This window comes from Entelurus aequoreus, linkage group LG16 (assembly GCF_033978785.1).
Source record: "Entelurus aequoreus isolate RoL-2023_Sb linkage group LG16, RoL_Eaeq_v1.1, whole genome shotgun sequence".
In the NCBI taxonomy this organism is placed as follows: domain Eukaryota; kingdom Metazoa; phylum Chordata; class Actinopteri; order Syngnathiformes; family Syngnathidae; genus Entelurus; species Entelurus aequoreus.
This window is the reverse complement of record NC_084746.1, coordinates 40,541,401-40,612,293: the sequence shown is the minus strand read 5'-3', so window position 1 is coordinate 40,612,293 and position 70,893 is coordinate 40,541,401. Positions and strand designations below refer to the sequence as shown.

Here is a 70,893-nt window from a genome sequence, read left to right as displayed (position 1 = left end):
ATCCTAGACATGCCGTTGTGTCCTTGGGCGAGACACTTTACTCACCTGCTCCCACACTGCTTTTAATTGGCTTTCACTATGTGTTTTGAGTCACTAGAGAAAAGTTCTATATAAATGTAATTCACTTCAAATATGTTTTAGTAAAAATATAATATACAAATAGGATAAATACAATCAAATGAAAACAAAAAGTCAAATACCTACATTAAAATAAAATCATATCAAACATAAATATTAAAAATAATAGAGGAATAACTATTCCTGGATAATATAAAACGAAAATATATTTTAATAATAAAAAAATATAGAAATCCTATATACTCTTGAGTAATATAAAGCTAAAATACGTTTTAATTAAAAAATAATATAAATAAATACTCATTTTTTGTGAAGAAATATAAGATATAGTTTTAGTAAAAAGATAATAATGACAACATTCTAAATACTGGTGAGCTTAAGGGGTTGATGGGTTTACAGGCAGAAATAAAATAAAACAAAACAGTCTTGCCATGTGGTTGCTGCTCTGGGACTTGTCATAAAGACTAACAAATACATGACATTGCAGTTCAACTATTAAAAACAAACACTAATCTAGACGTTTAGTTTTGTCATGAAAACTGCAGTCCTTTCTGAGTTTGTACTTGTAGTTACAAAGTTTCACCAGCAGGTGGCGTACAGGGCGGTGTCTTTCAACCATTGCGATGAAACGTAAGGAATTTTTATGACGTGAAAATGATGCAAATCTTCCCCAGCCTGCTTAAGTCTGGTGTTAGAATCATGGGTGACTGAATAGACCACCATTTTATTAGCAAGTACTCCTCATAAAAAGTAAAATATGGTCAGCTGTGAAACGTCATTGAGGCAGAAAATACAAATCAAAATCATCCATGTGTTGTTGTTTATCAGCTGCAACTCATATTTAGATAATCACTGGCCCCGCCCACCTCTACCTCTGATTGGCTGTTGCTGCCCGTGCCTGCAGGAAGTGGTCGCCACTACAAAAGGCAGCCCTGAAACATCTTCACTGGGCTTTTTCCAGGAGTGTGAAACATGAGTCCCAAAGCAAAGAAGACAAGTGTTGCACTTTGCTGGGCCACAGCTCTTCTTCTGACTTGCACTTTGAAGGTGGACTCTTACCGTCTGAGGAAGGCAGATCACAGGAAAGATGCTCCAGAGGTCAAGGCCGCAGGCCTGAGGCGGGGAAGAATTGTATTTGGGAAGAACCCTCAGGCCATGGATGCCAAGACATCAAACGCGTCTGACAACAATTACCAAGCTGATGTTCCTGGTCGGGCTCACCGCAGTATTTTGTTGTTTTATTTCATCTTTTGTTAACTCAGCGGCTCTTCATGCAGCAGCACCTGTGCAGCAGGAAGCATCATCATGGAGTTCTCTGTATTGTGCTGCTGAGCAGATGAAGCTGAGGGTCCAAGCACCAGGACTTCAACACATCAGTGTGCAGCAAGGTAAAAAAACTTGTTTTTTTTTATTTATTTACATTTAACACAGATCTTTTCTCCTTTTCCAGCTAATGGCCGTCCTTTGCCTTTGTCCCTTGTGCCTCCAACCTGTGGCTACAACATGCTCTGGAACTCTGGTGGGTTCCTCATGTTGGTTCCTTATGGTGGCTGCCACATGCTTCAACAGGTAATGTCTGAGGAACATGTCAGTGGATTGGAGATCAACTCTGTTTTGCCCTCAAGGGGGGAAGTTTTGTGCTGCCAATGCTTTGGCAGGAACTTCCTGTGTCTCTCTGGTGCCCCAAACCTCCTCGGACAACTGCAGCGCCATCAGATCTTCAAGTCCAAGTCCCTCCTTTTCTGCTCCACAACCCGGAGATGCGTACTTGGCCCCAGGCCCGAGTTGCACCCGCTGTCCCTCAGAGCCGCAAGTCGCCCTCTGAATCCCAGGTCCAAACCCTCCCCTCTGGACCTCAGTACAGCAAGTTGCCTTCAGAGCCCCAGGTACAAATGATCCAGCCCGGGTCGGACTTCCCCGTGGCCGCTGTACTGCAGGACCCTAAGTTACCCAGTGACCCCCACGTCCACTCCCTTCCCCCTGGGTCTCTACTTCCCTTTCCACCATTGCCTCATAACTACATGATGCACCAGGTCCCAATGGGGCCCCCAGCATCTCAGAAACCCTACGTTCATCAACACCACACGGTGCCACAAGTGGGTCAGTACTCGCTCTTCAATCCTCATGCCTGGCACTTTGTGGGATATCAGCCACCTCCTGGGAAACACCCACCCACCCAGAAGGACCCCAGAAATCCAGGAATGCAGTCACATATTCCCTATTTTCACTGGCATCATCCTCACTACCCTCACTACCCTCCCAATGACCCTCACTACCCTCCCAATGACCCTCACTACCCTCCCAATGACCCTCACTACCCTCCCAATGACCCTCACTACCCTCCCAATGACCCTCACTACCCTCCCAATGGCCCTCACTACCCTCCCAATGGCCCTCACTACCCTCCCAATGGCCCTCACTACCCTCCAAAGCAGACTAGAAGACCAGGACAAACCACAACTGCAGCACCTTTCCAGATCCCCCCAGAGCTAATTCCCTCTTATCAGGACTTCATGGCGATGCTTGATGCTCAATGAATGTGGCTCCAATAAATGTGTTAAAAAAAAAAGCTACCCTGGTACTTATGTCATCTTCTGTAACAACTATGGAAATGGAGCACGTACTATGGTCAAATGTTCTTAGATGTGTACCATTGCAGTGTTTTACATTTGAGTAAGCTAACATAACCTAATGTACCCAGAGACTGTTCTAGCACACAATTCCACTAAATGTTCTTTTTTTTTTTCTGCATCGACATCTTTATTGGATCATTACGTTGAAAAATAGGTGTTGTTTCTAGAAGTGGTCCTAGCCTGTTCTCTGCCATGTTCGATGCCCCTACCCAAGAAAATTATAAATGTCTACATTTTTTTCGTATTTCAATTCAATAACTAAAATGTGTAATGTTTGCAGTGAAGTTCTATAGATCAGTGTTGAACCATAGGGCCAGGGCCATTGAGCCACGCACGCCCTCTCGAGGGCCACCAAAAAAATCTTTTTCAGCTGTGGTCTGTACCAGCGATTCTCAGTTGTGGTGGGTATAGCTCGGTTGGTAGAGTGGCCGTGCCAGCAACTTGAGGGTTCCAGGTTCGATACCCGCTTCCGCCACCTAGTCACTGCCGTTGTGTCCTTGGGCAAGACACTTTACCCACCTTCTCCCAGTGCCACCCACACTGGTTTAAATGTAACTTGGATATTGGGTTTCACAATGTAAAAGCGCTTTGAGTCACTAGAGAAAAGCGCCAGGGGCGTCACTAGCTTTTAAGGACAGGGGGGGCTTAGCCCCCAGGAGATGCACAGGATGCGAGCGAACGTAGCGCACGAGCACAAAACTTCACAAACGGCTAACAAAGACTTAGAAATTAATCATTGTTATTATTATTTCAGTCGGTTTATTTTCAATCTGTGTTCAGTACAACAACAAACATGGGTTTGCACAGTGACATTTTGTTTACAGCATCAACAAGAAACAATGACTTGCATGATCCTTCAAGATACACTGAAACACAATGAAAGTCATGGCATTAGCCTCTGTTATTCATTCACAACATAGAGGCTAATGCCACCACTTTCGCTCACAATACAATAATTGTTTGTTCCCAAATATTTTGAAGTTGCACAGATTACATTTTGGGCACATATGTGACTAAAATGGTTGTAAATTCAAGCCCTGGAAATATTACTTAATTACTTGAATTAAAGTAATATCGGGATAATTTGGCTTATATATAATATATTTATATATATTATGGCAAGCCGTTAAGGAAATTAAATATATATGGAAGTCTGAATAGAAATGAGAAACTTTTATATATACTGTAAATAAAGACTATAGAGTATGTCTGCTGATCAGAAAAAGAGCCAAAGCTGTCAAAGAGCTGAGGGACCATCTTCAAAGTGCAATCCTGAAACAAATAATGCAAACAAAATGTAACTTCCAGGGCTTGAGATTAATGTAGTCCCGTTGTCCCGGGGACGGTAAAAAAAATGCACGGGACGAAATTAAATGCTCCCCGGGACGATGGCTTTTAACCATTTTTTTTCTTTTTCTTTTTATGTATTTATTCATTTTACATTTTATATTAAATGTCTTGTTTTTTCCCACCCTCTGAAAATCCTATAATAATACAACAGCTATTAATGTAACAATACAATAAAACAAATATATTTAATGTTTGTTTCATTATTTTAACAATAGGCTAATGTATATTACTTTATATAGATTCTACAAGAAACACAAAACTTAAAAACTAAGTTATTTACAATTGCAGAAACAAGGTTCTTGTTCTGCAGTGCTGTGTGCTAATGTGCTTCGTACACCTGCAGGACCGCAAGCAAGGTCGCAGAGAAAATGCGGACTGGATTTTGAGTGATGTGGGCATTTTCTATATGAACAAGTCCAAGGACCGCAATGAAGGTCGCAGAGAAAATGCGGACTGGATTTTGAGTGATGTGGGCATTTTATATATGAAAAAGTGGAATGGATTGGATACCGACACACTAAAGGGGCTCTCTACCTTATGCTATGAAGTGAAGGGAAACTGAGTGAAAAATGACAGGTTATATGATTATTTATTTAAACTCATATTCGGGCCACTTTATAATGAATATGTCGGCATGTATTTGTAAAAAAAAAAAAAAAATTTTTTTTTTTTTAAACACCAAATTATTTAGGGGGGCTTAAGAACATTTTAGGGGGGCTTGAGCCCCCCTAAAATAGGCCTAACAACGCCAATGAAAAGCGCTATATAAATATAATTCACTTCACTCCACTAATACACCTGTCCACCACTTGTGGCAGTAATGACTATCAAACAGAAGTTTGGCGCCAAAGTCAAAGAGAGGTTTCTGAAGCACAAAATTTAAGACTAAAGTGGTAAAGCTGTATTTGTATTTGCATTTAAATTTTTAGGTAAACCACGTTTAGTTGTATGCAAATGTTTTTTCATCATTATTTGAGTCGCTTATTTGTGCAGTATATTCAGTTAGTACTTATTTTTCTAATCATTTTGACCAAAGCCTAAGGTGTCTGTGTAAAATAAATCATCTTTGTGATTGCTTCATATCATTTGACAAGATTGTAAACTGTAAGTAGTTATAATTATTGAAGCCCATTAAAATCAAGAGTACGGTTGCTAATTGGGTGTTAATATTTGAGTGGTCCCCGGGCCCCCTCTGTAGTGGGAAAGGTTAAGAACCCCTGATATAGATTGTTACATTAAAAAGTTTGAGTATTTCCAGAGGCAGTCGCAGCATGTTTGGCGCACTGGGCACCAACCCTTCCAAAAAATATCACAATTGGGTAACTGAATGTTTTGTTTTGTTTGCAATAATGTCTTTATTTGTACAATATTAAAATGGATGGATTGTTCCTACCAATAAAGTTGTGGGTATGAACTGAAACCACTGGAAAGTGAGAAGTGTCATATTTGAAAAGATTTTATAATGCCACATTTCAGGATATTGGTAATGTAAAAAAATTCCTGTGTTATTTATTCAAAGTGTGTCATTCTTGGCCGAGTCATACCAAAGACTTTAAAAATGGGACCCATTACCTCCCTGTTTGGCACTCAGCATCAAGGGTTGAAATTGGGGGTTAAATCACCAAAAATGATTCACGGGCGTGGCCATTGCTGCTGCTCACTGCTCCCCTCACCTCCCAGAGGGTGATCATGGGTGATGGGTCAAATGCAGAGAATAATTTCGCCACACCTAGTGTGTGTGTGACAATCATTGGTACTTTAACTTTACAGTGTATATTTTTAAAACTCTTTAGTGGAGAATGGATGTAGTACCATAACTGACCTGTGAGTGTCACCGACGAGCCACGGCCCACTCAGACTTCCAGGAAATGAAAAGAATAAGAGCTCAGATAACTGCGAGCTTAGTTGCTAACTTAAAGCTGAAAATGTATGTGAAACGAAATATATTTAGAAATTATAATACTCTATTACTATTTCACCATTTAAAGACGTTCCTGTGATGGTGAATGGAAATGCACAAACTCGTACGAAAAGACTAAACTAAGCTAATATTTCCATTATGCTGCCAGCCAATAGGATTGTGACATTTAATGAGCTGAGACGTGCCAAGTTCGATGAACACAGGTGAGCTCTCCTGGCATGATGAACACAGGTGTGCTCTCCTGGCATGATGAACACAGGTGAGCTCTCCTGGCATGATGAACACAGGTGTGCTCTCCTGGCATGATGAACACAGGTGTGCTCTCCTGGCATGATGAACAAAGGTGTGTCCTCCTGGCATGATGAACACAGGTGTGTGTGGTCCTACGTGCGCCCTCCTGGCAAAAACAAGATATTTCCTTGCATTGAGTGTTTGTATCTTTACTTGCTTTGAGTGTCCATTAATATGGCGGCACTCCTGTGGCTTCTTTTCTCCCTTGTGCCGAGTTTAAAGTGTTTTCCATGGCAGGCGTTTGGTCAAGTATCTCCACGCCAGTTAGCAAGTGAGGGCGTAAGGAAGGGCGAGATTGTCTTCAACGGGAAGCCAGAATCAGGTAAGCTTTAAATGAGCATGTAAAACTGCTGTGATAATTGTGTAACTTGTGATTTGGTATGTTATTATTTATGTATGGAAAGTCATTTACGTTAGGCAGGAATTTTTATTTACATATTGGGTCACATTTGTTGTATTGTAATTCGTATTTTATTTTATACGGTCCCGCATGTTTATCTCCTCCCCCGTCCGTTCCCTATTCGGGCACTCGGAAACAAGTAGGAACCAAAATGCGGGGCTATATAAAATAAATTACAATCATTATTTATAAATGGTTGATTTATATACGTTTCTGACACCATGTAGAAATCAGTGACACACGCACACGGCTGTCCACTTCAGTGGTGTAGGCTTTACCGAACCAACTGCGCATGCTCCGAACATACATACACAACTACGGATGTCCATAAGGGACATAAACTACAATATAGGCTAGTAAGGTGAAGTTTTGTACCTGACACCTCAGGTGGGATGGAAAAATCCATATAACACGTCACGCTAACATCACGTGACACCTCTGATGAAGGCTGCAGAAGCAAGGTAGCTGAAACTTGTCAGGTACAAAACTTTACCTTACTAGCCTATATAAATCAACCATTTACACTGCAAAAACTGAAATCTAAGTAAGATGAAATATCTCAAATAAGAGTGATATTTGCTTATTTTCTGTCTGATAAGATAATTCTTCTCACTAAGCAGATTTTATGTTGGAATGTTTTACTTGTTTTAAGGGTTTTGGTCCTAAATTATCTCTAAGATATTACAGCTTGTTGCTGAAATTTGATGACCTATATTGAGTAAAACATGCTTGAAACTAGAATACCAACTGTTGCAAAGCTGTCATCAACACTCACAAGTATAAAACTACTTTTTTAAAGTAATGTCTTTCTTCAAGCATGAAAAAAAAATCATGATGCTGAGCGCATATTATGTCAAGATAATGGCACTAGCATTTACTTAATTTAAGAATATTTTTCAACATATTGAGCAAAAAGGTCTTTTTTTTTTTCTACCAAGAAAAGTCCACTTGTTTTTAGTGAGAATATACTTATTTTAAGGTATTTTTGGGTTCATTGAGGTTAGCTAATTGTACTTGTTTTGGAAAGTCTTGACAAGCCAAATTTTCTTGTTCTATTGGCAGATAATTTTGCTTCGTTCAAATAAAATACCCCTAATTTTAGTAATTTTTTTTCTTGTTTGTGAACACTGACTTTTTGCAGTGTTTAAATACACATCAGTAGACGAAATGAACCTCTTCAACATAAAACAAATGTTACTTGAAAATAGTAATGTGACTCAATATGTAAAGAAGAATTCCTGCATAATGTAAATGACTTTCCATACATAAATAAGAATAACATACCAAATCAAATGTGTTTGAATCCAGAAAGACTGTGGGGCCTCGTGGAGACGTCGCTGCAATGTGGACCACGACAGATGAGATTGAAAGTGGTGGGACGTGGCGCTGCAGACTTGGCCCTGGACCTGGGTATAGTCTATTCTATTCTAGGGCTGCAATGATTATTCCATTGAATTTGATATTATGTTGCTTCGATTAATCTTTTGAGCGTAACTAGAGCTCTTGAATGTAAACAGGGGTGGGTGGTTTGATACAAATATATCGACCTAGCAGGGTTGTACGGTATACCGGTATTAGTATAGTACCACAATACTAACGAATCATTTTCAGTACGATACCGTCTCTGAAACATACTGGTCCCGCACCCGCCCGCGTCAAAGTCACGTCGTGACATTGCTGGTTTACGAGCAGAGGAGCATGTTCGGCGGCACACAATCACAGAGTACTTACAAGCAGACACAGTGTGTAGACAGAAAAGGGAGAACGGATGCATTTTGGCTTAAAAACTAAAGATAAAGGTGAAGTTATAACACTGAAACGCCCTCAGGAAGAGGTGCTTTAAGACATGGCTAGCGGCTAACGTCTATCCGCCGTCAGCAGTGCTTTAGCTACTTCTAAATCATTAATCCTGGTCTCCATGGCGACAAAGTAAGTTTCTTACTTTATCATTATCACTGCAGAACGAGGAATAGCTAAACATGCTTCACTACACACCGTAGCTCACCGGCATCAAAACAAACGCCATTAGTGGATCGATACCTAACATCCACTGTAATTATATCAAGTACAAGCACATATCGAGTCGATACTACTATCACGTCTATTTTTTGGGAGCACAAAATCTTTCGTTTTTTTTTTTTTAAATGTATATCTTTATAAACTTAGGAAATAGAAAAATCAGCAAAATCTGAAGTTGTCTTTATTTTTTAGTTTTAATGCCATGATTTTAATAGTCTGGTCTGCGTGTGCACAGGTTTTCCCCCACGTGTCCCCTGAGCTAAAATGAGTTTGACACCCCTGCACTAGTGGTACGCCAAAGACTCACTCAAATATTGAAACAGTGTTACTGTTCAAACTGTCTGTTAGTGGCCAACATTAAATATACATGTCCATGTTAAATAAAACCTTTGCCTTGTTAATTAATACTTGGGCCTACTACGCTACTATATTTTAATGTTGATCATTAGTGTTACTTGGAGAGCCAAGTGTTTTCCGAGGTGGTACTTGGTGAAAAAAAGTTCTATAACCACAGATCTAATGGATAGATGACCAAAATAATGGATATCTGCAGCTCTAGTCTTTTCAACAACTCTGCTCAGGATATTTGGCTGACTGCCCACTTGTCACAGGTACTGGACCATCCCAACCTTTGAGCAAGGCACTGGAATCTTGTGGCTATTTGCTGCGTGGGAATGCGTTTGGGCTTGTGTTGGTAGTTCCCTATGACGGCTGCCACGTGGTACAGGAGGTATGTGGTTACACTTACACCTTGCAAAAGGACAGCTTTTCTTGGTATTGTCAGCATTGTTTTTAGATGTGAAAGTCCTCATAGCAACAAATACTGAATTGAATACTTTGGGCACAGTTGATGCCGTAGGACTGGAGTGATGCAAGTCTTAAAGCACATTGCTGCCCTCTTCAGAACGAGGATAGTACTCAACAAATGTAATATCTATTCTTGACGGCGTGGGTTTCCTCCGGGTACTCTGGCTTCCTCCCACCTCCAAAGACATGCACCTGGGGATAGGTTGATCAGCAACACTAAATTGGCCCTAGTGTGTGAATGTGAGTGTGAATGTTGTCTGTCTCTGTTGGCCCTGCGATGAAGTGGCGACTTGTCCAGGGTGTACCCCGCCTTCCGCCCATGTGCAGCTGAGATAGGCTCCAGCGACCCCGAACGGGACAAGCGGTAGAAAATGGATGGATGGATTTAGACAGTTTGAAAATAAACTTATTTTTAGTAAGAGTTGTGTGTTTGTAGCTTTGATGCTAAGCTGTTTAACTGTCTCAAAGTGTAGCACAATTGTGAATTTTAGCCATTTTTTTCATATAGACTAAATATGTCAGACAACGTAACAAAGGAATGTGACACATGAGCAACATTAGTAAAGCTAGGTAAGCTCCAGTGCTAACAGAAGTCACATGTTAAGTTAGACCACTGGTTCTCAAATGGGGGTACACGTACCCCTGAGGGTACTTGAAGGTATGCCAAGGGGTACGTGAGATTTTTTTAAAATATTCTAAAAATAGCAACAATTCAAAAATCCTTTATAAATATATTTATTGAATAATACTTCAACAAAATATGAATGTAAGTTCATAAACTGAACAAATAAAGTAGGCTATTCCATTCTTTACCATAAAGCCAGTTTCCCCCATGCCATGATGGTTTGACCCTCACTAAAATGTCTGTCAAAAGGAACTGTGAAAAGAAATGCAACAATGCAATATTCAGTGTTGACAGCTAGATTTTTTGTGGACATGTTCCATAAATATTGATGTTAAAGATTTCATTTTTTGTGAAGAAATGTTTAGAATTAAGTTCATGAATCCAGATGTATCTCTATTACAATCCCCAAAGAGGGCACTTTAAGTTGATAACTTCTATGTGTAGAAATATTTATAATTGAATCACTTGTTTATTTTTCAACAAATTTTTAGTTATTTTTATATCTTTTTTTTCCAAATAGTTCAAGAGACTACTAAAAATGAGCAATATTTTGCACTGTTATACAATTTAATAAATCAGGAACTGATGACATAGTGCTGTATTTTACTTCATCTTTTTTCAACCAAAAATGCTTTGCTCTGATTACGGGGTACTTGAATTAAAAAAATGTTCACAGGGGGTACATCACTGAAAAAAGGTTGAGAACCACTGAGTTAGACTCCTGACTTTAAAACAATACATAATGAAACTGTTTGCTTTCATGCCTTTAGCTGACTGACATATTGGAGCAGAGCACCAGGCTTTTTTATGTTTGTTTATTATGAACACGCTAACTTGGCCTTGTTCACACTGCAGGTCAATTCAGATTTTTTTGCTCATATGCGACCTGTATGTTTCATGTCAGTGGGATAAGTGCAATACTGAATTTGTCTTATCCGACCCAGGCCTCTTTCGTATATTTGGGATATGCGTCCTCAATGTGAACGCTCCCGCGCTCAGGTCGCATTTATCCGACCAGAACGTCCTCAGAAAGCGATAAGCGTCATAATCGTTCGCCAAAATAGACGGTTACAAAATGAATAGTTGACAACGCAGCAGAAAAAGGGTGAAAATGTTTTAGGAACTCACGTGAATGTTTTACCACTCCTGTCTCCGACTGCTCGCCCACAGGTACGACGTGGAAACAAAATATCCCATAAGTGTGCCAGAGTCAATATGCTTATCGTCTTCTACACACAATCATTTGGTCCAGAAGATGTGAACGTTAATTGCACAAAATCCTTAATATTGCCACAAATGTGCCAGTACTGAGACTGAATACAATTGAAGCCATTTTTACTTCCGTAAACACTGCAGTGCGTGCGACGTCATGTCCGCATGCGGGTCAGATTGCATTCACATTAGAAATCAATTTATAATGTGAGCAGCTTTTTAAAAAAAATAAAAAATAAAATCTGACCCTGCGATGTGAAGGTAGCCCTATTCACACAACAATACAGCACATATTTACTAGAGGTGGGGGAAATAATAAATGTTTAGATGCATTGCAATTCGGACATGGATGATTATAGAATTGATTAGTAAATGTCAATTGATTTATTGTAAATAAATGAATGCAGGGAGTTCTAAAATGTCTGACTGCAGTGAACCAGCTCAGAGATCCGACAAGCTCCTTTTTATTATAGGGCACTTCTGTTCCAGTTTTGCAAACATTTTCATTTATTTAATAAATGCGGGAATTAAATAAACGGTTTCTTATTCCAAATAGTTTTTTTTTATTGCAAGTGATAAAGGTTTATTCAGTGAAACAAAAAGAAATGTAAAACTGCATCATTACACATAAATTAAAGATGCATCAATTATGATCGCAATAATCGTAGCTTCTGAATCGTGATGAAATAGTGAGGTGCCAAAAAATTCCCACCTGATATTTATTGTCACACAGTTCAGCATGTCCAAAAAAAAGTAGGAAGAAGCAGATCTTATTTAATCCTAAACCCCTCCTCCATTTCAGAGCTATTAGTACTTATCACATAACGATATGTTCATAACAAATACTAAAATGAATAATTATAGGAGCTTTTGCCCACAAATGTATGATTGTTTTTTAAACCATCATAATAGTATTGCTTGATTTCTTCATTCCATATTTATTCCCACATACTGATGTATGTTTTAAGTGGTCTCATTTTAAGAGGTGTAGCGAAGCCTTGAATAACAGGGTAACTAAAGTATTAGACATCCATGCAAAAAGGACAGGCAACATTTATGAATGGACTTTGGTTTGTTGATCATGTAGTGAAGAAAGTGAGGAAACGTCAAGTGCGTTAGTCTGCAACCACCGGTGGCACTGTTGATCACTCTCTAAACAATCTATGCCTGCAGAACTCCTCCATGGCACAATTGCATATAAATCATGTTTTTCTTTAATGGCACGGATTACTTTTATTTTCCTCCAGAATGGCTATTATGTGTTGCGGATGATCTACCTGCAGACTCCAATCACACTCACCTGCCCAACATCTCCTGCTTTGACTGCCGGGCACCCCAGCCCTTTACCAATTACCAGAAACACCTACCGGTCCAAGCGGCAGGCCTATGACCCTTACCAGCAGTATTATTTGAATTACCTCTACTACATGAATATGATGGCAAATAATCCCCAGACCACAGTTCCTCCCCAACCAGTTTACAATCCCATCTATCATCAGTTTGGCTACAATCCTTATAAGTCCACCACTCTTCCCTCGTCAGACTCCTTTAACTATCCCCGCTATCTTTACCCTCAACAATACCCATATTGCTACATACCTGGTGTACGTTGTCCTTATTTTCCTCATTACCCGGGACTAAAACAACCAATGGAACCTACCCAAGCTCCAACTACACCTAGAGCCAACCCTGTAAGCACCACGACTAAAAGGCTGTGCGAGCAGAGTACCAGCACAACTACGCCAGCCGGATGCACGCGCACCACTACAAGTACTAAAGCACCACTCAGCACCAGCACAACTCCATCCAGATGCAAACTCACGACTACTACCAGAACTAATGCAGCCAAACCGTGTAAGCCCAAAACCACCACACCAAATAAACTCTTCACACCATACGCCCAGCACCCTTTTGCACCGGAGATTTTATCCAGCAGGAAAAGTCAAATCCCCAGCGATCCTAAAAGTGTTCCTTATAGTAGATACAAATCTGCTCCACTACCAAACTACCAGTACTGGTTTGCTCAGGCGGTGGATCAAGACCCTCACTTCGACTGGGATGGTCTAGAACCTTAGCAGCTGGTAAGCATCACTAAGTTTTCACTTTCCATATTCTTTTTCTCTTGTCCTGTGAACAATCTTTGTTTTTCTCTCTTTCAGGGATTGTGATCCTGAAACCATTCAATAAATGTTTTATTGACAAGTTGGTCTGAATGATCCTGCCTTTTTGAAATTTGTTACCCTCCAGGAACGTCATCATAAACAGTACATCTACCAAGCTGTACACGGACTATTAAAAAGTAGGGCAGTTAAAATTTAAGAGATTAATTCATCTGAATGTTTTATCGCGTTTAACCCATCTGCAGCGCCTAAAACCCATCTGGCTACGCATTTCGGACAGTTTGTCCAAGCGTAATCATCAAACGTGAACAAATATGCGGTTGATCAGGTAGTGATGGGCTGTAGAAGTCAACAAGGTAAGATGGAAGATGTTAAACAGCACCTTTGCTCTTCATGGGACATTTGAGTAAAACTAAAGTATCATGAAGTACTTTTTTTTTTTTTTACCAAAGCACTTCCATCTTGAAATAGCACAAAACCGTAATGTTGATAAATGTTTGATCAACCCATACATTTATTTCCTGGGTGTCTTTGCTGAAGCAAAATGAAAAACTTAAACTAATTTAACCATGATTGATTTAAATGAATCTGCTAAAAAGATAATGGTTTGACAGCACTACCCTAAAGCATATCCAAGTTTAATTTCTACAGTATTGTCATTCATAATTGTTTGATCATATCAATAGTACATTACTGTAGTACAATTGTACCTCAATTTACAAGCTTAATGGGTTCTCTGAGGAAACTGGACTCAAAACACTTGTATCTCAAGTCAACGTGGAAATTAATTGAAATCAATTTAAAGGGTTCCTATATTTGGGGTACTCCCGAAAATTTGAAATCAAACCATGGAGGCATGGTGGAGATGTTTACCAAACAATCTTGTCTTCCAAATGAGCTCTTTGGAATTTGAAGTGAAGTCTACTTATCTAGCGCTTTTCTCTAGAGACTCAAAGCGCTTTACATAGTGAAACCCATGATTTACATCATTCAGTTACATTTAAACCAGTGAGAGTGGTACTAGTAGCGGGTGGGACAAGTGTGGTGTGGCCGTGCCAGCAACTTGAGGGTTCCAGGTTTGATCCCCGCTTACGCCATACTTGTCACTGCCGTCCTTTGGCAAGACACGTTACTCACCTGCTCCCAGTGCCACAACACTGGTTTAAATGTAACTAAGATAATGTGTTTCACTATGTACAGCGCTTTGAGTCACTAGAGAAAAGCGCTATATAAATATAATTCACATCACAATGGCAGTGACTAGGATGGCAGAAGCAGGGATCGAACCTGGAACCCTCAAGTTGCTGGCATGGCTGCTCTACCAACCGAGCCACGCCACCTCACACAGTTTGAGACTTGAGTGACTTATTGTCTTAGTTATGTCAGCGGATAGCTCCATATATGGTAGAGGTTTACCTGAAGAACTTTGCGTGAGTCTGCTATTTTTATTCAGTTGAAGTTCCAGAAAAATAAACTATCTTCCTGTTTTGGGTCAGATTGGCTCGTAGATGCACATTAATGCTAAAATCCTCCACTGTTGCCGTTTCTAATGCAAAGTAGGACATAGTTCTAACTTATATCTGTCAGTGGACTTTATATGGAAGCACTAAAAAGTACAACATGGCTGACGGGGTGGAGACGCAGTCAAAGGGGGCTTGGCCTGGAAGAAGGCTTCAGATGTAAATAAGACCGCCCACAAAAGGGAGCATTCTAAACAGACGTTCAGAAAGCGGCTTAAAGATGGTCTGTAAAACCGAATCTATGCAAAATGTTGACCAAATAACCACCATAATGTGTTTAGTGCACCACAAGTGTTTTAAATTAAATGTAGGAAAAAATAAATAAATCATACAACCCCTTTTTTCTGTGCCCCAACACAGCACCATTTTAACACGAAGCATGCCTTTTTAAAAAGAAAAATAAACGTGGATACAAAATATTGTATACAATTAATCAAATAGAATGTACTACCAAGAACTACAGTATTTTTATGAAGTAATGGCCTAGTGGTTAGAGTGTCCGCCCTGAGATCGGTAGGTTGTGAGTTCAAACCCCGGCCCAGTCATACCAAAGACTATAAAAAATGGGACCCATTACCTCCCTGCTTGGCACTCCGCATCAAGGGTTGGAATTGGGGGTTAAATCACCAAAAATGACGCGGCACTACTGCTGCCCACTGCTGCTGCCCACTGCTCCCCTCACCTCCCAGGGGGTGAACAAGGGGATGGGTCAAATGCAGAGGACAAATTTCACCGCACCTAGTGTGTGTGTGACAATCATTGGTACTTTTAACTTTAACTTAACGTATTGTACAGCATTTACCTAGGACAGTGGACTTCTACAGTATCTCTTTCCAGCTGCTTCTCCTTATTTTCATGGATAAATGTGTGCCACTTATTCATGAATTGAACATTCTTTGTTGGCGTTAGACTCTTTCTGCTTCATAATGGTGATAGGGTCAAACTGCTTTGCCAAGTGTGCTAGACGCTCTGTCATCTTTTTGATGAATTCTTCTATATCATCCACTTTTTCTTCTCGGCGCTGTCCTTTACACTTTTTTCCTTCCCATGCTTGTAAAGGTCCATAGTGGGTAACAGATGTTTTAAGGGGTTCGCTGTGAGATTTGCTACGCCGACGTGGAGGCTTGTAACTTAAACCATAACAATTAGCGGCGAGGTAGCTCCTAACACTCCTAAGTTGCGGTAGAATAATAATATGATGAAATGTGAGGCGTGGACTCACTTGTGTGAGATACTACATTTACAATTGAAGTATGCCGAGTGGGCTACGTTAGGGTCACCTACCACAAAGGCCTGTTATTAGCCTTTGTTTTCAGCAAACAAAACCACTTTTAGGTCTGCTCATCTTCAATAACTATGTGTACAATTAAACATCGTACTGTTTTGTCACATTTTAAAAAAGGCACAAAATGGAAATATTTTAGATCAGGGGTTCTTAACCTTTTTGACCTCGGGGCCCGACTTTTCTACCACAGCGGGGCCCGGAGCTCACTCAAATATTAACACTGAAATGGTAACCTTACTGTTGTTTTTAATCATAAACCTACTTACAGTTTAACAGAATGAACTTTGTCAAATGATATGAAAGCATGTGTCAAAAAGATTATTATCAAGGCTTAGGTCAGGCTGATTACAAAAATAAATACTTATCAAATTAAGAATATAATACAAAGAAGGGACTCACAAAATTGCTAAAATAAATTAATTTAAATAAATACATTAATAACATACACTGTATATCTTGGTTAAATAAACTCCATAAAACTAAAGAGCAAATTATTTGGCACTTTAATTTTAGAATTAAAGTGCACAAAGTAATTAATCATTCATTTTGCGCCTAAGAAACTACTCTGACTTTAGTTCCAGACTTCTGTTTGATATTGTCATTACTGCCACAGGTGGTGAAAAAGTGAATTACAACTGAGTACCACTGCGGCCCATGAGGACCTTAGCTGAGAAACAGATAGTGTTTGGCGGCCTAGCATTGGCAGAGTGGTGTATAAAGAGAATGGCCAACTAAACATCAGGCGCCATGTTTGCTACCAACTAAACATCAGGCGCCATGTTTGCTACCAAGAATGTGTGATGCTGTGCCAGGATGCATGCAATTGCTGTCGTTTTGACCGTTTTCTGACAAAATAAGCAAAAATAATGTGTCTATAAATAGTTGTAATCATACTCCAGATCATAAACTTACAATAAAACATGCTTTTATTTTACACTACATTCTTGCAGTGTTTCGTGACCAGCAGGCACTCTAATGATAAATGACACGCAATTGATGGCGCAATAAATGTTAAAAAAAATACACAGAACGACCAAAAAACGAACTTATTACCCTCATTTTTCCAACATATTCATTAGCTTTGGACCAACAACCACGGAGAAGTTTAGTGTGAAGTATGTCAACTGTGGTGTCTGCCTGCAATGTAATCCTTATACTGTATGTATCACTCACTATGTATTATTATAACTCATCTTTCTCTTTTCTAAGTGAATACTTTTGTACTTATTCCCCATATTTCTGCACAACAACTCAGATATGCTAACACTGGCGAGCAGTAGAGATTATGCAGTGTTTTTTTTTTGTCCAGACCGTATTTTGCCTTATTCATTATTGACATTTTTTAATGAGATTTCCAATTCATTTTCTCATCCTTTATTACACCCCAAATGTGGTTTATTTTACTCTTCCAATGTCCGTCTATTTGTATTTGTGTTTGACTTCCTCTTCTGCTGCTACCAAGTTGCTTTCATTTAGTTTTACTGAGATTCAAAGATAGTCTGTTTTTGTCAAACCATCTCTTAAATACAAACCCCGTTTCCATGAGTTGGGAAATTGTGTTAGATGTAAATATAAACGGAATACAATGATTTGTAAATAATTTTCAACCCATATTCAGTTGAATATGCTACAAAGACAACATATTTGATGTTCAAACTGATAAAAAAAATTTTTTTTTTTACAAATAATCATTAACTTTAGAATTTGATGCCAGCAACACGTGACAAAGAAGTTGGGAAAGGTGGCAATAAATACTGATAAAGTTGAGGAATGCTCATCAAACACTTATTTGGAACATCCCACAGGTAAACAGGCAAATTGGGAACAGGTGGGTGCCATGATTGGGTATAAAAGTAGATTCCATGAAATGCTCAGTCATTCACAAACAAGGATGGGGCGAGGGTCACCACTTTGTCAACAAATGCGTGAGCAAATTGTTGAACAGTTTAAGAAAAACCTTTCTCAACCAGCTATTGCAAGGAATTTAGGGATTTCACCATCTACGGTCTGTAATATCATCAAAGGGTCCAGAGAATCTGGAGAAATCACTGCACGTAAGCAGCTAAGCCCGTGACCTTCGATCCCTCAGGCTGTACTGCATCAACAAGCGACATCAGTGTGTAAAGGATATCACCACATCAAATATCTTGTCTTTGTAGTGCATTCAATTGAATATGGGTTGAAAAGGATTTGCAAATCATTGTATTCCGTTTATATTTACATCTAACACAATTTACCAACTCATATGGAAACGGGGTTTGTACATCAATTCTATTCTTTGTTTTAGCTTCTGTGTGTTCTCTCCTGAACAAAAACGCAGACATTGTGTCGTGTTTTCTTGGCACAAGACGCTGTAATGGGAGGCTCTCCAGTGTTTGACGACAACCCTTCACTTGTCTTCTTTCCAGGTTGCGGGTAAAGCGAAGTCAAATATTTACACAATTCTCGCGGGTGGAGCAGCCCCATGATGCACAACAAGGCATTTATACGCGTCGAAAACTAACGAGGAAGCGCTGAAAACACACAGCATCATCTCAAAGTTGGTAGCAGTCATGGCGCCCTGTGGTCACGTGAGTGCCTTTTGACCAATCATTGAGGAGATGGCCTGAAACCGAGTTCTGCTCTCTCTATACACCACTCTGAACTACAGGCTCTGGCCCTAAGGTTAAGAAACCCTGCTTCAGATGACATTGGTTGATTGATTGAGACTTTTATTAGTAGGTTGCACAGTGAAGTACATATTCCGTACAATTGACCACTAAATGGTAACACCCGAATAAGTTTTTCAACTTGTTTACAGATATATACCATCAGATATATACTATCAGATATATACTATCATCATAATACAGTCATCACACAAGATAATCACATTGAATTATTTACATTATTTACAATCCGGGGTGTGGAGGGGGGTTAGGTTTGGTTGTTACCATCAGTCCTCAACAATTGAGAACAGAGAAATGGATATTGGAACAGTGTAGGTCTGACTTGGTAGGATATGTACAGCAAGTAGTGGACATAGAGAGAGAGAGAGAGATCAGAAGGCATAAGAAAAAGTATCTACATTTGATTGTTTACATTTGATTATTAACAATCCGGGGAGGGTGTTAGTTTAGGGTTGAAGTTGCCTGGAGGTGTACTTTTATAGCGGTTTTGAAGGAGGATAGAGATGCCCTTTCTTTTATACCTGTTGGGAGCGCATTCCACATTGATGTGGCATAGAAAGAGAATGAGTTAAGACCTTTGTTTGATCGGAATATGGGTTTAACGTGGTTAGTGGAGCTCTCCCTGGTGTTGTGGTTATGGCGGTCATTTACGTTAAGGAAGTAGTTTGACATGTACTTCGGTATCAGGGAGGTGTAGCGGATTTTATAGACTAGGCTCAGTGCAAGTTGTTTTACTCTGTCCTCCACCTTGAGCCAGCCCACTTTGGAGAAGTGGGTAGGAGTGAGGTGGGATCTGGGGTGGAGGTCTAGAAGTAATACATGAAGTAAGGGTTCCTTTTGGGTTTTGCTGTGAAACCCGGCCAGCCTTCATTGTCAGTGCGCATGCACACACACACCCCATTCTGTCTCTTCCTATATTTCCACATGGCGCTATCTCCTCTGGGCAGCACATCTACACACATCACTGAGCGCCCAGTCGTGTAGCGCTGCTCCTTCACTATTGAACCTCCATTAATGCGTCTTCATCTTATGGTCTCCGACTGTGGGGGAGAGGCAGCTCTTGTTTCGTTAAAGGATGTTGCGGGAATGACTTTGTTGTTGTGGACTGCTTGCCGGTCTACAACGAAGGTGAGTGCTTCGTGCGGCCACTTCAGGTATTCATTTATTTCCAGACGTGCTAGTGACGGTGTTGTTTTGCCTGTGGCCATCCTGCAGGGAACATAAACATGCATTCCAGCTTTTACGTCCCTGACACTGCCCGCAGTCTCTCCATGGAGGAGGACTGTGACGTGGACATGGGTGAAGTGTTCACTGCGGGTCACTGGTGGATGGTGGACTTGGGGAATGGGGGCAGCATTCGGGCCGAACGAGGCTGCATGGTGAACAGTCGCAGCTGGGCCGAGGAGCTTCAGGAGTGTTACAGTGGAGGACAGAAGAGACTGTCCGTCATCTCGGTGAGTATCTTTCGTTCTTGGAAAAGTGAGGTGCAGCCTGGGGTCCCAAAGGAGGGCATTCTACTGTACTTGCCTGCACCAGAATGTCCCAGGAGGGGAGAACAGGCCGCTCTCGTTCAAATTGTGCTATGCAAATGTATACAATGGGGTTAACCGCTCACCTATGTAGTCCTTTCTGGATTAAGGAGACAAATTGTAATCAGAGTGGTACCTCGACTTAGTATTTTAGAACCCGGGCTGACTCTCGGCTAATTGTTATGCTCAATTTCGAGTTACGAGCCTTCCCGGCCGCTTGCGGGCGTAACGAATAGCACAGTGAAGATCCGCCCAAAATATCCAATCCTAATCGCTAGCATTAACTTGTAGCTAAATATTGGCATAACTTTGTTTCCAAACTATTGGAAGGAAACCGTGACTGTGATGGACGGTCCTGGGAAGAAGTGGATGACATTCATGAAATTAAAGAAAGGAATCTCAAAAACATGACCGACCGTGTAGCCGACACGGCGAGGCAGTTGGAGCGTAGCAATGCCAGCCAGGGACAGTAAATTAATATCCAACCGGGGGACATGTATCCATGAAAATATGAAAAAGCCGCTGATGGTGTGCTTGACGGCGAAGCAACTGAAAGGAGATACTGTGTGCTGTCCAAAGTGTTGTACATTATTATTACAGTACTTCATAAAACTACTATGACTTTGTACTACGTTCTATTGTATCGTTTTTATTAGAGATGTCCGATAGTGGCTTTTTTGACGATATCCGATATTCCGATATTGTCCAACTCTTAATTACCGATTCCGATATCAACCGATACCGATATATACAGTCGTGGAATTAACACATTTTTATGCCTAATTTTGTTGTGATGCCCCGCTGGATGCATTAAACAATGTAACAAGGTTTTCCAAACTAAATCAACTCAAGTTATGGAAAAAAATGCCAACATGGCACTGCCATATTTATCATTGAAGTCACAAAGTGCATTATTTTTTTTAACATGCCTCAAAACAGCAGCTTGGAATTTGGGACATGCTTTCCCTGAGAGAGCATGAGGAGGTTGAGGTGGGGGGTGGGGGTAGCGGGTAGTGTATATTGTAGCATCCCGGAAGAGTTAGTGCTGCAAGGGGTTCTGGGTATTTGTTCTGTTGTGTTTATGTTGTGTTACGGTGCGGATGTTCTCCCGAAATGTGTTTGTCATTCTTGTTTGGTGTGGGTTCACAGTGTGGTGCATATTTGTAACAGTGTTAAAGTTGTTTATACGGTTACCCTCAGTGTGACCTGTATGGCTGTTGACCAAGTATGCATGGCATGCACATGTGTGTGTGAAAAGCCGTAGATATTATGTGATTGGGCCGGCACGCAAAGGCAGTGCCTTTAAGGTTTATTGGCGCTCTGTACTACTCCCTACGTCCGTGTACCACTCCGTACAGCGGCGTTTTAAAAAGTCATAAATTTTACTTTTTTAAACCAATACCGATCATTTCCGATATTACATTTTAAAGCAATTATCGGCCGATAATATCGGCAGTCCGATATTATCGGACATCTCTAGTTTTTATACAATATTTATTATCTAAAAGTGTGCTATTTTTTTTAAAAGGCATGTTCCATGTTAGAATTGTGCTGTTTTTTGGGGGCGGGCAAGCAATTCAATTAATTTCAGTGGGAGATGTTAGTTAGATATACAAGTTGCTAAAACTCATACGTTGAGGTATGCCTACTACTGTATTCATCCTCTTGTCAGGATTCTCACACGACCGTTATTCGTTTCTTGTATTTTATTTCCTGTCCATTGCTATTATTTTGATTTCCAATTCCTGTTTTCTTCCATTATTCACCAATTCTTTACTCTTGAGCGCTGGCTTCCTTACCGGCCCTGGTTGCCAATCAGGCCCCGTCCTCTGGGCTGTTTGCTGTGTACTTCAACCAACGTTCCCTCTAAGGCAGTGGTTCTTAACCTTGTTCGAGGTACCGAACCCCACCAGTTTCATATGCGCATTCACCGAACCCTTCTTAAAAAATAAAATGTTGTTTTTTTTCAAATTCAAGACAAAGTTATATGTTTTTGGTAACACTTTAGTATGGGGAATATATTCTAAGTAACAAAAACTTAATTTAGAGTTATTTGGACACTAGGGGAACATATTCTAAGTAATAAAGACTTAATTTTAGAGTTATTTGGTTAGGGTTAGGGTCAGGGTTAGGGTTATAATAAGGCCATGCCGAATAAGGCATTAATAAGTACTTAATAATGACTAGTTAAGAGCCAATATGTTTCCAATTTGCATGTTAATAAACAACTAATTAATGGTGAATATGTTCCCCATACTAAAGTGTTACCATGTTTTTTTACTGGTGCACAAAATGAACCGTGCATGAACATCACCTTGTTCAAACAACAAAACCAACACAGAGCATAAACTCATAACAAATTACACACCTGCAAATCAGTGTGACTTCTGCTGTTGCCGTATCCGTAATACGCCGATAGGAAGAAGTTTGTATTTACACAATGAGTCGGGTGTGTTTTGACCTCCGTCAAACCCTTGAGCCCGACTCACCGAACCCCTAGGGTTCGATCGAACCCAGGTTAAGAACCACTGCTCTAAGGTGCACGCGTGTTTTGCGCACAGAAAATCTATGCCACGCACTAAATCAAATAAACATAATTTATTCTGTATGGTTTTGCAATGCTACTGTGAGTGACAGGTGACAACAAGCGGCCACAAAAGACAACAACGATCGTCAACACTGTTTGGTTATTGTAACGTCCGTCCAGACGCTTTAATGACAGGAATTCCATCGACCACTTTATGAGCAAAACTGTTTATATTCGGCCGTAACCACACTAAAAACATTTGTATCTAGTAAAACTGGTAATTGTCTGCCATACAAAGCAGGCTTAAAGCAATCAGTCGTATCATCTTACTCACCTGCACCAGCACAACTCATGGCACTGATGCGTTTATGGCCACACAAAAAGTCAGACAATTCCAACACCACACAAAGTGGGAATTCCAGGTCGTTACACTATGACTCCTCAATCAGATGTGTGCTTATTTTACCGTCATTTATTAGGAATGTTAATTTATGGATATTAATCATGAAATGCTGTTACTACATTACAGGAATGCGAATAAAAAAGATTTATTTTACAGGCAGAAAGTTATAGGAATGTACACTTTATCCTATGCTTACATCTCATTGTGCAACATGTGAATGTTTGTAGGGGTACAAATGATCTCAAAAGCAGGACCCCCGCCCAGGCATGCAATACCAGTAGCTTATGAATAACGAGATGTTTTTGTTGTTGTTGTTATTTTCAATGTAAGTGGTCCAAATCATCTATATTACAAAATAATCTAATTAAAATGACTGCTCTCATTTTATATCATTTAAATTATGTCAGGTTTGGGACAGGTGCACGTCTGACCTTGCTCACATGTGCTCCACTGCATGCTCAGGGAGTTTTTGCATTTGCCTTACTCATGAAAAATTAGAAGGAATGGTGGCCTCAATGTGTCATAGCTTTCCCTATGATTCCTGTGCACTTCCCTGCTGCACTATTTTGGCTTTTGTCATTAAGTAAATTTTTTTTTACCTGCACTTTGCCTGCCGTGTCCGCATCCTGGGGTCCAGACCAACAACATCCGAGCCAGATTCTAACGCTTCAAGGCTTTTACACAATGGCTTTTCAATAGAACAATAAAACATGTGTAGGGAAAGCCACAGTTTACATTATTCGCTTGCTAACGAGTTTAACACGGTTGTTAGCCTCGATGGTAACAAACATTTCATTTGGGGTTTGTCGTCGCATATAACCATGTGGTGTTCCTTAATGTCAATCCAACCAACCAAACCATAACACTATAGATGTACGATAATATCGGGCTGCCGATATTATCGGCCGATAAATGCTTTAAAATGTAATATCGGAAATTATCGGTATCGGTTTCAAAAAGTAAAATGTATTACTTTTCAAAACGCCGCTGTACGTAGTGGTACACGGACATAGGGAGTAGTACAGAGCGCCAATACACCTTAAAAGCACTGCCTTTGCGTGCCGGCCCAATCACATAATATCTACAGCTTTTCACACACACAAGTGAATGCAAGGCATACTTGGTCAACAGCCATACAGGTCACATTGAGGGTGACCGTATAAACAACTTTAACACTGTTACAAATTTGCGCCACACTGTGAACCCACACCAAACAAGAATGACAATCACATTTCGGGAGAACATCCGCACCGTTACACAACATAAACACAACAGAACAAATACCAGAACCCCTTGCAGCACTAACTCTAGATGCCACAATATACACCCCCTGCTACCCCCTCCCCCCCACCTCAACCCCGCCCACCTCAACCTCCTCATGCTTTCTCAGGGAGAGCATGTCCCAAATTCCAATCTGCTGTTTTGAGGCATGTTAAAAAAAATAATGCACTTTGTGACTTCAATAATAAACATGGCAGTGCCATGTTGGCATTTTTTTCCATAACTTGAGTTGATTTATTTTGGAAAACCTTGTTACATTGTTTAATGCATCCAGCGGGGCATCACAACAAAATTAGGCACAATAATGTGTTAATTCCACGACTGTATATATCGGCATCGGTTGATATCGGAGTTGGTAATTAAGAGTTGGACAATATTGGAATATCAGATATCGGCAAAAAAGCCACTATCGGACATCTCTACATAACACTATTCTTTCTTGGGAAGACTGTTACCGCAAAGGCACATACAGTAGGAGTGGTTGTTGTTTGACATTTAAGCGTAGAAGACTAGTTTGTAATAGCTGAAGCATTTCCTCTGAGAGAAGTCGCTCAACTATTAGTCATCTGATGCAATGGAGCAGCAAATATGACTCAAAATGTTTACCCAGCATGCCCAGCTGTGACACAGCACTATACTGTGTGTGTGTGTGTGTGTGTGTGTGTGTGTGTGTGTGTGTGTGTGTGTGTGTGTGTGTGTGTGTGTGTGTGTGTGTGTGTGTGTCTGTGTGTGTGTGTGTGTCTGTGTGTGTGTGTGTGTGTGTGTGTGTGTGTGTGCGCGCGCGCGCCTATTTGCCTCGCTTAACATCACCCGTGAATCAGTGATGCGGAAGGAGCTGGGAGGAGATTCACCATTGGAGGCCAAACACACAATTGTGATTGGGGCCAGCGTTGTTGAAATGTGCTGACGAGATTACTAGAGCAAGCTATTGATCAGTGGTGTCGTAACATTCACATGCACTTACTTGTCAGGTCAGTGCACTCTTACCTTTCCATCATTTGAAGGAAGGTGGAGGCAGGGCATGGTGGGTGGAGTGTAGATCAGTGAGCGCCTCCCTCTCTCCATCTTCCCTCTCCTGCGTTTGTCTTCCCACGCTTTCCCCTCCCACATCCCGCCTCCCTTCCCCTCCCGCTCCTGCAGTATAGGAAAGGGTCTCCCGGGTCCGGCTGCACTGCAGTGTAGACGAAGGGCAGGGCGTGCTTGCTCACTACAATGCGCTGAAGGGATGGTGCACCAGGAGAAACGCGTTTACCAGGTGCGTGTGTGTCTGCGGTGATAATCTGCTGCACATACAGTAGGTGTGACATGATCGCTGTGATGCTGTGCATGTTTAGGTGTCACATGATCGCTGTGATGCTGTGCATGATTAGGTGTTACATGATCGGCATCCATCACCGGTGTGATGCCGTGCATGATTCAGAGAGGGTGTATGTCTGCTTATCTCTCGTGTCTAATTGGAAGTGTTTAAAACCTCATTTCAACAGACAATGATGGTCTCGTCACAGCCACGCGTGCAACGTTATCACACATCAAGCAGATTGGCCTTGGGACATGAATGTCATTATGCAAAAATAGCCTGGCAGCGGTGCCAGAATAGAAGCACATGTTCCGCGTGTTGGGCGTTTGCATGATAGAATAGGTGAGATCAAGAAAATTAGATGAAAGAAATGTGGGTTGAAGTGACTAAAAGAAGCCTTAAAACAACATGTTCACACAGGGTGGCTAAAAAGATCAATGCAATGATAGTTATTATGCAACAATATATTTGTAAGGATTGTGCAGTGTAGAAAGTTACAACAGGACTAAATGGAATCTGCTACATCATTCCTTCATGCATTTTCTACAGCAGCCTCGGGCAGGTGTCACCTGTCCAATCATTACTGTGCGGATGCTAAATGCTACTTCGTATAAGGCTAATGGTACTGACTTTAAAATATATATTATTGAGATTATTTTTTTTAGATTTAGACTTAGACTTAGACTTCGACTTCCTTTTCATGGTCATTCAAATTTGAACTTTGCAGTACAGATAAGAACGACATTTCGTTGCATTAGCTCATGGTAGTGCAGGATAAAAAATCAATAAGGTGCAGATATAAATACATAGATTACTGTACAGATAAATATATTGCACTTTTGCATATGCAGCCACGTTTATGGATGTATGTTATATCATTGTCTTTTATATTCCAGCAAGTTAATCAATTTTTGGGGGGAATTGAGGGGATTATTATGATGCGTTCAAGAGTCTTACGGCCTGAGGGAAGAAGCTGTTACAGAAACTGGAGGTTCTGCAACTATTTGAGTAAATTCATTGCATATGAAACGTCTGCCTCTACAAATGTCTTATGTCTCACAGTGCAGGTCGCATGATAGGGGAGGCGTGGCTCATACGGTAGAGCGGCCGTGCAGCAACTCGAGGGTTCCTGGTTGAAATCCAGTTTCCTCCATCCTAGTCACGGTTGTTGGGCACGACACTGTAGCCACCTGCTGTATGAATGTGGTTGTGGGAGGGGCTGTCAGCCACACTTCCTTCACTGGACCCCAGGGCAGCTGTGGCCATACTTGCCAACCCTCCCGATTTTCCCGGGAGACTTCCAAATTTTAGTGCCCCTCCCAAAAATCTCCCGGGGCAACCATTCTCCCGAATTTCTCCCGATTTCCACCCGGACAACAATATTGGGGGCGTGCCTTAAAGGCACTGCCTTTAGCGTCCTCTCTCACCTGAAAAGGAGACTATTATATATGTCCGTTTATCTATAACCCATAAAGTAGGCAGGCACGGAGCTGTTTCTCAGCGTGTGTTTATTCCAGCCGGCACGTTAATACACTGACACACAACATCCGGATTCCCATCATGCATTGCTTCAAATCTACGGCAAGTAGTAATGTCCAAAAACAATAACAGAGACGGAGCAGAAGAACGAACAAGAGACATGGCGACGACGAGTAAGAAGAAGAAGTTACGCTTGCAAGTTCCAAAATGATTGGAAAAAAATCATTTCAGTTCATCCAGGATAGCTCGAAGGGGAAGGGGTATGCTGCCTGCACATTTTGTAGATCAGACTTCTCCATTGAACACAGTGGCCGAAGGGATATACTCATTCATGAATGTATTATTTATATATATATATATGGAAGTCTCAAGGTTGTATAAGTATTTCTTATATCCATGGATGGATGGATATAAGAAATACTTATATAACCTTGAGACTTCCACATTCGGAGGTCTCAAGTATGGCTGTGGCCACAAATGTAGCTTACCACCATGCACATGTGAGTGTGGGGAGAATGAATGATGGGCTCTCACTTCTGTCTGTGAAGCGCTATTTAAATCTAATCCATCATTATGCCGTTGCATTAAATGTGTACTCTTTTCTTACTTAACTAATATATGTTACTGCTCTTTTGGGTATAGAATAAGATGCTGCCAGGCACACACCTTCTATTTTTTTTTTTAATTTTACCTTTATCACTTCTGTGCTCTTTATAACTAGTTAATGAGTTGATATGGCAATATAACACATTTATTTTCTGGTGTTCAAATCCAGTTAGGTAGGATATCTTGGTGTTCTATTCCCTATTTTTGTATGTTTTTATATATTTATCCTCCAGTCGTTCTTCTCCACATCACGTTTCAAATATTGTGGCTTCACCACATCAGAGATTTTTTGGGGAATATTTTTTTATATATATTTTTTAAAGACATTCTAAATTAACTTGACTCTCGTCAGACCCTTGTAGTTCGCGAGCTCAGCGAACTACAAGGGTCTGGCGAGAGTCAGGTTAATTCTAAATGCTTTTGGTCCTAAATTAAGCATTTTCAAGTATAAAATGGCTGTAAAAAAAACAATGAATATCAACACTACAGTAGTATTGGTCGCTAGAGGAGATCCAACCGATAAGTGCTGGTCAGTATTGTGACCACTGAGGCAGCGTTAGTATATTGGATTAAAAGAGTGTAAAAGTGACTAAAGGGTGTTATTTCATATCTCGGCTCCTTTCATAATGTTTAAAAATTTATTTAGAAGGCCGTAAGCATGTTTTTTATGCTCTAGCTATGGAAATATTTGATTTAAAATGAATGACTCTAACTTAAGGAAAATGTCCGCAACCAATTGACGACAATAAAAAAGGGACGACTGTACTTCATTATTTTAGTACTTTTATGCCATGTATTTTTCACACTTGTTTGAAAGATACAATTGCTATTTACTGTTTTGCACTATTTGTATTTTTGTTAAATCTGTACAACTCTTTGGTCAACTCGGGTTGTTATTAAATGTGCTATTTAAACTGAACGGAACAACACATGATTAATTATACACAGTCTGGCTGCCTAGATGGAAGCAGACTTTTAATATTGTATTAATACAAGTTATGTGAATCACAATCGGGGTTTATTTCTACGATGGTGTGCAACACAGACAAGACTTGCAAGTTGTGCATGAAGAGAACTGGCATTAACAATTGAAACTGGAGCAAAACCAAAACCAAAAACCGCATTGAACTAAGAGCTGACAAAGAACTTGAACATAAAAATGGACCAAATCGTCCCATATACTTTTTATACCTTTGATTGTATTCTTGTGTTTTCTCCGACAGGCCCAGAGGAATGAGAGAGAGTCCATCAGGCAGAAACTTGCCCTCGGCAGTTTCTATGACGACGAACCAGTCATCTTCACCAGCTGCAGCAAAAACGATTCGTCCTCTCGGTGGGTTTTGGACTGGAGCGTGTGATGTGACACACAGGGTTTGATCAACGCAACCCTTTGAAGGCTAGCGCCAATATTTTTGCTTCTGATTGCTGACATGTTTGATCTCAGCATCTCCTGTACTGGCTGACAAGAACATGTACCATTCCTTATGTTACATGTAGAAGATTCAATTTACTTTAACTTCTGGTCTGTGTTTGTGTTTATCCTTCATTCACTTTCATTTTCCTTTATTTAACCAGCTAAATGAGATTAAAAATCTCTTTTACAAGAGTGACCTGGCCAAGAGGGCAGCAAAACAGGTTTCATAATACATACAACAACAACAACAGCACTATAATAAAAAAAATAAAAATACAAATGACTTACAACATTAACAAACACACAATAGGAAAAAATCAAATGTTTCAGTAAGAACATAGGAGATAGCGGGGGGTGTATATTGTAGCGTCCCGGAAGAGTTAGTGCTGCAAGGGGTTCTGGGTATTTGTTCCGTTGTGTTTATGTTGTGTTACGGTGCGGATGTTCTCCCGAAATGTGTATGTCATTCTTGTTTGGTGTGGGTTCACAGTGTGGCGCATATTTGTAACAGTGTTAAAGTTGTTTATATGGTCACCCTCAGTGTGACCTGAATGGCTGTTGACCAAGTATGCCTTGCATTCACTTGTGTGTGTGAAAAGCCATAGATATTATGTGATTGGGCCGGCACGCGAAGGCAGTGCCTTTAAGGTTTATTGGCGCTCTGTATTTCTCCCTACGTCCGTGTACCACTCCGTACAGCGGCGTTTTAGTCATAAATTTCACTTTTTGAAACCGATACCGATAATTTCCGATATTACATTTTAAAGCATTTATCGGCGGATAATATCGGCAGTCCGATAATATCGGACGTCTGTAAATAGAACCAGTTTTTTGGTCCTTTAAAATGGACTAAAATTCCCCCAAAGTGATGACTTCTGGTAGCCTCATCAGATCAGAAATCCATTCCCTGACCACGGAGCAGTATATTTGAAGACTTTTACCAAGGTTTGTGTTGGCTCTAGCAACCAACACGCCAAGGATGTCCTGTGACCTTAAACTGTTGCCACTGGACTCTCTACACGTATAAGAACATAAATAAGTAGGAACCAGACTAAGAAGTGATTTATTTATAGAAAAAAAAAACATCCATCGAGAAAATGTGCATACTGACAAGGATGGACCGTTCGCTGTTGCATCCAAAGTGCAATGGTGGACTAGGTTGCCACAAGAAGTAATTAAACGTAAGGTACAGTGATATACTGTTTTTTCATAAAAAGTAAGTCTCCATAATCTAGCAAAGACATGAAAGAGGTCAAGATCAAGCGTTTCTTAACTTGTAAGGAAAAACCCCAGTCACAAGTTTTCTTATGTGCAATTTAAAGGACAAGATGTCATCAACAACAATCCCCAAGTACTTGTATGTCGTGACCATTTCAACTTCAACCCAAGTTAGTTTGCTAGCAGGTAGACAACACATGTTTTGTCTTTATTTTACTAAAGCTGTCCTCTGTTGCCTTTCACTCTGTCAACCCTTGTTCTCCACCCTTCTGATGAGGTGCATGACAGCAGTACTAAACCTTACAACTACTGGTGCTTTTTCTCAAGTGTCTCACACTTGCATCACCATTCTGTCTTTCTTCTCTCAGCTTGCAAAACCTGCAGGTGTGTTTTGTCAACGACAGCAGCAGCGACAAAGACAGTGATGCGGAGGACAGCAGGACCGAAACCAGTCTGGATACACCCTTGTCACCTGTGGTAGGCCGGCAGCACACCCATAAGGAAACACTCTCATCTCTGCTAAGATAGTCATGCTGAGTTCTCATTGAGAGTCTGGACATGTTGTTTATTGTGGTTTCTATAAGTGCACTGCATCAACCTTGTTAAATGCATGTTTTGTGACAGTGTGCTCAATGAAGTGTCCAGCTTGTCACTTTATTAAGGACGGGTACCTTTTGAATCGATATAGTACCAAGAAATCGATATTGATCCTCAACGGTACCAATATTCAGTACTTTTGTGTGTTTAAATGTGTAAATAAGTGTTAATTGTTTTTAAAGAATCTCAATTATTTTCATTTAACATTTATCACTGTTATCTCGTTTTCTTCGCCTTCTTACGTCTCATTTGCAAGTACTGCACTGTACTATATAGTCGACTTTGCATGGAGTTGCAATTTGGAGACATTAGATGACCGCCGTGTATAGTTTACGGCAGGGGTTCTTAACCTCTTTGACCTCGGGGCCCAACTTTTCCACTACAGAAGGTCCTAGGGCCCACTCACATATTAACATTAAATTAATAATCTTACTCTTAATCCTAATCATACTCTAAGTATATCTACCCTACTTAGTTTACAACCTTGTCAAATATATAACATACATCCATAAATGTGGATGCATATGCAAAAGTGCAATATATTTATCTGTACAGTAATTTATTTATATCTGCACCTTATTGCTTTTTTATCCTGCACTACCATGAGCTAATGCAACAAAATTTGGTTCTTATCTGTACTGTAAAGTTCAAATTTGAATGACAATAAAAAGGAAGTCGAACCTTCGGTTTAGGTTAGGCTAATCAGAAAAAGTAAATTAGCAAGTATACTGCATAAGAAAGCACTGACGAAAAATAAGTGTACATACATTTATGTTTCGCTAAAATAAATAAATGTACTTAATAAATATGCCTTTAACTAAACTGTCACTAGAAATAAAGTGCAAATGAAAATACAGCTCCACCACTTTAGTCATCATTTTTGCACTTAGGCAACTTAAAGGCCTACTGAAACCCACTACTACTGACCATGCAGTCTGATAGTTTATATATCAATGATGAAATCTTAACATTGAAACACATGCCAATACGGCCGGGTTAACTTATAAAGTGCAATTTTAAAATTCCCGCCACACTTCCGGTTGAAAAACTCCTTTGGATATGATTTATGCGGGTGACGTCACAAAATCCACGGAAGTGGTTGGACCCCATCGACCCGATACAAAAACCTCTTGTTTTCTTCGACAAAATTCCACAGTATTCTGGACATCTGTGTTGGTGAATCTTTTGCAATTTGTTTAATGAACAATGGAGGCTGCAAAGAAGAACGTTGTAGGTGGGATCGATCGGTATATTAGCGGCTAAGTACAATACTTACAGCAACACAACAAGGACTACTTACTACGCCTAGCCGATGCTTGCCGCCAAACCCACGGATTAAGTCCTTCGTCGCGCCGTCGATCGCTGAAATGCAGGTGAGAACGGCTGTTGATGAGCAGATGAGGGCTGGCTGGCGTAGGTGGAGCGCTAATGTTTTTATCATAGTTCTGTGAGGTCCGGTTGCTAAGTTGCTAAATTAGCCTTAGCGTCGTTAGCAACAGCATTGTTAAGCCTTACCAGGCTGAGAATTTTTAACCGTGTAGTTACATGTACATGGTTTAATAGTATTGTTGATCTTCTGTCTATCCTTCCAGTCAGGAATTTATTTCTTTTGTTTCTATCTTCATTTGAGAACGATGCTATCATGTTAGCTCAGTAGCTAAGTGTGTCACCGATGTATTGTCGTGGAGATAAAAGTCACTTTAAATGTCCATTTCGCGTGCTCGACTCTCATTTTCAAGAGGATATAGTATCCGAGGTGGTTTAAAATACAAATCCGTGATCCACAATAGAAAAAGGAGAGAGTGTGGAATCCAATAAGCCAGCTTGTACCTAAGTTACGGTCAGAGCGAAAAAAGATACGTCCATCACTGCCTCTCAAGTCCTTCACTCTAACGTTCCTCATCTATGAATCTTTCATCCTCGCTCAAATTAATGGGGTTAATCGTCGCTTTGTCGCTCCGAATCTCTCGCTCCATTGTAAACAACGGGGAATTGTGAGGAATACTAGCTCCTGTGACGTCACACTACTTCCGGTACAGGCAAGGCTTTTTTTATCAGCGAGCAAAAGTTGCAAACTTTATCGTCGATTTTCTCTACTAAATCCTTTCAGCAAAAATATGGCAATATCGCGAAATGATCAAGTATGACACATAGAATGGATCTGCTATTCCCGTTTAAATAAAAAAAAATCATTTCAGTAGGCCTTTAATGATTATAGCTCCAGAATTTGTCTGTTTTTTTGAGACAGTCACCACTGCCCCAAGTGGTGGAAAAGTGTACCACTGCGGGCAATACGGACCACTGGACTACCGTAGTCTTTGCCATTAAGTTGAATGTACCAGTCGTGTCTTTTGTAGAGTTCTACAAAGTGTTTAAGCTGTAAGTATTTATTTATTACTAACCTGCTGTTTGATAGTAACGTAAATCTTAGTTGTAGTTTTCATCGCCAAATTCGGAGGTTTTATAATCGCCATGTATAATCGCTATTTCTAATTGTTACTATGTACATGGCAAATCAAATTAGCATCCAGCTAGCGCATTTTGAAAAGTGGCGCAGTACTGGACATTTGAGCGCTTGAGCCAGTGCGCAGTCTGCAACCAGACGTGACGTCATGTGCAACACATTTATCCAAATGGATTTTACGTGAATCGGTACTCAGTAGTACAGACAAACTGTGGTCGGTACCTATAAAATTACCAAAATCGGTGCCCATCCCTACCTCACAGTGTGTAATCCTCACATTGTCTTCCTCTTAAGAGCAAGCAGAGCTCGTCGTTATCGGATCGGGACACGGCGGAGGAGGACTCGGATCCGTTAGATGACTGCGGCGGGTTCTGGCGGGTGCAGCGAAAGCTCCAGGAGGAGGCCCGGGTGGCGCTGGCTCTGGCGAGGCCCATGGCCAGGATGCAGGTGGAGGTGGAAAGACAAATCCAGCTGCACAGACGCTCACCAGTGGCAGATTTGGTCAGTCAGGATTGGATTTTCTAGTATTTGAATGTGGAGAAGTGGCACTAAATCTTACAAGTAGGAAAGACAGAACATCAGCATGTCTCACATTAAGAGCCAAAACATTGTCAGTCAATTATTATTCACCACCCAATAATGCTGGCAAGCACAAGATTCATGTTCTGTTGCAGACATATTTAAAAACACTTGGTTTAAATCAGGGGTGTCAAACGTAAGGCCCGTGGGCCGGATCAGGCCCGCAAAAAGGTTTAATCCGGCCCGCGGGATGAGTTTGCTAAGTATAACAATTTACCTGGAATTTTTTAATGAAAGAAACAGCTGTTCTAAATGTGTCCACTGGATGTCGCAATAGCAATTCTTTGTATCTTTGTAGATGATGCTACATATGTACAAAAATAAAATAAACCACATGATGTTAGTACATCAGTTGAGGAAAATGATCAAACTACATAAATAACATACTGTAATTTGATTTTGATATACATTTTTTTATCTTAATTGATTTAAAATTAACACCAATGAGTTGACTGATGAACATTATCACATAATTTATTCAAAGAATATAAATAACAAAAAAATAAAGATAGAATACTATTAACCACAACATGTACCGGTAAGTGTAAAAAAAACCAACAAAAACATTATGATTTGTACATTTTCAGAGAAATCAAAGAAAACAATCTGAAGTTGTCTTTATTTTTAGGTTATTGTGCCGTGATTTTACCAGTCCGGCCCACTTGGGAGTAGATTTTTCTCCATGTGGCCCCCGATCTAAAATGAGTTTGACACCACTGGTTTAAATGATCTCCATAGCCCAGGGGTGTCCAAAGTGCGGCCCGGGGGCCATTTGTGGCCCGCAGGTCATTTTTTAACGGCCCAACGGCACATTTTAAAAATACGATTAAAAACAATTGAAAACATGATAAGTGGTATAAAAGAGCAAACAGGTGAAATGTAACAAGAAAATGTCGCAATGTATACTCTAATAACACAAAGCTGCCATGCAGGCTGTTTCTTTCTTCAATGTCATTATGAATTATTGACCTATTCAAGGCTCCAATTACGTCACATCTGAGATATTTTGGGGGAAAATGTTGCATATTTTGTGTTTCCCATATAAAAAACTGAGCTGTTTTTTATAAAGAAGGGCCTAAAACGAACAAACGAAAAACATAAACAACAATAAAACGTATAATTGACGGATAGATCTGAAGTTGATCTCGAGATAATTGTGTTAAAAGTAAACAGTAAAAAAAAAATAGAATTTATTTTTTAACACTATAATTATTTGGATCCCCAATCATTTTAGTGTCATTTGTTTTTAAGTGTCATTGTTCAAAAAATAATAATGAATTAAAATCAATGTTGTTATGAGTTATTGACCTTTTTAAGGCTCCAATTATTATATAACCTCAAATATTCCACTTAAAAATTTTATTGTGTGAAAATATTGCATATTTTGTATTTTTTCCATAAAAAAACAGGGTTTTCTTTGACAACAAGAGCATACAACTTAAATCTTTAAAACCGTTATATTGACAGATAGACCTAATGTTGATCTAGAGATTTAAAACTTGAATAATAATAAAAATAATAATACTGAATAATGACACATTTTTAATATTTTTTTGAACAAAACCCTTTGGGGTCCCCGGGATCAAGCCTGAGTGGAGGCCTAAATGTATATTTTTTATACATATATTGTATTGGTTTTTAAAATAAAAAATATAAAAATGGCCCCCGCTTGCTTTGAATTTTCAGAATGCGGCCCTCAGTGGAAAAAGTTTGGACACCCCTGCCATAGCCAAACAGGAAATGCAAGTCCTTAAGTTGTTTTCCATATTTTTTTTGCTGTAATTTCTTAAACTTCAGTCCTAAACAAAAATAACAAACGTTATGTTTTTTTTTACCCTTTTGAAGGGCTTTTGATCAGGGGACACATGCAAAAAATCTATTCCCAAGTGGGCCAGACTGGTAAAATCATGGCATAATAACTTAAAAAAAAAGACAACATCATATTTGTTTGAAAATAGACCACGCACATTCTTAAAAAAAGGACAAATCCTAATGTTTTTTGACAGTTACATCTTGCGGTTAATAGTATTCTATCTTCATTTGTTGTTATTTATACTTTTTGAATAAATGATTTGATCATGTTCATCATCCATCCATCCATCCATTTTGTACCGCTTGTCCCTTTTGGGGTCGCTGGAGCCTATCTCAGCTGCATTCGGGCGGTAGGCGGGGTACACCCTGGACAAGTCGCCACCTCATCCTCACAGATAGACGACATTCACACTCACATTCACACACTAGGGCCAATTTAGTGTTGCCAATCAACCTATCCCCAGGTGCATGTCTTTGGAGGTGGGAGGAAGCCAGAGTCAAATGCTCCCACTCATTTTCCTCAACTGATGTACTAACGTGGTTTATTCCGAATTTGGACTCAATTCATGAATCACACATGAAGTTAGAAGGAGATACTTATTATTGCAGCATATTTATGTGCGCCCGGAAAATGTGTCAGCCGTACAACACAGAATGTACAGATGATCAAAAGCATTTATTTGGGTACAAATGTGACAGGTTAGATCAGGGGTCGGCAACCCAAAATGTTGAAAGAGCCATATTGGACCAAAAATACAAAAACAAATCTGTCTGGAGCCGCAAAAAATTAAAAGCCATATTACATGTGTCATGAGATATAAATGTAATTAAGAGGACTTAAAGGAAACTACATGAGCTCAAATATAGCTACAAATGAGGCATATGCAATATGTACATATAGCTAGCCTAAATAGCATGTTAGCATCGATTAGCTTGCAGTCACGCAGTGACCAAATATGTCTGATTAGCACTCCACACAAGTCAATAACATCAACAGAACTCACCTTTGTGCACTCATGCCCAAAGTTAAAAGTGTGGTGGACAAAATGAGATAGAAAAAGTGGCATAAAACACGTCCTAGAAAGTCGGAGAAAGTTATACATGGAAACAAACTATACGGCAAGTTCAAGGACCGCCAAAATTAGTAGGACAAAACGGCGCTCGCCAAATACTCGAATCAGTGAAGCATGTTTAATATAAACAGTGTGCTTTATAACAATTAGCGAGGTTTATGTCATGTTTGTCCTCCCACAGAAAACATTCTGAAACAAAAAAATTGATTTTTTTCCCCTCATCTTTTTCCATTCTTCATACATTTTTGAAAAATCTCCAGAGAGCCACTAGGGCGGCGCTAAAGAGCCGCATGCGGCTCTAGAGCCGCGGGTTGCCGACCCCCGGGTTAGATGAACAACAATCAAGGCATGAAGACATTTTGTATACGAGTCGAGAACTAATGAGCAGCGTGTCCACACATGGACGTGTTGGGGCTGCACATAGCGCATTTGGTGTGTTTGACAGCCCTGCACTAGCTCTTGCAGTATGAATGATTCTTGTTTGTTTTTGGATGTGCACGCAGCTTCCCCACATGCCTCACATCAACGAAGGCCTGATGAAGAGGAATCTGAGACGAGGAGACATGAGGGAGATGAGTCTTGGGCAGCTCCAAGTCATCACAAATGACTTGCACTCGCAGATCCAGAGTAAGTTGATTTGTCAATGGCGACTGGACTGTCCATGTAAAATATGTTTCAAGTCCTATTCCGGGCGGGCTTCATTAGTTCATTCTCAAAGACTCGATGGGACAGCTCTGGTCTAGACTAGCAAAGGCTTTAATGTGAGAGGGCCATGTTATTGGAACCTCTTGTTGAACAACTTTCATGCTGCAACCAATGACGGAACCACAAAACTTTGAGGATGTTTATTCAGTTCTTTGATTTTGTATTTAAAACAGCCATGACACAAAACTATAGTCACATCAAATGGCAACGTTCTGGCTTTAAAAAACACTAAAGAAAATCAAGAATATAAATTGAGGTAGTAACAGTTTAATTTTTAGATCAAACAGAATGAAAAAAATATGGAATCACCCTGTATGTTTTCATTTCCAAAGCTAGTACCTGCATCAGATTGAGTCTGTTCATTAGTCTGCAGTTCAAAAGGAGTGTTCAGAACTTGGAGAGCTGTTGCAGCAGGTGGATTGACATGAATCATGGCTCCTACACGAGTGATGTCAATTGAAACAGAGGAGAGGGTTCTTTAAGAAGGTAAATCATCATGCAATATTACAAAAGATGTTGATTGTTGACGGTCAGCTGTGTCTAACATCTGGACCAGGGGTGTCGAATTGGTTTTCTTTGAGGGCCACATTGCAGTTCTGGCTGCGCTCAAAGGGCCACATGTTACAGTGGGGGGATATTACAGAATATATATGAATTATAATATGTAATCGCCTCATTATGTTATTACACAATTCCATAGGGCTCTCCATTGTTTACATACAAACTGATGGATAACGCACTTGCATTTGAAATCATAAGTGAAGGGGAAAGGCATTCAAAAATGTTAGGAAAATATGTTAAAGCAGAGGCGTCGCTACTTCTTCGAACAAGGACTGCATAATAAAATGTCAACGTATGTTGATATATTTTGTTTTGTAAAAAATGCTAAGCATACATACAAACCCCGTTTCCATATGAGTTGGGAAATTGTGTTAGATGTAAATATAAAACGGAATACAATGATTTGCAAATCATTTTCAACCCATATTCAGTTGAATATGCTACAAAGACAACATATTTGATGTTCAAACTGATAAACATTTTTTTTTTTGCAAATAATCATTAACTTTAGAATTTGATGCCAGCAACACGTGACAAAGAAGTTGGGAAAGGTGGCAATAAATACTGATAAAGTTGAGGAATGCCCATCAAACACTTATTTGGAACATCCCACAGGTGAACAGGCAAATTGGGAACAGGTGGGTGCCATGATTGGGTATAAAAGTAGATTCCAGGAAATGCTCAGTCATTCACAAACAAGGATGGGGCGAGGGTCACCACTTTGTCAACAAATGCGTGAGCAAATTGTTGAACAGTTTAAGAAAAACTTTCTCAACCAGCTATTGCAAGGAATTTAGGGATTTCACCATCTACGGTCTGTAATATCATCAAAGAGTTCAGAGAATCTGGAGAAATCACTGCACGTAAGCAGCTAAGCCCGTGACCTTCGATCCCTCAGGCTGTACTGCATCAACAAGCGACATCAGTGTGTAAAGGACATCACCACATGGGCTCAGGATTGATTGATTGATTGATTGATTGAGACTTTTATTAGTAGGTTGCACAGTGAAGTACATATTCCGTACAATTGACCACTAAATGGTAACACCCGAATAAGTTTTTCAACTTGTTTAAGTCGGGGTCCACTTAAATTGATTCATGATACAGATATATACTACCATCATAATACAGTCATCACACAAGATAATCACATTGAATTATTTACAATATTTACAATCAGGGGTGTAGAGGGGGGGTAGGATATGGACAGCAAGTAGTGGACATAGAGAGAGAGAGAGAGAGAGAGAGAGAGAGAGAGAGAGAGAGAGAGAGAGAGAGAGAGAGAGAGAGAGAGAGAGATCAGAAGGCATAAGAAAAAGTATCTGCATTTGATTGTTTACATTTGATTATTAGCAATCCAGGGAGGTTGTTAGTTTAGGGTTGTAGCTGCCTGGAGGTGAACTTTTATTGCGGTTTTGAAGGAGGATAGAGATGCCCTTTCTTTTATACCTGTTGGGAGCGCATTCCACATTGTTGTGGCATAGAAAGAGGAACACTTCAGAAACCCACTGTCAGTAACTACAGTTGGTCGCTACATCTGTAAGTGCAAGTTAAAACTCTCCTATGCAAGGCGAAAACCGTTTATCAACAACACCCAGAAACACCGTCGGCTTCGCTGGGCCTGAGCTCATCTAAGATGGACTGATACAAAGTGGAAAAGTGTTCTGTGGTCTGACGAGTCCACATTTCAAATTGTTTTTGGAAAAAGGGACGTCCTGTCCTCCGAAACCAATGAGGAAAAGAACCATCCGGATTGTTATAGGCGCAAAGTTGAAAAGCCAGCATCTGTGATGGTTTGGGGGTGTATTAGTGCCCAGGACATGGGTAACTTACACATCTGTGAAGGCGCCATTAATGCTGAAAGGTACATACAGGTTTTGGAGCAACATATGTTGCCATCCAAGCAACGTTACCATGGACGCCCCTGCTTATTTCAGCAAGACAATGCCAAGCCACGTGTTACATCAACGTGGCTTCATAGTAAAAGAGTGCGGGTACTAGACTGGCCTGCCAGTAGTCCAGACCTGTCTCCCATTGAAAATGTGTGGCGCATTATGAAGCCTAAAATACCACAACGGAGACCCCCGGACTGTTGAACAACTTAAGCTGTACATCAAGCAAGAATGGGAAAGAATTCCACCTGAGAAGCTTAAAAAATGTGTCTCCTCAGTTCCCAAACGTTTACTGAGTGTTGTTAAAAGGAAAGGCCATGTAACACAGTGGTGAACATGCCCTTTCCCAGCTACTTTGGCACGTGTTGCAGCCATGAAATTCTAAGTTAATTATTATTTGTAAAAAAAAAATAAAGTTTATGAGTTTGAACATCAAATATCTTGTCTTTGTAGTGCATTCAATTGAATATGGGTTGAAAAGGATTTGCAAATCATTGTATTCCGTTTATATTTACATCTAACACAATTTCCCAACTTATATGGAAACGGGGTTTGTACATTTAAGGACAAAGCTTAGTGTCAGCTTTGTGTTATAGTTGACAATGTGTACTATTAATTATTACACAGGTAAATACAAACCACAAAAAGAAATAAAAGAGCAAAAAGACCTAATGTCATGAGAAAAAGCTGACATTTTGATACTAATAACTAATAATCTACTTTCACTTAAAACACAAAGCTGACCCTAAATTGTATCTTTAAATAAAGTATCATTATTGTCCTTTTTTTGTGTGGTTTTTTTTTTTTTACAAAATCCAAAATCAAAATGACCCTTGCATACTTTTCAGTATGCAACCCTTCGTAGAAGACGTGTGGACACACCTGAGTTGTATTCAATGTTTAGAGTTTTTCGCATTCCATGACCAATTTTTGCTTTTTTTTGTTTTTGTTTACAGTTTTACTATTATTGTTTTATCCAACAATCTGCCTTTGGACACCCCCATGTTTATACAATATTTTTTTTGCATGTTCAGATTGTTCTCAAGTTTAAAAGACAATTGTATGCATCACATGCAATTTAAAAAATATAAAAAATTTAAAGAGCGAATACATTTAGTAAGAAAATACAAAGTGCTTTATTGATGCACTTTACTTCCAGGCTTTGGCGGGCCACATAAAACAATGTTGCGGCCCAGAACTGGCCCCCAGGCCTTGAGTTTTACACCTGTGATCTAGACCATGTACAAACAGCACGGTAAGGTTGTAAAATACAAACATACTGCTAGACCAAGGAAAACATCAACGCGCCAAGACAGAAAACTTAAAGCAAATGAAGAACAAATAGGCAGAAAGTGGAATCAGTGTCTGCGTAATAAACTGTAAGAAACCACCTAAAGGAAATTAGATTAGATGTTAGATCCACTATGGACTGGACTCTCACAATATTATGCTAGATCCACTCGACGTCCATTGCACCGGTCGCCCTAGGGGTGGGGGGGTCCCCACATCTGCGGTCCTCTCCAAGGTTTCTCATTGTCCTATTGGGTTGAGTTTTTCCTTGCCCTGATGTGGGATCTGAACCGAGGATGTCGTTGTGGCTTGTGCAGCCCTTTGAGACACTTGTGATTTAGGGCTATATAAATAAACATTGATTGATGATTGATTGAGATTTAAAGGCCTACTGAAATGAAATGTTTTTATTTAAATGGGGATAGCAGATCCATTCTATGTGTCATACTTGATCATTTCGCGATATTGCCGTATTTTTGCTGAAAGGATTTAGTAGAGAACATCGACGATAAATTTCGCAACTTTTGGTCGCTGATGAAAAAAGCATTGCCTATACCGGAAGTCGCAGGCTGAAGGGCTCCTCACATTTCCCCATTGTTTACACCAGCAGCGAGAGCGATTCGGACCGAGAAAGCGACGATTACCCCATTAATTTCAGCGAGGATGAAAGATTTGTGGATGAGGAACGTGAGAGTGAAGGACTAGAGTGCAGTGCAAGACGTATCTTTTTTCGCTCTGACCGTAACTTAGGTAAAAGGGCTCATTGGATTCCACACTTTCTCCTTTTTCTATTGTGGATCACGGATTTGTATTTTAAACCACCTCGGATACTATATCCCCTTGAAAATGAGAGTCGAGAACGCGAAATGTACATTCACAGTGACTTTTATCTCCACGACAATACATCGGTGAAGCACTTTAGCTACGGAGCTAACGTGATAGCATCGTGCTTAAATGCAGATAGAAACAAAGTAAATAAGCCCCTGACTGGAAGGATAGACAAAAGATCAACAATACTACTATCAGGAGACACCGAACCAAACACTGGACTTGTAACTACACGGTTAATGCTGTGCCGCCTGTCGAAGCCTAGCAATGCTGTTGCTAACGACGCCATTGAAGCTAACTTAGCTACGGGACCTCGTCAGAGCTATGATAAAAACATTAGCGCTCCACTTACGCCAGCCCTCATCTGCTCATCAACACCCGTGCTCACCTGCGTTCCAGCGATCAACGGAGCTACGAAGGACTTCACCCGATCATCGATGCGGTCGGCGGCTAGCGTCGGATAGCGCGTCTGCTATCCAAGTCAAAGTCCTCCTGGTTGTGTTGCTGCAGCCAGCCGCTAATACACCGATCCCACCTACAGCTTTCTTCTTTGCGGTCTCCATTGTTAATTGAACAAATTGCAAAAGATTCACCAACACAGATGTCCAGAATACTGTGGAATTTTGCGATGAAAACAGAGCTGTTTGTATTGAGATACAATGTGTCCGAATACTTCCGTTTCAACCATTGATGTCACGCGCAAACGTCATCATACATAGACGTTTTCAACCGGAAGTTCCCCGGGAAATTTTAAATTGCACTTTATAAGTTAACCCGGCCGTATTGGCATGTGTTGCAATGTTAAGATTTCATCATTGATATATAAACTATCAGACTGCGTGGTCGGTAGTAGTGGGTTTCAGTAGGCCTTTAAATACTGAAAAGCTAAGCAAAAGCCAATGGGATGAGAGAAAGCAATGGTGGACTATGGATGACTGCATTAAAGTCATAATCAGTGATGAATCACAAATCTGCGCTGAGCAAAGTGATGATGTTGGAACTTTTGTTGGGTGTCCTTCCAATGAGATTTCTGAAGACGACTGCCAGAAGAACATTAGCAGTCATTGATGATATGAGGCTGCATGTCAGGTCATGGCACTGGGGACATCATTACATCTTCTAAACATGCACAAGTTGGACACTTTTCTTATTCCATCAGTCAAAAAGATGTTTGGGGATGATGACATCATTTTCAAGATGATAATGCATCTTTAGAGCAAAAACTAAAAACTTGAGGTCAATGTCATGGCCTGCAAAAAGTACTCATCTCAATCCAATGTAAAATGTGTGGTGGAAATAGAAGAAAATGGTGGATGACAAGACTCCAACCTGCAAAGCTGATCAGCAATCAGAGAAAGGTGGAGCAAGAGTTCTGTTTGTCACTCATTAAGTCCATGCCTCAGAGACTACAAGCTTTTATAAAAGCCAGAAGTGGTGCAACAAAATAATACTGGTGCGTTGTTGTGTTTTTGGTTGGCTTTTCACGATTCCATAGTTTCTTTCACTGTGCTGGATCCAAGAATGAAACTGTTACAAACTACCAAAGTTTATTGTTTTTCTAAAAGCAAGAAAGTTGCCATTTAAACTGAGTATAGTTTTGCATCATGTCGGTTTTCTACTCAATTTAACAACTGAATTAACATCCTACAAGACTGGTGAGTCCCTCAGGGTTTGTATATTCAGTTTCACAACATAAGTGTCTACACGCAGGTCTAAATGAGGAGTTGGTGCAGCTTCTGCTGATGAGGGACGAGCAGCATGTCGAGCAGGATGCCATGCTGGTGGACATCGAGGACCTCACCAGGTATACCCTCCCATTCCTGCTCTTTGTTTTTGCAGGAACACTCTTGACTGGCTCTTGTGCTTACCGTCAGACATGCTCACAGCCACCAGCGGCACCAGCTGGAGAAAGCCAACGCAAAATAAATTCCTCCTGAGTGTCCATTTGCACGCCATAGTACTCACTCCATCGATTGTTCCTTGTGTTGCCACGGAGACTCCATCCGTGCTGTCTCTGGAGGAGAGAAGAGAGCATATAGTTAAATGTTGCACCACCGGATGTTGTCCAAGCACACAGAAATGAAGCCCAAGGATGGGCAGCTTTTCACTCCCAGCGGATTAATGATCATTATTCATCAGTGAGCTGCTGGATTTATTTCATAGAATTAAGGGAATCTTCTTGACATAATTCCATCCAGAGACCAATGTATTATTCCATTAGTTTTTAAAAGTACATTTCAGCACATAATGATAGTTTGGAAGGGATCACTTGCACAGAAATTCAATGTTGCAATAACAAATGACGTCTGTATACATGCTGATTCGCAGCTTTGCTTCAATGTGACGCTCAGATGCTGCAAGCATTGCTGAGAATTATTAATACACAAAACTGGATGTAAAAAAAATTGCTGCTAGTGCACATTTTCTGTGATATTCTTCCCCCCCCCCTCCCCCCAATACAAGTAAAACACATGCAGGTTACAAATGTTGTATTGGGTTAAAAGGGAGTTGAAAGAGTAAAAACGGATGATGTACTGCCTCAAAAAGAAACATGCACTGTGGTTTTTGTGAGGCTCGTTTTGTTAAATGAAAAGTATTCATCAACTCTGCACTCAACAAATATATACCTATTTTATGTGATGAGTACATTTATGGACATGATGGATGTCAAAGAGAGAATTAGGAAGCCAACATTGTTGGTCACTCATAGTGTGTCCTTTTAACATATTGTCAGCTTTCTTTTTCTATTGTGTACTGTATAATGATTGTAAAGAAATTAAACATTTTCAATGTGGTTGTTTTATGACTAAATCATGTTTTAAAACACTTGTGTAAAAAATGACTAGGATTTCACAGTTTTTTAACAGTATTATTTCACAGTGAAATACTGTAATCAAAATGTACTGTAACCTTACAACAAATTGCAGTACACTGATATTTCACCTCATTTAACTTCACAGTAAATTGCTGCAGATGTTACTGTGAAAGTAGTGCAATTAGCCAGTAACTTACTGTGAATTTGCATTGAAACCTTAGACAATACAGATCCAATAAGTCCTCAGGCTGGCTCACCACAAACACTGCAGACTCAGATTGTTCAACTTGATTTAACAACTCCAGTCAGCTGTCAAAAAAACATTTAAACCAGTGGTTTTTCAAAGAAGTAAAATAAGGGCGCCGCCCCCAGCCTACTGCCTGACAAACAGATTTTTGTAGCTTATTGTGTTGTTTTTAGCTTACTATTAAATACATTATTACATTTTTGCCTTCAAGTCAGTTTTGAAAAATATGTTTTTCTTTGTTTTTTTCCTCTTAATATATAGTTTAATGCACATGGTTATAATGATCATTTTGCAGTGTTGGTTTTATTTAGGATTGAACCCGCTTTATGGTTCAAGTGAACCAAAGTCACTTAGGATAACTTGCATGATATCACATTTTATGTCGTGGTCGTGGTTATACGATTGTTTTTTTTGTTTTGTTTTTAGAAGGAACAAATATACATAGGTTTAATAATGGAAAAAAAGATAGATGCATTAGTTAAACTATTTTAAACTAAGAGAAAAAATAAATACAACTGTATTTTGTTCAAAAAATTAAAACTATTTTTTTTCACTTTTCCAGTAGTCTACTTATTGTCCAAAAGGTGCTTCTCTACCATACAAAAGTACTATAAATGTTTTTCTGAATAAATTGTCCACTCCAACCATCTTTTTACCATGAATTGATTTACGTGGACCCCGACTTAAACAAGTTGAAAAACTTATTGGGGTGTTACCATTTAGTGGTCAATTGTTCGGAATATGTACTGAACTGTGCAATCTCTGCTAATAAAAGTTTCAATCAATAAATCAATCAATTCTTTAACAGATAAGTCTTCTCTGTATTCTTGGGGATCTACATCAATTTAGTAACGTGTCATCAAAGAGTAAAAATGCTTTTCTTTTAATATGCATAATAACAAAAAGGGTAATATTTAAAAAATGGATAGCTGTTGATAGTCCAACTCATACTGACTGGTACACACAAGCTATTGAGATGATATCAGTAGAACAAACTGCATTTAGTTTAGATGAGTCATATATTGGAATATGGGATCCATTATTTAAATTTGTTTCAACTATTAAATTAACCAAAATATGACTTATTATATCTTTGTCGAAAATATTGGACACAGTGTGTTGTCAAGCTTATGAGATGCGATGCAAGTGTAAGCCACTGTGACACTATTGTTCATTTCCAATTTATTTTTTATTTTTTATTAATGTTTTTAATGATAATATCAATGAGGGTTTTTCAATCACTGCTATTTTGAAATTGTTACTAATATTGATGCTGTTGTCGATAATGTTCATTTTTGTTTCACTACATTTGAATTGTTCCGTGTCATGTTTGTGTGTCCCCAATTGCTCTCAATTGCTCTGTTTATTGTTGCTGGGACGGGTTTGGTTTTGGAATTGGATTGCATTATCGTTGTATTGTTGTGTATTGTTTTGTTGATTGATTAATAAATTCATTTAAAACAAATAATTAAAATTAAATTAAATTAAAATAAAATAAAATAAAAAAATAAATTAAAAAAAGATAAGTCGTCTCTCAGACGTAGTTCAATATATAACGTTTTTAATCGCAACGTTTTTTTGTCTGGTTAGGTTGAATATATATTGTTTTAATGTCGGTATATATCCCAGCACAGCAATATTTAAAGTATGCAGAATGTATAAGTGGACGTGAAGAAGAACCGGAAATAAACCGGAAATGACGTCAGCTAGAGAGACACCTGGCGCCAATTTTGGCTCATTAAGAGGCATCAGTAATGGCTTATAAGGAAGGTTGGCTCGCTTGATGGTTAGCTGGCGCATGTTGGTGTTGACTGACTGGCTTCAGGTTATTTCGGCTAATGTGTGGCACATTTTGAACTTCCAACCCAAAAATGAAAAGCAGCAAGACCCAAAACTCCTGGTGTGGGCCTTTGGTTCTTCTTGTTGCTTTTACCATCGCAGAGAGCCGCCATGCGTCGTACAACCCGCGCAAAGTTCCAGGCCCGAGCAGGACGTCTTTTGCTTCCGTGCAGCCTCAGGACGTCGCTGGCCCTTCTAAGCCCGTCAGTGTCACCTGTTACTCGGACGCCATCGAGGTCGTGGTCCAAGCGGACTTGTTCGACACGGGACTTCTGCTGGAGCCGGAACATCTGCGTCTGGGTTCGGGGCCGGCGAGTAGCGGACGGTCATGCCGTGCTTCCCCCACGGGAGAGCGGACGTTTACTATCCGGGCAGACCTGCTGGACTGCGGGACTCGACTCTCGGTAGGTTTTCCAGTTGGAACTTACACCTCGCATAAAAATGGCTTGTATTGTGGTTTCCAAAGATTTAAAATGGTTGCACAATTATAAGGGTCTGCCTGATTCAGTTACCATTTTTAATTTACCCCAATCACTCTTTAGAGCCAGGGTGGTAAACTGGTGGCACGGGGGCCAGATTCAGCACCACACCTGGCCTTGAATTTTAACTTTTTAAGGTCAAGTGTTTCCTTAAAGGAGGGCTCATATTTTAGGGCACCAAAGCAAACATTTTCTTTCCAGGCATGGGCTCCAAAGCATGCATGAGAGCGGTAGGTTGTGAGTTTAAACCCTGGTCGAGTCATACCAAAGACTATAAAAATGGGACCCATTACCTCCCTGCTTGGCACTCAGTATCAAGGGTTGGAATTAGGGGTTAAGTCACCAAAATGATTCCTGGGCGTGGCCACCGCTGGTGCTCACTGCTCCCCTCACCTTCCAGGGGGTGATCAAGGGTGGTGGGTCAAATGCATAGAATTTCGCCACACCTCGTGTGTGACAATCATTGGTACTTAAATGTACCGTTTTGTTTTTTATTAATATAAACTTGTCAGCTTTTTGTCATTTCATGATGCCTTTCTCTATTTTTACCTTTTTGATATAGGGAAGTATTTTAAGTTATGTACATGTAGATGCTGTATCAGGACAGATCCATCAAGAGTTTGAGCAGAAATATGTCTTATAGGAATTAACTATACACTATAAAACCTTAACAAAATGTGTCAGATGGCTTTTAAAGTAATACCTTTGTGACATTAAAAAAAAAACGGGGTGTGTACTTTTTGATATCAAAATAAAACACAAAGCAGTTTCGCTAATGAAGATAATAATAATAATACCTGGGATTTATATAGCGCTTTTCTAAGTACCCAAAGTCGCTTTACATGTAGAACCCATCATTCATTCACACCTGGTGGTGGTAAACTACTTTCATAGCCACAGCTGCCCTGGGGTAGACTGACGAGATAGATAAAGATAAAGTCTAATGAACAAGATGTGTTCTTCCGCAATGCCCCCTTGTGGTTTAGTACAACAGTTTGGCCAACAACAACAAAAAAACCAGGAGTGACAGGTGTTTCCTTACCTCATTAACTCTGTCACAGAAACTGATGGATGCTGAATTGTCAAAATGAAAGCAACATCATATAGTTTTTCTCCTTCGCTGTATACTTTGTGTGGGGACAAGTATGTAGTCTCCAATATTGTCCCCACCTGTCTCCAGCTAAACACAGCAGTGCGCTCTTAAACACACGAGAGGAAGTGAGGGAAAAGGACTGTAGAGTCCCGGAAGAGTTGGTGCTGCAAGGGATTCTGGGAATGTGTTCTGTTGTGTTGCGGTGCAAATATTCTCCCGAAATGTAATGTAGTTAGTGAGGTCTCACTATATGGCACAGATTTATGACAGTGTTGGCGTTGGTTATACAGCCACCCTTAGAGTGACATGTAGGCCTGTTGAATAAGTATACTACAAGGCGATTCCCCTGGAGCAAAATTAACTTTGTCAGTCCGCCAGGATTAATAAACTAAACTGCTCCAGTACTCATGCGCCTGACTTCGTGTAGCCTAAAATGCTTAAATGATGGGACATCGGTGGTAATTAAAGGAGACAGTATGACTAACGATCTGGAATATGCCTTGTCCATTAACAAGTAAAAAATCAACGGTGGTCACGGCAAGTAGTTGCCGTGGTTAAATTCAAGCCCTGCGTCACATTTTACGTGGCCTGGAAATCATGAATGTCAAGGTTAAATGTATTGGTTGAGTCAAGCAAAACCCAAAAGATTAGACCTGTAACGAAAACATGTCAACGACTCTCATACAAGTTAATCGACGTCTCAAAATATGCACTCTCTAAATAGCTTCATATGAAGTGGCACCGACATTTAACTCTTAAAGATCCACTGGTGTAATTCTGTTGTGGCGTAAGAGTGATCTGTCCATTTTGTGCCACTTGTCTGCTTGGATTTTACCTTTAAAAATGTGCATTAACTGCCTTAATTCCTTGATTCTAGTCAACTGGAGAAATGATCATCTATTCCAACATGCTGGTCTACTCGCCCGAGCCGTCAATGGAGGGCTTGTTTCGACTGGATGCAGCAGCTATCCCAGTCGAGTGCCATTTTGACAAGTATGTGGACACCTTCATTTGTTGAAGTGGTTCAGGACATGACTGCGAATAATTTCCGCAAAGTAGGAATCATTAATTATAAATGAAATCTTTTCATAGCTACAGCATAATCGCTGCACTACCTTCTAAATGTATTTTTCAACAATATGAGCGCCCTCCTAGTAATGTGCGGCTCGATACTTGAAAATCGATACTGCCGGTACCAGATCATTATGCTGTATAAACAAAATGTTACTTCAGTCATTTGAGGTAATTCATATGAATAATTAACTAGATGATTGATATCTTTAGCTAAGTGAGTCTATTTACATTAGGTTTTCTAAAGAATTAATCATCTGAAGTGGATTTTATAGAGTATAGGTCATTAAATTACACTGAGTCATTGAGATAAAACGGCTACAGTCAGCTTTAACTGACTATTTTATTGAATTCAATTTGAGTCACCTAATATTAAAACGGCACATTTACACTAAACATTTATCAAACACAGATGCATTTACACAAATATTGGTATTGAAACAGTATGGCCAATACTAACCTGAATTTTACGCAGGATCGGAAAGGAACAAGCGCTTTTCATGTTGTCGCCAGTTCCATGTTTGAAACGGCTGTCAAAGTGTCCCAACTTGTCAAATTAAATTCTCAGCCATTTCTGATTTATGATCTCCAAGAAACTTACAAGGAGCGAGGAAGCAGCAGACCACTCGATGTAAACACGGGCATATCCGGAAATGATCATGGCGCTTTTCTAAATAATTTGATCTGTTTGGCGTTTATAATAAGATCACCAGTACTTGGTTAATATTCAAGTCCATAATGTAAATGGAGTATTGTTGGTGATTTTTGAATAGTTATTGCATTTTATGGGTAAAATAGTGAAGCTCTACTGTAAGGGGACTTATTTGTGTAAGATTTAGGATGCATTAAAAAAAAATCCATCAGTCATGGCTTTCATGATTGTGAATGATAGGCAAAATTCTCAAAAAAGTACAGTTCCCCTTTTTAAATGCTTAATTTAGGGCAACGATATTGTGGAATATGCTTAAAAATAAATCAGATGTGTGAAACTGCAATATTTGAAGCGCAATGAGGTGAGGGATGACTGTTTGTTTTCAACCAATAAAATATTTTGTCTACTTGTTCCAGGAAGTATCCGGTGGACGGCATTTCCCTGCACCCCACCTGGGTTCCTTTGGTGTCTGTAATCTCAGCTCACCATTACATAGACCTCCATCTGCGCCTTATGACTGGTATCTTCCTCTTCTGTTAACGCTTGTTTACTATTAGCGATGAGAATATTGAAATGAAGACTTGTGTTATTCAAGACAACTGGCAGTTTGTGAGGCGGTCTCACACCTACTTCTTGGGTGACCCCATGCACTTTGAAGCGTCGGCTGTGGTCCGAAAACACAAACCCTTGCGAGTTTTCGTCGACCATTGCGTGGCCACAGACAGTCCTGACCCGCAAGCCCTGTTAAGATACAACTTTATTGAGCGTGGGTGAGTACTGATTAACCTGAAGGCAGCTGTAAAATCAGAAGGAATGTCCCACTTAAATTCAATTTGCTTTTCCCCTAACCAGATGTCTCATGGATGCTTTGCTGACCAACTCCAGCTCTCACTTCCTGTCCAGGCTTGAAGAGCACACTCTTCGATTTCAACTAGATGCGTTCAGGTTCCACCAAGGGCCCAGTAGTCAGGTTAACATCACCCCTGCCGCTGAATTAGCCATTATACATTTTTGTCTTTAGTCAGATTTAATGTTTTGGAAACCTTTTTAATAAGCTGTTTTCCAAAGGTTTACATCACCTGCTGGTTAAGGGCTGTCCCAGCCACTTCAGCCATCAGCTCTTACAACAGGGCCTGCTCTTTTGTTGACAACAAGTAATATCCTCTTAGTCTAACAATATATTACACTTGGCTTGAAGTTTATTTTACACAAGTACACTCTTTCTTACATTTTGTTTGTTTCCTTGTGCAGATGGTGGTCCGTGGACGGTAAAGACCAGGTCTGTAGATCCTGCGATCCTCTTGCAGTCAAAGAAAAAAAACCAAACACAGAAACGAGGCTAGCCACAAAATCAGAGCAGAACTTTGCTCAGAACAAACCTAAACAACCGACTAGTTTTCTGTGGGTCCGGCCAAAAATGTCTCAAAGTCACAAATCTCAGCAGTCCTCTTCTAGACTGACCAAGAGAGGAGTAGACTATGAAGCAGGTGAGTACATGTTGTGCAAATGTATCTGCTAATGTGCATGCTGTCAGGGTCTTGAATTTACCACCTAATCTCAACTACATTCCCATCTCTCTAAATTATACATGCCTTATTTTCCCCACTAGGTGGCTGTAACTGTCTTCATTGTCATTTCCATCAAATGTTAATTTGGTAGCTACACCATGTTTAGTTTTTGCAGCAAGAGTGTTGCTAATTACAGCTGCCTAAGCCTGTTTGTCTCAAATGTACTTTGGGCAGCTAACCCGATAATTTGCATTGTTACAATCAACAACTTGTCCAAATATAGATGCATCTGTCAAATAACTGCCTGGTAGTCTCTGCAGTTGTATCACCTTATCACCATTTGAAAGTTTCAACCAAATCTACAATTTATAGTGAAAGAACTTGAGTGGTTGTGTTAAACTGATTTTTTTTTTTCCCCTCAAATGTGTTTTTTTTTTTTTTTTTTACAGAGGGAATCGTCCAGTTTGGACCACTTACTGTCAAATAAATCGGAGAGTAACAAATCTTGCATCAAGAATGGCAAGTTTCTTGTATTTGACGTGACAAGTGGACAAGAACTCCATGGACTCATGCACAGGACAGTGACTTGATCTCAATGCATCATTTAACTGCTTTCTTCAATACACCTGTTTTACCAAAACCAGCCTCATTGTTGTTTTTCACTCTACTGACTTATTTTCCAGCTTTCAGTAGCTTGCGGACTTAATGACTTTGGCGCACAGTTTGATTAGCATTGGGTTTCTCAGCACTCAGACTCATTAGGCCCAACAAACCGAAATGAATGTGAGAGAGGCAGGGTCTATTTCTGTTCAAGTACACAAATACACTTATCAATCCAACATGTTGTCTGCTCTTTTACACAGAGAAGTAGACTTGCTGTTATGGAGCACTTCCTTCCATTACCACCCACAACTTGCCCATCTAGTCACACTATTGATTATTTGTGGGGGATGTGATGTAGCATGAAAAGTTGGATTCCAGAGATGCAGTACAACCTAAAAAATCTAGCTGTGTATTTACCCAAGTTCCACAAGTTAGCCTGTTATTTGATTTGCAATAAACTACACCAGGGGTCACCAACCTTTTTGAAACCAAGGGCTACTTCTTGGGTACTGATTAATGCGAAGGGCTACCAGTTAGATACACACTTAAATAAATTGCCAGTAGTAGCCAATTTGCTCAATTTACCTTTAACTCTGTTAATAATTGATGATATTTATGTTTGTGGAAACACTGATCATCTTAATGATTTCTCAAAATAAATATATATATAGAAACAAATATCAATATGCAACACTATTTTTATATTTTCTCTAAGTGCACATTTTTCAAATTGAACATTTTCAAATGATCACTTCTAAGACAGTCTTGTGAAATCACAATATCCCATTTTAACTAGCTAGCCACTAACATTTTTTAACAAATCATGAATTACTTTGCACCATGTTTGTACAAATAACTCATGTAAAATACAAAAGTAAACTCAAATTTTTAAATCATGTCACACTTTGAACTGGACACCAAATCTGTTATCTGTTTGTCAGTTAGTGGGAAGCCTGGCATTGCATGCTGTTAACTAGTGTGTTGTACTCTGGTGTGTAACTTGACACTGCAACTCTGAGTGAGTCTTGCAGATGTGCATCAGTGAGGCGTGTTCTGTTTGTTCTTGATGAAGTTCATGTCAGAAAAGGCTGATTCACAAAGATAAGATTTTTCCTCAATGTTTGCGGAACCTTAATCTTTTGGACATATTTTCACAGCAATCTGGCCTTAAGTTTAATTATGATAAATGTAAAATGTTAAGGATCGGAAATCTAAAGGGAACGTCCTTTCGAATGGAATGCAAAGTGCCTGTTTTGTGGACAGATGGACCAGTTAACATACTTGGTGTTGTCCCACAAAATCTGGAAGATTTAGGCTCAGTAAATTATAATCGACTAAGAAAGCTGGACAAAATTATGCAATTATGGAAAGGGAAATCCCTAACCTTGTATGGTAAAATGTCTATTGCCAACTCGTTAATTATTCCTCAATTTATTTGTTTTTGTCATTACCAGCTCCATCACAAAACTTTTTTAAGATTTATGAGCGGAGGGTCTTCGATTTTGTCTGGAACGGCAAACCAGAAAAGATTAAAAGAGGTTTTGTACAAAGGGTATGAATATGGGGGCCTGAAACTTCTCAACCTTGAAGCTATGTGTCTGTCTTTAAAAGCATCAATTGTTCCAAAGATGTATTTAAACATTGAGTGGTACACAAATGTCCTGTTGGACAAAAAACATGAACTGTATCAAAAGAAATTGTATCCTTTTTTACAAGTGATCCCCTCCCAGAGAGTCTGCTGGGAAACATGGCGGGGTTCATAAAGGAAACAATCCACTCATAGTGGTGTTTTCAATTTTATGTGCCAGAAAAAAGAGACGATATTTTGCAGCAGTTAATATGGATGAACTCTAATATTGTAATAGATGGAAAGCCTTTCTTTTGGAAAAATATGTTTGAAAGAGGAATCATTTTTGTCAATGATATTATCAATGAGAATGGTAAAATTATGAAGTATGATGAATTTAGAGCTATGTATGGTGATGCTTGCTCAAGCTTTTCATTTTATCAACTAACTGGAGTAATTGGGAAAAGATGGAAACAAATAATTAATTATGGAACTACTAAATTATTAGTTTGTAAACCTCTAATAAGAAATTCTAGTTGGCAAAAAGGAACTAAAATAAATAGAAACATATATAATTTGTATTTAATAAAGAAATCTTTGAAAGCTGCCTCATACAACACAAATGGAAAATGGGAGGACTTTTTTGACTGCCCGTTGCCATGGGATGCCATATTCAAACTAATCTATAAAACCACTATCGATGTGCAAAATCGTTATTTTCAAATTAAAATTATTTATAACTTCTTACCCACAGGGAAAATGTTAAAATTATGGAATATGACAGAGTCAGATGATTGCCAATTTTGTTGTCAGGAGCCTGAATCCACCCTGCATTTGTTTTGGTATTGTCATATTGTGTCTTTGTTTTGGGTGGAAGTTGAAAAAATGTGTTTAAGGATTGGTTTGTTTATGAAGCTTAATGTGGTTTCTGTTATTTTAGGAGAGTTCATTGACAATCATGATTTACTCAATTTAATTATAGTACTCGGTAAAATGTTTATTTTTAAGGCCAAAAACAGATATTCACTTAGTATTACTTTCTTGAAAACATTTATTCAGTATTTTCTAACTTTAGAAAGTTACATGGTTGAAAACGATAATGATGCCAAAAAACATTTAAAAAAACATGAGAAGTCCTCAAAGGCTTATTTTGAAAGTATAATTATGTTTATAGATTATATGATATCTGTTGTTGTGTTCCCTAATTTGAGTGACCTGGACATAATTTGGACTGTACATAAATGCTTATTTTGAAAATGTAATTTTGTTTATAAATTATATGCAATCTGTTGTGTTCCCTAATTTTTTTCTGTGTACATGAATGAAGGTGTGTGTTGCTGAGTCCGGCTTGGACATTATCTGGACTGGGCCTGGTTTAAAAAACCCTTTAAACAAATCTAATTTCATTGACAACCTGGTCTGTTGAAGATAAGGCCCTTTTTAAAAAAAATAAAATAAGATAAATAAATAAAAAACATTTTCTTGGATAAAAAAGAAAGTAAAACAATATAAAAATAATTACATAAAAAATAGTAATTAATGAAAATGTTAGTGGACCAGCAGCCTATACAATCATGTGTGCTTCAGGGACTGTGTCCCTTGCAGATGTGTTGTCTATGTTGTGGGAACCAGAATATTGGTAGCAGAAAGAAATAACCCCTTTTGTGTGAGTGGGTGTGGATGAGTGTGCATGGGGGAGGTTGTTTGAGTTTATGCACTGATTGGAAGTGTATCTTGTGTTTTTTCTATGTAGATTTAATTAAAAAAATTTTTTTTTTTTTTTTTTAATTTTTATTTTTATTTTTTTTTTTTTTAGAACAGGCCCGCGGGCGACTCATCTGGTCCTTACGGGCGACCTGGTGCCCGCGGGCACCGCGTTGGTGACCCCTGAACTACACCATCTTCAACCCAATTGTGAGTCAAAAAAACTGAATTTGTAATGTTTTTGTAGTACAGAGCAATAACCCACAGATGCTTGCCTTGTGAGAGAATGTATTACATTACAGCCCATATGTGAACAATTGACAAGCTCAAAGCAGACCACTTGCAATATTTAAGCACATCACCGGGGACAATTGACTGGACTTAGACCACTTTGGTAGATGAGCTTTTGATCCATTAAAGTGTTATACATGGGTGGGGGAGGGGTTTCACTGTGTGCCACACATCTCCTCCACCTCTGGTCAGCAATTGTTTTTGGTGGGCACTGTCCATGATGCTGAAATCAGTTTTGGCCAACATCCCTGTAATAAATCATGGGTTATTGCACAGTACCTGGGAACATTACTGGTCCATTTCCCGGGTGTCTGTTTACTGTCTTAGAAAATGAATAAGCCAATGTTTTTGTTGCAATTCACCAGTGGGCTATAACAGGCAGATTGAGTGCATAATAAATCTGTGATGCTCCAAAGTACACTTGGGCTTTTACGTTGCAGAGCACATGCAGCGGGACATGCTGTGAAGACTATAATGATGCATCGGCGCATCCGCATCCTTCAGTGAGTGACTCGTCTCTCCAGCATCCGGTCTCTTCTATAGACTGACTGGATTGCTTACAACCATGTCCTCAGTGTTTGCTGTCCTCACAGTTTTCTCCACCCTTGGCACGTCTGTTTACTCCATCCAGAGATGCGGATTTGCAATTTGCCGCGATGACCAAGAATGCTGTCCCCAGGGAAACGCCACCGCCAGCGAGGGCACCTGTTGCAACCGCTTGGAGGATAAGACGTACTACCACGTTGCCATGGTGACTCGCAAACTTTCCGGTGTTCTGATTATGCTCCTTCTATTTGCGTTGGGATACTTGGTGCAGCGAGTGTTGTGTTCCAGATCCAGACAGCTCAACCCGGCGCACAGCGGCGACTCGGCTGTTGCAACCTCTCAGGAGCTGCTAGTGGGGAGCTCCACACCAGACAGCCTCCTGGACTGTGGAACCACGGCTCAACTTCCCACATATGAGCAGTGCAAACATCTGCCAACATATGAGGAGACTGTACGGTACGGACAGCCCAATTCCTCTTTTGGACAAACTACCTGATATGGAACACTTATCTTTTTCCCCCAATTTAAAGAGACTTGTTACACTTGGATCTACGTAAAAGAATTGTTGTCTTGTCAGCAGGAGTAGTTTGGCATGACTTCCTGATGAGCTTGATGCTGCATAGGTAGCAATCTGACTATAATGGCTCTGCTAATGTTGATGAATAATTTACAACACCTGACAGCAGATCTGTAATAAACTGTTAATAACTTTGGATTTTCCTCTGTTTCAGCTTTAGATGAACCCCAACATATACCGCTTAAGCTTTTTTGGCCAATTATGTCTCTAACACACAAAGGATTTGACTCAGACTGTGCTCAATGTAAGAATGTCATTCAGGTATATGAGATGTATACATTTTGTCAGAGTAGTTTTCCTATTAGAGGTTGTGCAGGGAAATTGCATTTTACTGTGAGCTGTAGCTAATGTTTTTAAAATAAAGTAACCATAAAAATTATAACTACTATATGTATACAGCTTTTACTATTGATACAGCAACTGTATCATCAATAATAACTTTAAATCCATTGGTCAAGTTCATTAATTGTGTAATTAATATTGGCTTGGAGTATATACTGTATTTATGTGTGTATGTATATATATTTTTAATTAAAAATAATGGATTAGATTTATATAGTGCTTTCCCATCTAGATACTCAAAGTGCTCAGAGATGTGAGAATCCATTATTTATTCACTCCGTGCGTGCGTGTGCTCCCCGCCTCTTGCCATCCAAATCACTGCCGTTGTGTCCTTGAGCAGGACACTTCACCCTTTCCCCCAGTGCCGCTCACACTGGTGAATGAACGATAGGTGGTGGTCGGAGGGGCCGTAGGCGCAAACTGGCAGCCACACGTCAGTCAGTCTACCCCAGGGCAGCTGTGGCTACAAATGTAGCTTACCACCACCAGGTGTGAATGAATGATGGGTTCTCACTTCTCTGTGAAGCGCTTTGGGTGTCTAGAAAAGCGCTATAAAAATCGAATGTATTATGTGTGTGTGTGTATATATATATATATATATATATATATATATATATATATATATATATATATATATATATATATATATATATATATATATATATATATATATATATATATATATATATATATATATATATATATATATATATCTCACACTCTCTCTCACACTCTCAGAGTACAGGCCAAAAGTTTGGACACACCTTTTCTTCATTCAATGTGTTTTCTTTATTTTCATGACTATTTACATTGTAGATTGTCACATCAAAACTATGAATGAACACATGTGGAGTTCTGTACTTAACATAAAAAGGTGAAATAGCTGAAAACATGTTTTATATTCTAGTTTCTTCAAAATAGCCACCCTTTGCTCTGATTACTGCTTTGCACACTCTTGGCATTCTCCCAATTAGCTTCAAGAGGTAGTCACCTAAAAGGTTTTCACTTCACAGGTGTGCTTGAAGCTCATTATCAGTATCACATTACAGTCCATGTGATATCTTATCACACACTCCATTTAATGGCAGCTCAGTGTTTGGCCCACATGATATGCTTTACTTTTACGGAATTAGTCTGCATATGAAATGGGAATTGAGGTGTTGGCTTGAGGAACCGAAATGTATGTGAGGGAATGTTTACATTTCTTTTTGGAGTTTAAATATTCATGAAATGTAGTTTATATTCATTGATTGAGGAACAAAAAAGCAATAACTTCTTATTGGATGAGGTCAAGCGAGAACTAGAATTGTAATGTTGATGACCACAGTTTATTCCACAAAGCATCTTCTGACTTCTGAACACTTATGTCTTTAATCAATGATATTATCCAAATTGAATATACATGTATATTATGTTTGTATCTATATTATGAGAACAGCCCACACACAAACCAATATACTATATTTGTGGCATACATACTTAAGGTATTTTTTCTAAGCTTATCCGCCCCTGCATGATTTAAAAAAAAAAGCATTTTCAAACAAGTGGAGGAGTTCAAGTACCTCGGAGTGTTGTTCACAAGTGAGGGAAGAGTGGATCGTGAGATCGACAGGCGGATCGGTGCGGCGTCTTCAGTAATGCAGACGCTGTATCGATCCGTTGAGGTGAACAAGGAGCAGAGCCGTAAGGCAAAGCTCTCAATTTACCGGTCGATCTACGTTCCCATCTTCACCTATGGTCATGATCTTTGAGTTATGACCAAAGGACAAGATCACGGGTACAAGCGGCCGAAATGAGTTTCCTCTGCCGGGTGATGGGGCTCTCCCTTAGAGATAGGGTGAGAAGATATGTTATCCGGGAGGAGTTTAGAATAAAGTCGCTGCTCCTCCACGTGGAGAGGAACCAGATGAGGTGGTTCGGGCATCTGGTCAAGATGCCACCCTAGGGAGATGTTTAGGGCACGTCTGACCGGTAGGAGGCCACGGGGAAGACCTAGGACACGTTGGGAAGACTTTAGCTGTGTCCAAATTCAGGGTCTGCATCCTTCGGAGGACCCGGCCTATGCAGCCTCAGAAGGCTGGACTTTCGGAGGCATCTCCGAAGGATGCGTCGCCCGTTAAATGGGATAGTCTAGATCTGGGTTGAACAAAGGTGCGCAAAGCATCTTGGGATATGGGAGGCCACAAAGGATAGTCGTGGTGCATTCGCCGAATACAGGGAAAAGTATGCGCATTTGGAGGAGCCTTCGAATTTGAATGAATTGGGACAGCCTTCATGTGACGTAAGCGGCCTTCAAATTCGCCCTTCGAAGGATGAAGACCCTGAATTAGGACAAAGCTTATGTCTCCTGGCTGGCCTGGGAACACCTCGGGATCCCCCAGCAGGAGCTGGACCAAGTGGCTGGGGAGAAGGAAATCTGGGCTTCTCTGCTTAGGCTGCTGCCCCCGCGACCCCACCTCGGATAAGCGGAAGAAGATGGATGCCATTTTCAAACATTTGGTAAAAGGTTTTGTAAAACATTACATACATTTTTAATTTTTTTTGTAGTATTTACAAAGTGTTTGAAACAGTTCTAAAGAAGAGCGCTGGAAGTAATTTAGTTGAGGCGTGCGACACTCATGTAATGGTAAAAAATGAAGGATTGAGGGACTGCTTTACAATTTTCCAAAAGGTTAGATAGTCACAATTTACATATTGGCTCTTTTTATCTTGTCATAGTGCAGTTTTGTTGTATTTGGAGAACACTTAACAGTCTGCAAGTTGTCCCCGAGTCACGCTGTAGTTGCTATATTTGGTCAGAGCAATTTAATGGCGGGATAAATAAATGACTGTTTGATCAATGGTGATGACGTCATTGTCCCCAGTCAACGTACAGACTTGGCTCGGATGTAATTGACGGTGCCTTTGATGTTTTCTTTGACGGCGGCCGCAGAGTCTGACGGCAGTTTGACCATGTGACTGACCCGCCGGAGGGCCTCGTCCAGTCCGCCTCCCGTCGCGGCCGAGCACGCCTGGACGAACCATTCCCGCTCCCCGCAGATCCTCCTCAGGTTGAAGGCGTCTTTGAGCTCGGTGACCGTCATGGCGCCGGCGACGTCCTGCTTGTTGGCGAGGACGAGGAGCGGACGCTCCCGCAGTTGTTCGCTCCTCAGCGTCTTCTCCAGCTCCTTGCGCGCCTCGTCCAGGCGATGGCGGTCCGCGCTGTCCACCACGAAGACCACGGCCGCGGTGTCCTGGTGGTAGCCCCCCCAGTGGCGGCGCATCTCCGCCTGGCCGCCCACGTCCCACACGGTCAGGGCGATGTTCTTGCGCTGCCGCTTCACGTCCAGCATTTCCACGTTGAAGCCCACGGTGGGCACGGTGCTGAAGGCCGACTTGTGTTTCAGTTTGTACAGGAGGGTCGACTTCCCCGCGTTGTCCAGACCGAGGAGCAGGACCCGGATCTCGGCTTGTGTGCTCCCCCGCTGGCCCATTCAGAAGACGGCGACAGGTAAACTGTGAAGGCGTTGCTCAACTTTTTACCTAGTGGCATGTCGGTAAGGTGTGTACATATGTGCTCTGACGTCATGTAATATCCTGAATAGTTGAACCATTAGCTGAGCTGGTAAGGGCAAAGTAACACTTGGTGACCATAAAATCAATATTGACGTCAACACAGAATCTGCATACTTGCCAATATTGAGACCTCCGAATTAGGTAGATTGGGGGGGGCGTGGTTAAGGGGGGAGGAGTATATTTATAGCTGCAATTCACTGAAATTCAAGTATTTCTATTATATATATATATATATATATATATTAGGCTGACCATATTGTGAAATCCCAAAAAGAGGACACATATATGCGTGCCAAGGCGGGCAGCGACTAGGTGAACACTTGCCAATGATACTCGAACTTGCTTTATAAATAATATATTTACTTAAATAAAGCATTTTTTCTCCTCTGTTGACAGCAGTGTTGGCGCTAGGAATTTTCAAAATGTCCCAGGGACCCCATCAAGTCATAAAAATGGGGTCCCACAGTAAATTTTTGGGGTCCCACTTTTTTGTAAGCGTTTTGAAAACAAATGACAAATGCATTATCCTGTTATATCTCACATTCTATATTGTGTTTCGGGAAAAGGTTGTCATAAACGTTACTTAATTCATTAAAAAAGATAATACAAAATAAAACAAATGTGTATACATATGTAAATGTATTCAGTTATAAACATTCATTGACTTTCTTCTTTCCTTCATGGATCTAAACTTTACCGCTGCTGGTAGTTTTTTCTATGTTTTTATTTAATAAGTTGTAGGTGTATTTATTTCAGTATAAAAGTGTAAAAAGTGTTTTGCTTGGGTCATGAAATGATGATAATGGTGTGCCAGGGCATACATACATTTTATATTTAACGCTTAAATCTCTGGAGTCTACATCAACTTCAGATCTATTCCTCATTTCAAAATGTTTTAGTTTTTTTTATGTTGTTTTTTTTGTTTGTTTGTTTTCCGCCCTTTTTTGTCGAACAAAACTGTTTTTTATGGCAAAAACACAAAATATGCAAAATCTTCCACCAAAAATAGTTTTCAAAGTGGAATATTTGATGTGAAGTAATCAGAACCTTTGATAGGTCAATAATTCATAATAACATTGATTTTGATTCAATATTATGTTTTGAGCAATGACAGTTTGAAAGAAAAAAAAACAGCTTTGTTTTATTAGTCAACATTGCAACTTTTTCAAAATTACATTTCACCTTTAAGCTTTTTTATTTCACTTTTGTTATGTTTTTGTTTTGTTTTAATAGTATTTTTAGAATGTGCTGTGGGCCTTTAAAACATTAGATGTGGGCCACAAATGGTAAAAAAATAAAAATAAAAAATAAATAATCCGCGTCCTTTCTGATTTCAATGCGTTAAAAAGACACATAAAGTGCGTTAACGCCAACACTGCTTGACAGTATAACAAAATAAGTCACACTTATATTCTGTAACATTCACAGTTTTGGAAAAAAAAGTGTAGAGGTAGAAATATTCAAAATAACCTCTTGTATATAATGTAAACATAAATAATGCCTTAAAACAAGTTAATTAAATTTAAAAAAAAAACAGCAGACGAGCTCTCGCCCTGCACAGCTGTTTTGTGCTTTGTAGTGTCGATATATGGGCCTGTAGATCTTTGGCCCCTTTATTTGCCACAGATACATATGTTCCTGCTTTGCACACAGTGCATTCTGCTTCCCATGTGTCACGGCCAGGACGAAAACACGAATACTTTTCCCTCAAATCATCCGTGAAGTTTCATTCACGTTTCGCATTTCTTGTTCTCATGTCTCTCTCCACTCACTAGCTCTCTCGCTCTGTGTCTCTGCCACTCCCTCATGAATGTTGCTAGTGCGCACACCTTCAATTTTTTTTTTTAACCCCTTCTTAACTTAACCCTGGACGTACATTGAAAATACGCGCAACCCTAATTCAAAATGCCGGACATTTGAGGCATTTAAGAAACCCCGCCCGGACACCCCCGCAAAAGAGGACATGTCCGGGGAAAAGAGGACGTATGGTCAGCCTAATATATATATATATATATATATATATATATATATATATATATATATATATATATATATATATATATATATATATATATGTATATATATATAAATACTTGAATTTGCACTGAAATTCAAGTATTTTATTTATATATATATATATATATATATATATATATATATATATATATATATATATATATATATATATATATATATAAAATAAATACTTGAATTTGCACTGAAATTCAAGTATTTTATTTATATATATATATATATATATATATATATATATATATATATATATATATATATATATATATATATATATATATATATATATATATATAATAAAAATACTTGAATTTCAGTGTTCATTTATTTACACATATACACACACACATAACACTCCTCTCTACTCATTGTTGTATTTGAGAGTGCAATGCTTTGCAGCCAGTAGCACAGCCTTTGAAGGAGCATAGGTGAAATTTAATTTGCAGGAAAGGAGTGAGTTTAGGGGTGAATTGCCCATCCTCGTTCTATTCTCTGTCACTATCTTTGTTTGGACATCACTACTTGCCGTAGTTTTGAAGCAATGCATGATGGGAATCCGGATGTTGTGTGTCAGTGTATTAACGTGCCGGCTGGAATAAACGCACGCTGAGAAATAGCTCCGTGCCTGCCTACTTTATGGGTTATAGATAAACCTATGCATAACGGAGACATATATAATAGTCTCCTTCTTGTATTGTGTGCAGTTGCGCACTGAGCTCCAAAAGCCGTAGATGTTATAACGTGACTGGGCCGGCACGAAAAGCGGACGTGACGACAGGCTGTCCTCACTCAGGTCCGGCTGGAAATCGGGAGAAATTCGGGAGAATGGTTGTCTCGGGAGAGGCGCTGAAATTCGGGAGTCTCCCGGAAAATTCGGTAGGGTTGGCAAGTATGACACAGAAAAGGCTACAAAACACTAAAAGTGTCATGTATAACAAGAGGGTCTTATAACCCTTAGCATTCAAAGAGACTTGTTGGTACCTGGTACCATAACTATGAGGTGAGCTATGTCACAATTGCATTATGCTGTACTACTTGGTCCTCCTTCACCCTGCAGGTCAATTCCTATTTTTTTGTTCTGCCCACATGCAATCTGTAGCGGATTTTTTTCATGTCAACGTGAACATGTGCAATTTTGAATTTTTCAAATCTGACCCAGACCTCTTTTCGTATATGTGGATATAAATTGTGTGGGTGTGTATGTATATATATATATATATATATATATATATATATATATATATATATATATATATATATATATATATATATATATATATATATATATATATATATATATATATATATATATATATATAATTAGTACAGTAATGAAAACACAGTTGCTCTACTAACTGTACTGTACTTGCTGCTTACTTAAAAAAAAAAAAAACACTTTCACTATTTGAGTAGCTTTTGTTCTGCCATTTGAGTACTGGCGAGCGATCTCTGAATCCGGGAACATATCCTTCACGGATTTGTTGAAAACATCCGCAAATAAGAACGGAATGTTGCTTGCAAGGTGGCCCAAAATACTGCGTGGCCGCCACCTTGTGCTTCTCTGACCGTTCATGAGTGACTATATCCATTCGGCCACCGTGTTATGGTTTATAGATAAACCTATGGATAACAGAGACATATAATAGTCTCCTTTTCAGGTGAGAGGACGCTAAAGGCAGTGCCTTTAAGGTACGCCCCCAATATTGTTTTTCCGGCTGGAAATTTGGGATATTACAACTTGCCGTAGTTTTGAAGCAATGCATGATGGGAATCCGGATGTTGTGTGTCAGTGTATTAACGTGCCGGCTGAGAAATAGCTCTGTGCCTGCCTACTTTATGGGTTATAGATAAACCTATGGATAACGGAGACATATATAATAGTCTCCTTTTTTAAGGCACGCCCCCAATATAGTTGTCCGGCCGGAAATCGGGAGATTTTCGGGAGAATGGTTGTGCCGGGAGATTTTCGGGAGAGGCACTGAAATTCGTGAGTCTCCCGGAAAATTCGGGAGGGTTGGCAAGTATGCTCATATGGCCCCCTTCCGGGGTGGATCTCGCGGGAGGGGGAGGTGGGGGGTTAATCATTTTGCAATGCAGCCTGCAGAAAATTATGGAAAGCGCCACTCTACGTAGCAACTGACAAGATTTTCAATTTGTTTTGTCACGATTCAATGTATCAGGTAAACCTCGACAAATGGGGCCATATGAATGACCTTCTTACTGTATGCGATGCGACTGCAGTGTGATCTCTCACGCGCCGGTTGCACTCATCTGACCAGAACGTCGTTAAAAAACTGATAATCGTTTGTGATAATTCCTGGCCAAAATAGATGGTTACAAAATGAGCGGAAAACACGTGCAAATAATGTTTTGGGAATTCACGTAAATGTTCCTCCACTCATGCTGGCCGACACGCTCTTTGGAGCAGACGTGAAAGGAAAATGTTCCACAAACTACACGAGCCAAAATACTTGCCCTGCACTTTCTTAGTCTTCTACACGCAACAATTCACTTCACAAAATGTGGACTTTAATTGCTCAGAACCCTTGAAATTATGTGCCAAGACTGACAGGACTAGATTTAAAGCCAAGTTTACTTCGGTAAACACTAAAGTCATGTTTGCACGCAGGTCAGATCGCATTCACCTTAGACAGCGACATTTTTGGTAATGTAAACAACTACGTCAAAAGATTGGATTTGACCAAAAAAAACAACATGATCATTTAGCATGTTGATACCATGCATGGAGTATCACTTTGGCAGTCATTGATAAGAACATGAATACCTTGGTGTTTAAGTCTGTCTTTTTTCGGTGACATGTAGGGCTCTTATTGTGAAGGCCGATCTGACTGGTGTGAAAAAGAGAACTCTTAAGAGTGGGTGTGTTTGAATGAAAAGTTGTAAGTGTTGGTCGACTTCCTTCCTGCTGAGCTTACCAGATCCCCGCTAGTTTGGAGCGATTTAATACACGCATATTTCTGGTGAAAAGCGTCACTCTCCACTTGCTTCCTGCACTGACCGTAGCTTTTACTCTGTGTGTCGCTGAGAAAAATGTTAACACCGTCAGTCGTTCAAACAAAAAACAAACAAACAAAAAAAAAAACTTGCTTTCTTCTTGCCTTCTCATTTTTCTGCTCCACTTGTTAGCTGTGCTTTATCTTTATAAAAACCTAATAACCGCACCAAAAAGTTTGATTCGGTCGGTCTACTGGAATCAAGTCTGCGCATCAATTTTGAAGCACACAGATTAGGACAAGAAAAACATTATTAAATACAAGAATTTTTTTTAAATTTTTTTAATGAGACATTTTGGGGCGCCCGTGTTTGTAATAGTTAGTCCGCCTGGTCCAGTGGTCTGACGAGCTGGCACACAGGAAAATCCTCCCAGTGGAAATAGAAATGGTCAAATCTAGACTGTTGATATTGTAAAGCCTTTCACTATACAGGCAATTTTTACGTTCCAAACAGTCGTACTAATGTAAAAAATAGTTAATGACAGTATAATATTTAAAAATAAATAAGCCTGCTTCAACTTCTGCGCTTTTCGACGAGCACGCAGAGGAAGGATGACTGTCACATGAGCAATGTTGTACTGAGACATGTTGAACTGCTTCACATGGAAAGTGCGGTGAAATATTAGTTAGTAATTTAGGTCGCATTAAGTGCCATCTATGGTCATAACATTATTTTCACTGGTAACCCTGATATCATTCTACATGCTTACTAAACTGAAGTCTTGCAAGACATCAAGTGCAGTAATGGTGAGGTTTTATGGAGGCCATATGTTCTCCCCAAACATTTGAACAGGCGTTTAAATACTGGGGTCCCACAATTGGAGTGTATAGGAGTGTCTTAAGTGGTCAACACTGTAAGCCAGCTAGTTCAATATAATTGTGACTTTTGCATGTACTGACATTCACTGAATTATTTTTACTATGTACTCTTCAGTTTTTCCTATGTGGCCCTTGGGGGCCATCCCTGTATACGGTCAGAACAGACATGCTTTCTGAAGTCATTACAATTGATAACTGATCGCGTGAAATGGTTTTGTCACTGGAATAGTACTTTCTTATTAATATACAAACACCGTTTCCATATGAGTTGGGAAATTGTGTTAGATGTAAATATAAACGGAATACAATGATTTGCAAATCCTTTTCAACCCATATTCAATTGAATGCACTACAAAGACAAGATATTTGATGTTCAAACTCATAAACTTAGAATTTCATGGCTGCAACACGTGCCAAAGTAGTTGGGAAAGGGCATGTTCACCATTGTGTTACATGGCCTTTCCTTTTAACAACACTCAGTAAACGTTTGGGAACTGAGGAGACACATTTTTTAAGCTTCTCAGGTGGAATTCTTTCCCATTCTTGCTTGATGTACAGCTTAAGTTGTTCAACAGTCCGGGGGTCTCCGTTGTGGTATTTTAGGCTTCATAATGCGCCACACATTTTCAATGGGAGACAGGTCTGGACTACAGGCAGGCCAGTCTAGTACCCGCACTCTTTTACTATGAAGCCACGTTGATGTAACACGTGGCTTGGCATTGTCTTGCTGAAATAAGCAGGGGCGTCCATGGTAACGTTGCTTGGATGGCAACATATGTTGCTCCAAAACCTGTATGTACCTTTCAGCATTAATGGCGCCTTCACAGATGTGTAAGTTACCCATGTCTTGGGCACTAATACACCCCCATACCATCACAGATGCTGGCTTTTCAACTTTGCGCCTATAACAATCCGGATGGTTCTTTTCCTCTTTGGTCCGGAGGACACGACGTCCACAGTTTCCAAAAACAATTTGAAATGTGGACTCTTCAGACCACAGAACACTTTTCCACTTTGTATCAGTCCATCTTAGATGAGCTCAGGCCCAGCAAAGCCGACGGCGTTTCTGGGTGTTGTTGATAAACGGTTTTCGCCTTGCATAAGAGAGTTTTAACTTGCACTTACAGATGTAGCGACCAACTGTAGTTACTGACAGTGGGTTTCTGAAGTGTTCCTGAGCCCATGTGGTGATATGCTTTACACACTGATGTCGCTTGTTGATGCAGTACAGCCTGAGGGATCGAAGGTCACGGGCTTAGCTGCTTACGTGCAGTGATTTCTCCAGATTCTCTGAACCCTTTGATGATATTACGGACCGTAGATGGTGAAATCCCTAAATTCCTTGCAATAGCTGGTTGAGAAAGGTTTTTCTTAAACTGTTCAACAATTTGCTCACGCATTTGTTGACAAAGTGGTGACCCTCGCCCCATCCTTGTTTGTGAATGACTGAGCATTTCATGGAATCTACTTTTATACCCAATCATGGCACCCACCTGTTCCCAATTTGCCTGTTCACCTGTGGGATGTTCCAAATAAGTGTTTGATGAGCATTCCTCAACTTTATCAGTATTTATTGCCACCTTTCCCAACTTCTTTGTCACGTGTTGCAGGCATCAAATTCTAAAGTTAATGATTATTTGCAAAAAAAAAAAAATGTTTATCAGTTTGAACATCAAATATGTTGTCTTTGTAGCATATTCAACTGGATATGGGTTGAAAATGATTTGCAAATCATTGTATTCCGTTTATATTTACATCTAACACAATTTCTCAACTCATATGGAAACTGGGTTTGTATTTCTTTTAATTCAATGAATATCATCTGCTTCCTTTTAACACTCACTCTCTTCCTTCCGCCGGTTGAAAAACAAAGTTATGTTTTTAGAAACTAATGCTGGCGGGTAAGACCAGATGTTTTAATGGGGGTGACTTTGGCGGTATAGCTCGGTTGGTAGAGTGGCCGTGCCAGCAACTTGAGGGTTGCAGGTTCGATTCCCGCTTCCGCCATCCTAGTCACTGCCGTTGTGTCCTTGGGCAAGACACTTTACCCACCTGCTCCCAGTGCCACCCACACTGGTTTAAATGTAACTTAGATATTGGGTTTCACAATGTAAAGCGCTTTGAGTCACTTGAGAAAAAGCGCTATATAAATGTAATTCACTTCACTTCACTTCATTAGCTACACCAACTCATGGCATGTTTGCTTGCAACTTACAGCATAACAATTTGTCGAGACAGCTCTTACCTCAAAACCCTTAAGTTGGGGCAATCTTGAACTGAGGTAGCAGTAATTAGGCATATTGGAAAAATGAGGGACAGAAATCTTTTTTGACACTTCTAAGGCATTAATGGCCCATGTGTTCATTGCATTGTCATGTTCGAGTGAATAGGGCTGTAACTAAATACGTACTACCTTTGTGACAGGTGTAACAATGAGCTGTTTTTATACTCCATTGAACCTTTTCAAAAATCATCTCAGCCTCGCCATGACCGTGGAATGCAAGGAATACAAAAGCAGAAGTTATCAATCCTTTGTTGTCTACATATGTTTAAATAAACTTCAACATGTCCAAAGCGGTCATGAAATGTGTGGCATTTATTAGTGAGTGAACGGGTGTGTGTGTGCACAGAGCATAAAAAGTTGGAGAAGAACATGAATGTATTTTACTTGTGTACGGTAATTACAATCAAGTTCGACAACATTTAGGCGTGTACTAACCTCAGACACATGACAAGAAAATAATTATCCGGGGAGTGTCCACGCCCTTAAAAAAAAGAACACTTCACAGTTTTATTCAACTTGAGGGGGAAAAGAATCCCATAGGAAATGTTCAATAACTTTGACCATTTTCAAACAAAGTATATTCCAGTTTCTTAAACGGTCTGCAATCAAGCAACTTTGACCCTCTGAAGACTTTCTGAAAAACTTGTTATTGACACCATCCCTACAGTCCACATCCAGATGAACTTCAAAGTAAATGTGCCAACAAAGATAAATAAATAAATAAACATGAAGGTGTTTACCTGAACACAGTATAGCTGTCTTCAGTGTAAACAACCACTCAATAATAAGCTCCATGGTGGAATAAAGAAGCGGATGTTTTCCAAAACTGAGCTCCTTTCCCGCTTCCCCCTCAGGCTTCATGTTCTCCTTGGTGAACAATGACCATGTCAATGTCTCACATAACAAAATCAATAAATGTCATCCAGCCACTCTTGGATCTGTAAAAGGGCGCAGCTCGACGCACTTATTGATGACAAATCCGAAGGAAACACAAATTGTGTTCATCTTCGCTTGATTCAATTGCTGTTGCCAAACGTGCATCAAGTTCTGGTCCGTATCTCTTTGGGCTTCACCCACACGCCACCTGTGGGGTTGTCCATGACATACACCAGCCCCTCTGTGGTGTCCCGGCGGCAGCCCGCCGGTCTCTGTGCCGGCTTTTGGCCGACCGCCCTCTGGATGCAGACGACATGGCCCTGAGAAAAAGAGGACGACAAATCCACCGTGCCAAAACGCTGGAAAATCACTCGAGCGTCTGCTGGGGATTTAGAACCTTGCTGACCCATAATTGATGAATCCCAACTTGTCCAAAGACTCCAAAAAGCTGTTTCAGCCCTGTTAGGTTTGGCTGCCTTCTTTTAAAGGTGGTGT

General features: G+C 39.8%; 6 protein-coding genes across 10 annotated transcripts; 5 read left to right on the top strand and 1 right to left on the bottom strand.

The window, feature by feature from the left end:
• Positions 1-1,014: 1,014 nt before the first annotated feature.
• LOC133631367 (DNA-directed RNA polymerase II subunit RPB1-like) lies at positions 1,015-2,651 on the top strand. Of its 2 annotated transcripts, none has more exons than XM_062023562.1 (4): positions 1,015-1,288; positions 1,359-1,466; positions 1,529-1,647; positions 1,704-2,651. In XM_062023562.1, the coding sequence occupies exons 1-4, from the start codon at positions 1,051-1,053 to the stop codon at positions 2,613-2,615; spliced, it is 1,377 nt and encodes a 458-aa protein (XP_061879546.1). In that variant the 5' UTR covers positions 1,015-1,050; the 3' UTR covers positions 2,616-2,651. The 2 variants fall into 2 exon arrangements, with proteins under 2 accessions (XP_061879546.1, XP_061879545.1); XM_062023561.1 differs by having other exon boundaries at positions 1,356-1,466; positions 1,704-2,650.
• Positions 2,652-6,217: 3,566 nt separating this feature from the next.
• On the top strand, positions 6,218-13,540 carry LOC133630959 (mucin-2-like). 3 transcript variants are annotated; one of them, XM_062022851.1, is made up of 6 exons: positions 6,218-6,353; positions 6,496-6,595; positions 7,982-8,083; positions 9,304-9,422; positions 12,584-13,417; positions 13,496-13,540. In XM_062022851.1, exons 3-5 carry the CDS (start codon positions 8,032-8,034, stop codon positions 13,409-13,411), a joined length of 999 nt encoding a protein of 332 aa, XP_061878835.1. In that variant the 5' UTR covers positions 6,218-6,353; positions 6,496-6,595; positions 7,982-8,031; the 3' UTR covers positions 13,412-13,417; positions 13,496-13,540. The 3 variants fall into 3 exon arrangements, with proteins under 3 accessions (XP_061878835.1, XP_061878836.1, XP_061878834.1); XM_062022852.1 differs by having other exon boundaries at positions 6,226-6,353; positions 6,511-6,595; XM_062022850.1 differs by lacking the exon at positions 6,218-6,353 and having other exon boundaries at positions 6,361-6,595.
• A 6,261-nt stretch (positions 13,541-19,801) lies between these two features.
• Positions 19,802-45,281, top strand: zgc:153615 (uncharacterized protein LOC777747 homolog). Of its 2 annotated transcripts, XM_062022847.1 has the most exons (8): positions 19,802-20,058; positions 20,146-20,384; positions 29,276-29,385; positions 31,053-31,161; positions 34,040-34,246; positions 37,713-37,836; positions 44,196-44,289; positions 44,360-45,281. In XM_062022847.1, the coding sequence occupies exons 2-8, from the start codon at positions 20,157-20,159 to the stop codon at positions 44,409-44,411; spliced, it is 924 nt and encodes a 307-aa protein (XP_061878831.1). In that variant the 5' UTR covers positions 19,802-20,058; positions 20,146-20,156; the 3' UTR covers positions 44,412-45,281. The 2 variants fall into 2 exon arrangements, with proteins under 2 accessions (XP_061878831.1, XP_061878833.1); XM_062022849.1 differs by lacking the exons at positions 19,802-20,058; positions 20,146-20,384 and adding an exon at positions 25,672-25,925.
• A 2,036-nt stretch (positions 45,282-47,317) lies between these two features.
• LOC133631366 (zona pellucida sperm-binding protein 3-like) lies at positions 47,318-52,829 on the top strand. The gene is made up of 8 exons (XM_062023560.1): positions 47,318-47,790; positions 49,836-49,951; positions 51,098-51,201; positions 51,277-51,451; positions 51,534-51,651; positions 51,750-51,835; positions 51,933-52,168; positions 52,639-52,829. Exons 1-8 carry the CDS (start codon positions 47,419-47,421, stop codon positions 52,674-52,676), a joined length of 1,245 nt encoding a protein of 414 aa, XP_061879544.1. The 5' UTR covers positions 47,318-47,418; the 3' UTR covers positions 52,677-52,829.
• A 968-nt stretch (positions 52,830-53,797) lies between these two features.
• On the top strand, positions 53,798-57,808 carry LOC133631365 (uncharacterized). The gene is made up of 3 exons (XM_062023558.1): positions 53,798-56,273; positions 56,795-56,857; positions 56,986-57,808. The coding sequence occupies exon 1, from the start codon at positions 54,636-54,638 to the stop codon at positions 55,611-55,613; it is 978 nt and encodes a 325-aa protein (XP_061879542.1). The 5' UTR covers positions 53,798-54,635; the 3' UTR covers positions 55,614-56,273; positions 56,795-56,857; positions 56,986-57,808.
• Positions 57,809-58,629: 821 nt separating this feature from the next.
• arl14 (ADP-ribosylation factor-like 14) lies at positions 58,630-61,510 on the bottom strand. The gene has a single exon (XM_062022866.1). It carries the CDS (start codon positions 61,290-61,292, stop codon positions 60,684-60,686), a length of 609 nt encoding a protein of 202 aa, XP_061878850.1. The 5' UTR covers positions 61,293-61,510; the 3' UTR covers positions 58,630-60,683.
• Between the last annotated feature and the right edge of the window lie 9,383 nt (positions 61,511-70,893).

Bases quoted from the DNA above. Each gene is read 5' to 3' on its own strand.
- zgc:153615 (XM_062022847.1), top strand. From the start codon at position 20,157: ATGCATTCCAGCTTTTACGTCCCTGACACTGCCCGCAGTCTCTCCATG. The intron at 29,386-31,052 runs GTGGGTTTTGGA...TTCTTCTCTCAG, and splicing joins AAAAACGATTCGTCCTCTCG to CTTGCAAAACCTGCAGGTGT. The intron at 44,290-44,359 runs GTATACCCTCCC...GCTTACCGTCAG, and splicing joins GACATCGAGGACCTCACCAG to ACATGCTCACAGCCACCAGC.
- LOC133630959 (XM_062022850.1), top strand. From the start codon at position 6,448: ATGGCGGCACTCCTGTGGCTTCTTTTCTCCCTTGTGCCGAGTTTAAAG. The intron at 6,596-7,981 runs GTAAGCTTTAAA...GTTTGAATCCAG, and splicing joins CAACGGGAAGCCAGAATCAG to AAAGACTGTGGGGCCTCGTG. The intron at 9,423-12,583 runs GTATGTGGTTAC...ATTTTCCTCCAG, and splicing joins GCTGCCACGTGGTACAGGAG to AATGGCTATTATGTGTTGCG.
- arl14 (XM_062022866.1), bottom strand. From the start codon at position 61,292: ATGGGCCAGCGGGGGAGCACACAAGCCGAGATCCGGGTCCTGCTCCTC.
- LOC133631366 (XM_062023560.1), top strand. From the start codon at position 47,419: ATGAAAAGCAGCAAGACCCAAAACTCCTGGTGTGGGCCTTTGGTTCTT. The intron at 51,836-51,932 runs GTAATATCCTCT...TTCCTTGTGCAG, and splicing joins TGCTCTTTTGTTGACAACAA to ATGGTGGTCCGTGGACGGTA. The intron at 52,169-52,638 runs GTGAGTACATGT...TTTTTTTTACAG, and splicing joins AGGAGTAGACTATGAAGCAG to AGGGAATCGTCCAGTTTGGA.
- LOC133631365 (XM_062023558.1), top strand. From the start codon at position 54,636: ATGAACTCTAATATTGTAATAGATGGAAAGCCTTTCTTTTGGAAAAAT.
- LOC133631367 (XM_062023561.1), top strand. From the start codon at position 1,051: ATGAGTCCCAAAGCAAAGAAGACAAGTGTTGCACTTTGCTGGGCCACA. The intron at 1,467-1,528 runs GTAAAAAAACTT...CTCCTTTTCCAG, and splicing joins ACACATCAGTGTGCAGCAAG to CTAATGGCCGTCCTTTGCCT. The intron at 1,648-1,703 runs GTAATGTCTGAG...TTTGCCCTCAAG, and splicing joins GCTGCCACATGCTTCAACAG to GGGGGAAGTTTTGTGCTGCC.